We start from the raw sequence: 61,972 nt of genomic DNA, 5'->3' as shown, positions 1-61,972 counted from the left end.
GAGGCCGATGTTCCGACGGGGCACCTACGAATCCGATCCCGCGCTAGTCCCGGCGGAGATCATGACAATTGGACATCAACGAACGCCCTCGTCGAGGAGGAAATAACGTTCCGGTAGCGAAAAAGGCGCTCGGCCAGGAGAAAGGAATCTGCCAGAGGAAAGCGCCAGAAATTCCCGCGCACGGGGCCCAACAGTATCGACCACCGCGCCTGGATCGATCAGCTGGCGACGGCGTGCACGCCGCGCGCTGCGCGAAAATCGATTTTTGGAAAATCGACCAATAAGGGCCCGGAGTATCGGGGGCAAGGTGGGACGCGTCGCCGAGCGGCCCCCGCAGGATCTAGGATCCCGCACTCGAGCTGTGGATGTTGTATTGTCTTGTGCGTGCGATCCCGATCCCGAGCTGAGACACCATGTAAGAGGACGCAGGAGCTGGAGACCGATCCGGACGAGGCCGAGACGAAGGAGCCGGCTTGGTGAGACGAGCGTCGTGAATTGTAAAGCCACCGATTGGGCAACTCACGAAAGAGTTACGGATTTATTACGATCTTGTGGTCCTTAGATTAGAGTCACGAATTTATTAGTGTATCGCTGTTTCGCCCGATCGCGCCCGCCCGCGTGAGTTCGTTCTGTGCTGTTCGTTTCGTATTCTGATTACATTGCGTGTGCGTCCCGATCCGCAGCCGAGTCAACTGTGATTTCGTCCTATAATTGTGTCGCTAGCTATTAATCGTGCTGTGAATTGTCGCGCATCTACGATTTATTGTTCAAAGAATTTGGTTTAATCTATCGCATCGATATCGCGAACCGTTGTTAATTGCGCTTTCGTCCGACTTCATATTCTTGTCTCGTATTATTTCGTTGGCGAGCTCAGAATAATTATCGCGCATATTACTTGTGGGATCTTGTAACGTGCGGAGGAGCACGAGCCTGCCGCGTGTCGCGTGAACTCGGAGCTACTGTTCGTCCCGATCGCCCTTGGCGACACTGTTATTCCATTGGGAGTTTGGCGTCCACCAACAGCGCCGGATAAAAAGCGTAGACCCGTCGGAGAATTCCCGCGTACGTCACATCATCCGTTCATTGATTATCCCGTATTCGCGACAGGTAATGTCAGGCGATCGTCAGCTTGTAACGCGCGCAGGTCACCATTGCCGCCACATAGAGCCGTCTAATCCTGTACTACTTACTGTTAAATATATTTGTTAATTTTATTGTTAAATTTATGTCGCTTCAATAATTCTCTCGCCTTCCCGATTCCATCCGTCCGCGCAGAACCTCCCCCTCTGCCATTTTAGGGTTGAGCAGCTGGATATCGGAGCCGCTAACGGGTAACCTCCTTTTGGACACGTAACGATTGGACACCGCTCGATTGGACACGCACGATTGGACACGCACGATTGGACACGGCTCGATTGGACACCGCACGATTGGACACCACACGATTGGACACCGCATTATTGGACACCGCACGATTGGACACCGCATTATTGGACACCGCACGATTGGACACCGCATTATTGGACACCGCATTATTGGACACCGCACGATTGGACACAGCACGATTGGACACCGCATTATTGGACACCGCAGTCTTCTAGTGAATAACATTTATATATCATATGACAGATTATCTAAGCTTAGAAATATCTGGCAGAAAAAAGCTTCGATTTGCCAGAAAAAAAATTGAATTTTAAATATCTATATACGTATTTTTAGGAGCATCTCGTTTTGCGTGGAAAGTTTCAAACCTATGTGGTGCAGAAAATGCTCGCACGCACACACACACACACACACACACACACGGGGGGGTGCAAGGGGGGCCTTCGGCCCCCCCTCCCGCACCCACCCCGTCCAAGTCGCTAACCCATGCAAACTGTATTAGAAATCTGCATACACACACGTAAATGTGTGTGTGTGTCCAATTGTACGGTGTCCAATAATGCGGTGTCCAATAATGCGGTGTCCAATAATGCGGTGTCCAATAATGCGGTGTCCAATAATGCGGTGTCCAATCGTGCGGTGTCCAATAATGCGGTGTCCAATCGTGCGGTGTCCAATCGTGCAGTGTCCAATAATGCGGTGTCCAATCGTGCGGTGTCCAATCGTGCGGTGTCCAATCGTGCGGTGTCCAATCGTGCGTGTCCAATCGTGCGTGTCCAATCGAGCGGTGTCCAATCGTTACGTGTCCAAACGGGATACTCCCGCCGCTAACGCCCCGGTCGCCCGTAGCGTGCGCTCGTTTTTCCCGCGATTCTGTTACCGTACCGTTCATTAGCGATTTGGTGCACACAGAGTGGTACGCTTAACGTACCTGGCGCCCAACTAAGCATTGCAGTGGAAAATTTCGCGGAGGCAGTCGCCCCGACACCCGGGCAGCTCAGGGCCGCGAGCAGGGACGGAGGCGAAGTTGGCCGTTGCTCGTGAGCACGGTTACAATATATACACAAACACACACACACACACACACACACACACACACACATATATATATATATATATATATATATATATATGTATGTATTGCGACGTTGCTTTCCCCTGGGAACACCAGGTCCGAGGGGGCTACGCCCAATTAAACGGGAATCTCTGTATAGACGGTAACGAGTAACGCCTTCTTAGTTGGGTGCGATAGTTTACGAGAACGGTATCTTCAATATTCCTCGAGAATGCTCTCGATACGGTATCGGTAACTTACATACGGTATCCCCCAATATCGAGTGAGATTGCTCTCAAAGCGATAACGGTAACTTGCATACGATATCCCCTAATATCGACCGAGATTGCTCTCGATACGATAGCGGTAACTTGTATACGGTATCCCCCAAATATCGGGCGAGACTGCTCTCGACACGATAGTGGTAACGTGCAGAAATGGTAACTTCCCAATACTCTAAATTTTTGGGCGCCAGGCGCGACTTCTCGCGCCACACAATAATTAACGATAATGCGGTAACCAACTAGAAAGCGTTACAAGTGCCGGTAGCTCTTTTACTCTAGACAGTAGAGTGGCGTGGTTCTTATTGAGACGGAAAGTGTGGAGATGTCGGATCGAGGCAGGTCGTAGAAGGATTCGGTACTCAACTTGTTAAACAATTAAAGAGTTATGTTGTATTTCTGTAGTAATAGTGAGAACGGTAACAATGCAACAATGAGCTTTACTCAAAGAGTCTTCACAATTAATTCACGGATATAACTTTGATAAAGAGGGAAACGAATTATAGACACAAAAATGCGGAAACTATAGAATTGATAATACGAGGCGGAAGGCCGGCGAGGCTCTCCGCTCGAACAGAAACAAAATTACCAATTGCGGAAACAATTCGCAATAACAATGATTCTAATATAACTATGTCTGTCGGCACCGGCGTAGTCCGAGAGCGACGTACTCACGCTATCAAATATTTGGGGCCGGTCGGTCCGAGCCCTCGTGCGGCCACAAAACTCTACTCTTTGCTTCGAGTTATTCTACATTAAAATAATAACACCACGGTATCGGATTTCGGATGCCCACTATCACAATTAAAAACGGTATCCGGTATCTGGTCCCGCACGAGGGCTGACCGCCTTATCCGAACCTTACGTATCGATGGCTGCCGAGTGATGGCCTTACAAAGTGAACGGTGTCCTGGTCTTCGAAGCCCTTAACGGTAACTATCGGTATCCTGGGGCTCGTCCTAGTCGACACGTATGCTGACACGGCTTGCCAAACAGTAAGGAGCCCCGGTCTTGCGCCGGCCGGCTCAAGCCGCCGCGCATGCGCGTGCTTCGATTTTCGGTCGATCCGCACGCCTCGATTCCATGCTGCGCCGCATCGCTTCTCCAATTGCCTCGTGGTCCGCGCGTGACGACTTCCGCCGATGAGAGTGCTCTAGCTCTGCCATTTTCGGTTGGCCCGGCTGGCCATGCCGTGGCCGAACCGATCTGCGTGGTGGGCGGTTGACAGTTTGACGGTCGCTCCCCCCGGTCTGCAGCCCGGTGGCGTGCCCTCGGCGTGATTCCTTCCAAAAATCTTTTATGTCGCCATGCGGTATCCTGGCTGCCACGGTTTACTTGCGGCAACGGTATCTTTGCGGCTTAGGGTAACAAGCAGCGGGGCTCGACGCACGGCTCGGCGGGGAAACTTTTGGCGGGGCACCTCGCCTACTGTCGGTTGCTCGCAATACTATTCCCCCGACGGCTGCTTCTCCTCCGTTCTTTGTACAATAAAAAATGAGCCCTCACTCGGCGCCCTAAATCCTAAATATCCTAATACGGTATCACGAAAACAAAAAAAAGAAAATAAGTAAAACAAAGTCGCGTCCCCCTCGGCTCGGCGAGGAGGAGCCCCAGACCGACCCTCTCAGTCGGACTGTACACACATACATGCTTAAATTTATATACATACATACATATTGTTAATACCTTGTGTGCGGCGTTTCCCTTTTCCCAGTTAATGGGCTGAATAATTATTGAGTTCTTCAGGTTTGCTTATATATCTTTATTCGTTGAGATACGACTCGTTGTTACATGCTCGAGAAAGGCCTTACGTGCGTTCTCTCTCCGCCATATATATATATAGGGGCTAGTTATGACTATTCTAGTGTGGCTGGGAGCGCGCTAGTGGCTCCTCGGGTCCCCATTTACTACTCTAAGTATGCGACGATATAGCAAGCCTGACGCGTGCAGTTTGAACATTGTCGCGGATTCCGCAAAGAAAGTTCAAACTCGAACGCAGCAGCTTGTATTCAAGCCGATCACGCCATCTGTCGTGACCAAATTCAAACCAAAATTGGAGCATGATTTCGCGTCGTGATGCGAAGCAAATACACAAATTTCAAAGGCATGCTTACCGCGCGTGAATCTTTCCGAGCCGCTCGAAAATTTAGTTATACGTTATGACGTTTCGCTACCCAATTGGTTCCCGAAAATCGCTTGATTGTCCCGAGCTAAGGGAATACTGGCGAGCGTTAATCAGAAGAGGTGACAGAAGAGGTGAACACGGCAAGCGAGTCGGATGAGAGCTGTCTCAAATTAAAGTTTAAAAGGTGTGTGCATCTTTCAAGGTCACCCGACGTGCGAACAATTACTCCGCGCGCTCCGGGATCGGCTCTAGCCATATCTTGTTCTTATCATTGCGCTGCTCTACCCGGAGAATTGTAACGCATTCGATCAACTTGATTAATAAAGTGTTCATCAATAGAAGTTCTAACATCATTTCGAATTAACTTATCGGAATTAAATTCCAACACCATCGCACCCGGCTCGCCATTCGGCGCGCATCCCGGCACTTTCATGTTTCGCGTTCGTGCTTGATGACGCGGTTGCACCGACCACGGAATATTGGATAAGTTCGCGTTCGCGGGGCGATCGTATCGATCATCGTCAGTATCGGCGGTAGTGCAATGCGAAAACAAACACTGTCTGACGTTATATTGAAATAAACGCTACAGCTAAAAATATAAAACAATATAAACTTGAAGATTAAATTTATATTTAACAATGCGGCTGACTTTGAAAGCTCGTGCTTTCAAAACTTTCAAAACGCTTCACGCTTCGATAGGCAGAATACAAAGCTTAGTTAGAAGTCTCTGGTAGATTCCGGTGCTCGTTTTCACATCTACGACTCTAACCAAACTGTCCTTGTCCTTATGTACGTTAATTACTCTCTCTAGACGCCAGTTCATGGGAGGAATATTCTGGTCTCGTAAGACGACCATGGTTCCCCTCTTTATCGGTTCTCAAACTTCCTTCCACTTGTTTCGTTGCTGGAGTTGAGTCAAATATTCAACTGACCACCGTTTCCAGAAATTCTGTCTAATTTGCTCTAAAAGTTGTAAAAAAATATCAGCTTAGACGGTTAATATTAACATCGGTAAGGTCACTTTCACTTATAGAAACAAGTGGACGGCCAATCAAGAAATGACTCGGAGTGCATTAAAATCAGTAGGATCCGTTGATATAGGTGTCAACGGCCGCGAGTTCAAGAGAGCCTCTACTTGTGTCGCTACGGTGGTTAATTCTTCGAAGTTTAGTGAGGTTAAACCGATGACCTTTGTCAAGCGATTTTTGCATGCTTTGACCACCGATTCCCACATGTGGGGTGATTGGGGAGAAGAAACTTTCACTTAATAGATTGTTCCGCTAAATAATCACAAATTTTTGCATTGTTTGTTGGAACTAGTTGGTACATTTCCCTTAGAAAGTTGTTTGCTGCCACAAAGTTTGTACCATTGTCAGAGTATAGACTATGACACTTGCCCCGTCGTGCTATAAATCTTTTTAAGGCGTTCAAAAATGCTCAAGTGCTCAGATCGGTATACAATTTTTAAATGGACGACTTTAGTTGAAAAGCACACGAAGACGCATAGATAGTCCTTGCCCGTCTTGTTGCGACTAATTTTAATATAGAAGGGTCCTGCATAGTCTACTCCCGTTTGGGAGAACGGAGACAAAGGTAAGACGCGCGATGCAGGCAGGTTACTCATTAATTGCTCGACGGGAGCTGGGCGGGCCCTACAAAAGACAACGCATTTGTGCAAGATTTTCTTAGAGTGTTCTTTCCTGCTATTGGCCAATATCGTGTGCGTATTATTGCCAACAGTAATTGAATTCCTGCGTATAGATGTTTTAGGTGCTCTGACATGATGATCAAACGAGTGAGGTGGTGATTTTTTGGCAGGATAATGGGATGTTTCTGGTCATAATCCAATTGAGATTCTTGTAATCGTCCTCCAACTCGCAAAAGACAATTTACGTCTAAAAAAGGGTGAAGAGATAATATCTTGCTCTTGGATGATATCTTTAAATTTTGTGAGAGCTGGCGGATTTCTTCTGCACACTCTTCTTTCTGAGCCATTGCTAGGAGAGCTTGTAGACTGCGATCGAATTCCTCCACTTGCAAGGGTCCTTTTAACTTACCTTCAGTTTTTTGGTATTATATATAAAACATAGGCAATAAGCAATCGTGCGCTTGAGCCTTGTTAAGGAGGAGAATTTATTTATGATGTGCAATTTGTCTTCTGATGCCGCAATCAGTTACCTTTTTCTTTATCTCGGGGAGTTCTTCAATCTGCAATAACCTTGGAGAGTTGTCTAGTATTTTACTGTAATCTTCTCGCAGAAAGGCGAGTCCATTCCGGGTGGCACTCACTTGGACACGGTTCAAATGGACACGGTGCATTTGGACACGGTGCATTTGCACACTGTGCATTTGGACACAAAAGAAATTTTAATAAAAATGTACACCAGTTATATACACACGTAAAATTTGACTACTGAATATTTGCACACGAAAAAATAACCACCGTTTACTTGGACACGTAAAAGTTGCACACCATTCATTTGCACACCGCTTACTTGTACACCATTTACTTCCACACCGTTCACTTGCCCACCACTCATTTACACCAAAAAATGCGCACCGATTATTTGCACACGGAAAGATGCACACCAATTATTTGCACACAAAAAGATGCGCACTGATCATTTGCACACGAAAAGGTGCGCCCTGATCATTTTCACACGAAAAGATGCGCACTGATCATTTGCACACGGAAAGATGCACACCGATCATATGCACACCGTTCATTTGGACACGATGCTTTTGGACACCGTTTATTTGCACACCGCTCAGTTGCACACCGTTCAATTGCACACCATTTAAGTCACAAACCCATGTGGTGCAGTGAATGCTTTACACACACACACACACACGGGGGGGGGATGGTACAAGGGATACCTTCGGCCCCCTCCCGCACCCACCCCGTCCAAGTCGCTAACCCATGTACACATTGCAAACGCAGCCATAATGTATGAATATTTAATATGCGTTTGATTAAACGTTGTGCAATTAAACGGTGTGCAATTGAACGGTGTGCAACTGAGCGGCGTGCAAATAAACGGTGTCCAAAAGCACCGTGTCCAAATAAACAGTGTGCATCTTTCCGTGTGCAAATGATCGGTGTGCATCTTTCCGTGTGCAAATGATCGGTGTGCATCTTTCCGTGTGCAAATGATCGGTGCGCATTTCTTGGTATGCAAATGAGTGGGCAAGTGAACGGTGTGCAAGTGAATGGTGTGCAAGTGAGCGGTGTGCAAATGAATGATGTGCAACTTTTACGTGTCCAAGTGAACGGTAGACATTTTTTCGTGTGCAAATATCCGGGAGTCAATTTTACGTGTGCATATAACTGGTGTACATTTTTAATAAAATTTCTTTTGTGTCCAAATGCACAGTGTGCAAATGCACCGTGGCCATTTGAACCGTGCGCAAGTGCACCGCTCCCGTCCATTCCACCACAAATTGCAGCCTTGAATTTCGTCTGGATCTACACCTCGTGAGAGTACATCAGCTGGGTTTAACTCCGACCGAATATGATGCCATTGTCCATCCGCTGATAATTTTTTCATCTCAGCTGTGCGATTTGCAACAAAGATAAATCACCTGCTTGGTTCTCGTGCTATCCACGATAGCGTTATAGTTGAATCACACCAAAAATGGACATTGCCAAGTGTTATGTTCAGAGATTCCGTTACTCGTTGATATAATTGGGATAATAATAGTGCGCCACAAAGCTCCAACTTCGGTAAGCTTACCGTTTTTAGTGGAGCCACCCGCGATTTCGCGCAGAGCAATGCGACGTAATGACACTATGTCGAATCGGTGCTCCTAATATAAATACAGGCACCATATGCGTGCTCAGAGGCGTAACAGAACCCATGTAGCTCTATGTGTGTAGGTTGTTTACATAGAATGCGTCGTGGAATTTGTAAATTATTGAGTCGTGAGACCTTGGTATACCATCTGCTCCATTGCGTATGGAGTTGGATGGGTAATGACTCGTTCCAGTTCAGTTACAGTTGCTATAACTGCAGCATGATCAATTTAGCCCTGACAATAACGGGTCCCAAGAGGCCAAGCGGGTCGAATATTTGAGAAATGCAGGACAGGACATGTCTTTTCGTTGGTTTGCGCGACTGATCTGATGATCCTGTTGTGTAGCGAAATGTGTCTTGCTGAATATCCCACAATTGACCAAGGATCTTTGTGCCCTCACTTAATTGCACGACTGCCCTGTTTTCGCTCATGTCCATTAGGGCGTGATGGTTTGACTTCCACTTATGAAGTTCAAACTTAGCCGATTGAAGCACTGAGGTAATCTCTTTCTCCAATCGCAGAAGATCGTTAACGTCGTTATCACCTATTAGTAGGTCATCTACGTAAAAATCACGTGTGGTGACTTCGGCGGCCTTTGGAAAGTGATGCTGTAGATCTCTTGCTGCTTGATGAAGGGAGCGAATGGCCAGGAAAGCTGAACAAGCTTTGCCGTAGGTGATGATTTACAGTTCGTATGTCTGTATATCATCCTTTGTGTCGAATATCTCCATAAAATCCGTTGTAATTTACACTGGTCTAGGTGCACCTTAACTTGGCGGTACATTTTGGAGATGTCAGCTGCAACCGCATATATGTATTGACGAAAACACATTAGGATACTGAACAGATCCTGTTAAATTGTGGGGCCTATCAACTGCACGTCATTGAGAGACAGACCTGAGCTTGTCTTCAAGGATGCGTCAAAAACAACTCGTAAGCGCGTGGTCTCGCTTTCGGCGTTGAGAACTGCATGTTGTGGCAGATAGTATGTTGTACTGCTATGTTCCTCTTCTGGAGGTTTATCGAAGAGATTTGTGATGTGTTTCATATGCTCCAGATCTAAATATTCTTGCATGAAAGAATCGTAGTGCCGCTTCAGCTCGGGTTGCTTAGCCAGCCTCCTTTCTATGGCAAGTAGCCTGCGTTTGACGCCATCGTATGAGTTGCCCAACTGTGTGTAGTTGTCCTTCAGGGGAAGTTGCACGGCAAATCTTCCATCCTTTTGTCTCGAATGAGTTTGTTCAAAATGGTCTTCACATTTTTGCTCTTCCGAGCTCAAATATTGTTTAGCAGGCACTTCCTCGAAATGCCAGAACCTTTCTAATTGATTTTGTATTGTTTGTTGGACGAGATAACATTGTGCTGCGGGTCTGGGGTGAGTGGAGATGTTAGCAGTGCCTGACACCACCCATCCCAGCTTTGTTTTTTGAAAAATGGGTTTTGACTTGCCTGAATGTATTTGCTCGACATACAATAATTTCCAGAAAATGTCTGAGCCTAAGACTAAGTCTACCTTGCCAGGCAGGTGGAAGGTCGGATCCGCCAATTTAATGTTGGACGGGATTTGGAAGGAGTCTACATCTATGTGTGTTCCCGGTATTGCATTGGTGACCTTGTCCACAATTAGAAACGAGAGAGTCTCTTGGTACTTGTTGAATCTTGAATAGATTGTGGCAGTTGCCTCGCTTTGTGAAGTGGCTATGGCATTGATTCCGTTGATTCCGTTTATCTTCGTGTCTGCACCTTGTTGAGGTAGGGCTAGGCGCCTGCTCAGCTCCCGCGATATAAAATTTGGTTGTGATCCCGAATCTAATAAAGCTCTGCAATCGTGTAATTTTCCGAATTGATCGCGTATGCGAACTATGGCTATCGACAACAAGACGCGCAAGAAGGCACCTCGGGTGTGACAGAAGACAGAGAATTGCTTATGCCTTGCGTATTGTCCTTATTAGCTACGCTGTTATAGTTAGCTTCTGCGGAGCTCGGAACGATTGGTCGCTGTCGCTTTGAGTTTTTGATAAAGTGTCATTCGAATCATCAGTTTTGTCTAGATCAGTGCTCGGAATTAGTTGCACATTTCGCCTTGATTCCTGAGGCACCGCCTGCTATACCCCCACTACCGCTCTAGGCTCGACGGCCGAGCCGCCGATCGCGCGCTTGGCCTTGTGTCTCAGGAGCGTTCTACGATAGATATGCCTGATCCATTCGCGTGATTAAAAAATTCTCTTGCGCTGTGAATAATTTTTTTTATTTTTACAGACAATTAAAGTTATTAATATTATTTTTCCTCCTGGGTGATGTGGAAAGCTATTGACAAAATTGCAATTATTACATTGTGTTATATTATACTCATTATATGTATATACAAATATGTTTATAAACGTAAAAATAATATTAATAACTTTAATTGTCTGTAAAAATAAAAAAAATTATTTACAGCGCAAGAGAATTTTTTAATCACGCGAATGGATCAAGCATATCTATCGTAGAACGCTCCTGAAATACAAGGCCAAGCGCGCAATCGGCGGCTCGGCCGTCGAGCCTACAGCGGTAGTGGGGGCATAGCAGGCGGTGCCTCAGGAATCGAGGCGAAATGTGCAACTAATTCCGAGCACTGGTCTAGATGCAACAATGTGTTATGTTGCTTGTGGCATTTCCTGCATGATCCACGCGTGCAATTTTTACCGTGAAATGACCTCAAGCAATTGTAACACAATCTACATCTCTTGACTTTTTTGAGGCGAGCCTTCACTGACATGTCACGAAATATTAAGCATTCGAAAATTCTATGCGTGTTTTGACAAATTGGACAAGCTGAGTCTTCCGCAGCAGCATGAGCTTACACTTGACCAAGTTGCTTGGTTGTCTGCTGCTTCGAATGACTCTGCACATTTTTTGATATACTTAACGAATTAGTGCATGTTAAAGCTTCCAAGAAGGAAACATCTTGTTTCCATAAATGTTATGAATTCGTCCATGGTGGGAAGTGTCTCTTTGTTCGCTCTTTTGGATTCCCACTCATGTCTCGTATTACTATCCAACTTCGGAATAAGCAATTGAATGAGCAACGTGTCCCAAGTATCTGTTGGTTGTTCCAATCGCTTTAGTGTACGTAAATGTTGTTGAGTCGTGTCGACTAACTGTCTGAGAGAAGAATGTGATTCCTTTGCAATGCACGGAAAATTGATTAATGCTTGGACATGGTATTGAACGATCGTCTTATTATCTTTGTATCTTTTATTAATAATGTCCCAAGCAATTTAATAACTTGAATTTGCTACTTCTGACTCGATGAGTTTGTAGGCGTCACCTACCAAAGCCCATCTCAAATAATGTAGTTTGTCAATAGCAGCAAGCGTTGCATTGTCGTGTACCATGGAAGTGAAGGTATCGCGAAATGGTAGCCATTTTTCCCAAGTGCCATCGAATTTAGGAATGTCGATGGTGGGTAAACGCATTCTGTCCGACTGAATTATATTGATCGGTTGATTTGCAACTTGAGCTTGCTGTTCTTGCTGAGGTACGTTTGCTTGCATTGTAAAAACAATATTTCTGGCTCTAGTAACGGCCTGGTAAAACTTATTTTCAAAGGAATAACGTTCTCTGCTCTCACATTCAGTTTCATTGCGATTTTCCAGCTCGGTTTGTACGTCGTCGAAATCTTTCCATATTGCCTCTCTATAGTCGAGCTGCTGTTTCTTGCCTTTTTTCTTCGTTATGGTCACACTCGTTTAGGAAAGTAATAAATCTCTAGTCAGAATCTGGTCTTGATATGGCTTCTTTTCTTGACTATGATTTGCTCTGCCATTTTGGGCAAATGGGAGTATGCTACTAGCGAATGGAATAATTAATAAACTAAATGTATTAGTTTTCACGAGAGCAAGGAGCTATGAGACAAGCATATGTGTGTTCAAGATTTTATATTAACTAGGCAATGATGCAAAGATATGACGAGAGCAAAAGGAGAGATGAGAAGAGGTACACACATATATATATATATATATTTTTTTTTTATGCGACGTAAAACTGAGATGAATATTACCTTGGAATAGATACCATTTACCAATATTTATTCCACACGCTTACGATTGTATGGTTATTTGAGATGTCGATCGCTTGTATATTTTTTAATTAGCGTACTGAGGCGATTCGTTCTCGTTGGATGTGCCTTCCGTTGTGCTTAGTGATATTCCACGTGGCGTGCCTTTTGGTTATGTTACCGGGTGAATCCGGCTCGAAGGACCAATTGTTAATACCTTGTGTGCGGTATTTCCCTTTTTTATATTTTTGGATTATAATAGCAAAAATATTTATTTTTAATATTTTTATAAATATTTATAATAATTTTTTTATACCTGGCAAACTCAGACATAAAAATACGTACAAAATATTTATTATATTTTTCTTTCTTATACATATTTTATAGTCGCAAACCCATGTGGTGCGAAAAATGCTTTGTGCGCGCGCACGCACGCACGCACGCACGCACGCACACACACACACACACACACACACACACACACACACACACACACACACACACACACACACACACACACACGAAGGCTTCGCTCCCCTCCCGCACCCACCCCGTCCAAGTTGCTAACCCATGTACTATCTGCGGAATCGTATCGTGTGCAATCGAGTCCGTGTGCAATCGGGTCGGTGCGCAATCGGGTCCGTGTGCAATCGAGTCCGTGTGCAATCGAGTCGGTGTGCAATCGGATCCGTGTGCAATCGGGTCCGTTTGCAATCGGGTCAGTGTGCAATCGGGTCCGTGACGGTGCTTCGCGCGACAATTATCGCTATTTTTTTGAACGCTGGATCGCCTAAAGGCGTGGGTCGGCAGGAGCGAGAGACGTATACCTGTCACCATACACGTGGAGGCGCCTGATTTGTAGCGGCACCGTTGGTGTCCGCTTCGATGCTGTCAGTAATGGCGGAACGCTTAAAAGCGCGCCGATCCCCGCGCCTACGTTAAACCTGATAGTGTTCGTAAGGGCAGTTGACGGCGAAGGATGAATGCTACACAGCGCACACCTTCCCGCACCGTTGGCTTGTCCGTCTCCCGCAGGATGGGTAGCGACAGAGAGAAAGAGGGAGAGAGAGAGAGAGAAAGAGAGAGAGAGAGAGAGAGAGAGAGAGAGAGAGAGAGAGAGAGAGAGAGAGAGAGAGAGAGAGAGAGAGAAACAGAGAACACAATCCTCCCGTGTGCTGCGAGAGAACGCTGCAGAGCGCTCGCTCAGCGGGGGACGGAGGCTGTCGCAGTCCTGGCGGAAACGCTGCGCTCTGGTTCAGCTTCCACACCGTCTGTGAAGGAAGATAAAAGAGATTGAACCACCATCGGTTATGTTAGCCACACGCAGATCCGCGACGCGAAGAAGAAGAAAAGGGAAGAAAAGAAAAAAATAACTCAAGTAAAATATCACTGTTTCGGCTCTAATAAAGAGAAAGAAAAATTATTTAACTAATGAGAACTCGCACCTTTTACAATTGTTGGTTTCGTTTTGAAAAGTAAATGCGCACGCGGAACGCTCGCGACGGTCGCTCGTTCCGATTCTAGAATAAAATAATAAAAAAGAACTCAAATTAATATTGTAAAGAGGAAGTTTGCCACCTTGAATTCGTAAAAAAAATTCTAAGCCCGAGTCTCCGAAAAATATCTATGTTCAAAAATCGAGAAAATTGCTGAGTTTGAATTTCGAAAAATATTCGAAGTTCAGATTCGAGAAAATAATCTAAGTTCGAATTGCAAATATTCTAAGTCGGTACACTCGAAAATATTCTAAGTTCGTACTTCGACAAATTTATAAGTTCAAATGCAGAAAATATTCTAAGTTCAAACCGAAAAATAAGCGAAAATATTCTAAGTCCAAATCTGAATTATTGAAAATAGTCTAAGTTCAAAAGTGAAATATCAGAAATAATCTAAGTTCAAGACCGGTATGGAGTAAGTCTTACAGCCTTTCGGCGCGAGACAAAATGGCAAAATCTCGAATTTCGCCCGAAAATCGCCGTTTATATATTCGTAAGTAAGGGCGTTTGGGAGTGAATAGCTAGGAAAGAGAGGCAATAAATCATTTATTGCCTGTCACCTATTTTTTAATTCCTTAATTATTGTATAAGATTTTATAAGTGTCGTTGGGATCTTTATCCCAGTATTCACATTTTGCACTCGCGCTAGCGCCTTTTTATCACCCGCATTCCTTATTTGTGTTTTTCATAACGGTTTTGAGGATAGGAGATTTCGCCGCCACGGAGATATCACGTGCTCCTCCTCGTGTTCGAAATCTATTAACATTATTTATTAATTAAATAAGGGTGCTCGGCCCTTGCTACTTCGCGCCAAGTGGTCCCGCGTGAGTACAAATGCACCGGCGCGCACGAGAGCATAGGCTTACTCCCTGTCTGATAAGTTATTAATAAATTAATTTAATTAGTTAAATTATTCAATTATTATTAGTAGGCCAGAGCCGTCTCACAAGGAAGCCAGGGAAAGATCACTCCCCTTTTGGAAGTTTTGCGATAACTAATGCGGTTCATTAGTAATTAGCATTATTAGTTAATGCATGCGCGCCAATGGGACGGACCGCATGCTCGTAGCGCGTGATACACCGGGCCCCGGTAGCGAGAGCGCGCGAGTCTGCCAGCGCTTGGTTGCTATAGCAACTCGTTTCGCGGCGCGACGCTTCGTACGATCGTGACGGACGGCGTGAATTGTTCACCCGGACGTAACAACACAAAGACGGAGAAACTTTATTTTGATTAGAATACAAATAATAGAAGTAGTGTTTTTTGCGAAAATATACATATATGTCTATAAAAAATATATTTAACATTATAAAATGCATGATATCTAAACAAAATTACCTTTTTAAAAAGGTAAAAAAAGCGCGCCAAGTGTGTGGTACATTTTAAGGAAAAAAAATCACAAAATTCAATACTTTTGATCAAATTCAACCTAAGTTATATTTTCCTTTAAAGACAAAAACTCACAAATCCAAGATAAAACTTTTGATCAAATTCAACTTAAGTAATACATACTTTGGATGGTTCAACCTAAGTAATATATACTAAGTGTGTCAAATTCAACATAAGTAATACAAATTAACTTCTCTAAAAATAATGATATCTAAATATTTTGCGCCAATTATAAGAACAAATATTTTTATAGGAGTAAAATTTTTGCTATTCTTTAACCAGTTTTTATAATACAAAACAATTTAGATATGATACTATAAAATAAGAGTATCAAGTTTTTTTCCTATCTTAAAATAAAGATGGTCATTGATACTCGAAAGTCTCAAAAATATTGTTGCCTCTTTTCCGTGATGCTGATTGGTTCTCTCGTTGCGCTTACTTCGTGTTGCATAAGATAAATGTAATGTAATGACAGCTTGCAAGTGACAGCAGTGAATGATAGATTATGAATAATAGATATAATAGTATATATAGTGAATGATAGATATAATTGTATAGTTTGTATAGAAAAAAAAATCGTGAAATATGAATGATTTTAAAATTGTATATATGGTTATAAAGTTAAATTTTTAGAGGAAAATTTTTCTCTGGATGTTTAAAAGAAAAAAAAGATTTCTGGATTTGTTTGGTTTTTATGAGAATTTTATAATTATTGTCTGTGTTTACCCTTATTTATTTTATAATACTATATTTAATACTTATATTTATAAAATAATTTTATTTCAATTATTAAATTGTCTACATTTTCTTTCTTTTTTAAATAATTTATAAGAATTTTTGAATATATTTTATAAATTGACAAAAATCTTTGGACGTTTATAATTATTCAATAAAGAATTTTCATACACAAGTTTATGTAAACTTATTTTCTTACATACATAAGGGTACGTGTGTGTGTGTGTGTGTGTGTGTGTGTGTGTGTGTGTGTGTGTGTGTGTGTGTGTGTGTGTGTGTGTGTGTGTGTGTGTGTAAATAAATATATATGATTAAACACTATTTTTTATGTAAGTATGTTATGTCTCCGTTTTATACTAATTCTCAGTATCAATACATAGTTTATTTTTTAAAAGCAAAAACGCTCAGTGGAAATATCTATTACCAGATAATTTATTCTATTTTCTCAACACGTCTCTAACAGTCATTCCTATTGCAATATTTTATCTCCGTTCTGTGTAGCGGAACAAACTTTTTTGCACACAAATCTGTATAATCCGTAAAATGTTTTTATTTTTTATTTAATTTTTTAATATACAAAGTTAAGTTACTTGTATTTGATGAATTTTTGTGAATGAAAATTATTAAATTTCTTGCGTATATTTTAACTTATTGTATTATTTTAATTAAATTTAATAATTTGTAAACAATAATATTAACGTATTAACGTATTAATAACGTAGTAATAACGTATTAACTTATCCATATTATAATAATACAATAATATTAACTTTAAAACTTTTTAAATTGTCATATTGTTTAGATTTTGTCTTATATTGAATTTCGTTTCTTCTCTATCTGTAAAATATGTTATAATAAATTAAGTTATACATAATATCATTATATAAATTAAATATATTAACGTTAAAATAAAAATTTAATTACTTCAGGTGAAGTTTCCGATATTTTTTTTTTTTTTTTGAGGAATTTGAACGCCTTTTAATAATTTTGATAAGTTCATGCGACCCGTTAATTTTCGAATATCATTTACCATTAAATATACTGGATCACCTATAAAAATATGGATAAATAGTAATTAACAGTTATATTAATAGTTATTATGGATAAATAATAATACGCCCAGATAGCAAACACAAGTCATTTTGACGTCAAATTTTGGTCATTTTCTGACTATTATTGACGTCACTAATTGACGTCTTAATAACGTTAAAATGACAGTTTCATGTCATAGACCGTTAAGGTCACAGTAAGGACAATATTTTAACGTCATTTTTATGACTATACCAGGTAGTAAAAGCTGCCATTATTTTGACGTTTTAGAAAATATTTTGGATACATATCCTATATATGCAGCACTTGCATTGTGAAAATATTGAAGTAACATAATTATAATGTAAAAAGAATAAATTTACGTTGTTTCTCAACAGCATCGTTACCCATACCACACTATAGTCACATCTGGCATTGCCTAACTTCTGCGGTCACCCATGAAAGATTTATCATAAATATTATAAAAATATTTATGAAATATTTATAAATATTTACAAAATATTACTTATACAAATCTTTATTTTTTATTTACATAAATATTGTGTTCTGTCTAGGATAATTCTAAAATATTGATAGTATTAATTATGTAACGAGAATTATGTTATCCACAACCAGAATGAGCCGGGTAAAAACACATTAGGCCATTACCCTCTATCTCGTGTGGGGTCCCCGCTCCTTGTTTCTCTGCCCCTCTCGTCACCAAGTGGAAGGTATAAAAGCTCTCTACCGATCAAGAGAAGGCAGATCTTCTCGATTAGCGGAGTGAGTTGATCGTACCTAGAGTGCGAACTGAACACCGAACCTAACATGCAAATCCTACACATGTATTGAGTGTCTTCCCGAGTCGCAGACTGAGCGACGACACCACCAACACATTCCTCGTCCCGACCACGGAATGAATGGTCACGCACCACTGCTGGGGACCCCGGATTGAGGGGACAATAAGCGCCGCGGGATGATCGTTGACCGCGTACAGAACAGCTGATCGACCGCAAACAGCTGACTCCGCGGGGACACGCGCTCCGTCGCTCGCCGCGCCGCGAGCACCGCGCAGCCGCGCACCGCCGCGACCAATCCGAGCACCACGATTGTAACGCCGATGCAACCAACGTGAGCGCAGAGCCGCACCGCGCAGCTGCGACTGTAACGCCGCGACCGACACGAGCGTCGCCTCGCACCGCGCAGTCGCAACTGCGTCATCGCGAGTACCGTATATGTCGAGACCACTGATCTCATTAAAGTGGATATGGCATACCCTAATAATCTGAGGTAAAGAAGTGTGACCAATAGAATACCGGAAGCCATTAAAGTTGTAGTCAGCGTACACGCTTTTGGCGGAAAATTTGAATGACTAACACAAAATATATGTGTTAAATAAGATATATTGTAAAAATATAAAATATGATTATAATGTAACCAGTAAAAATGAATTAAAAAATTAATTAATTTACAAAATATATTAAAATGTATATGTTTAGTAATTTGAAATGTTCTAAAATATTAATCTGGAATGTGTTTATTTGAATTTTTATAATATTGTTTTATATCATACATATAACATTTAATATTATGTATTTTTTTATAATTGTAAGTGACATTTGTAAGTGACTTTATAACAAATATTTTGTAATATTTAAAAAAATATTTGGTAATATATAACATTTTTATGTATAAATTGAGTCAAAATATATAAATATTTTATTAAATAAGAGGATAAATAAAAGATTAAAAAATAAAATTTTGCAGGTGTCTAAAAATCGTAAATTTTTATTTATGACCATCTTGTTAAATAATTTTACTAATAAATAATACTACTACTACTAAACTTATAAATAAGTTTAAAGGGTATTGTTATAGCTTATTTTGTCCTCGTGTCCTTAATTGTGTTGTAGTAATCCATACTTGCAGCTTGTAAAAAAAGTAACTATTAGACATAGATTAGCATAGATTTATTTAATATTTAAGTATAAATATTATAATGTACATAATAAAATGTATATACATGCACTATATACATGCACAGCATAGAAGAAAATAAGATAATTTTTTTATCGCATTTTTTAGAAAATAGTAATAGAAAAGTAGTAATAGAAAAATGTTATTTTGCGTGCTTTATTAAACTTTGCAAGTCACATGCTGTGCTATTTAAACATAATGACAATAATGTTACATTATAAATATATTTTATAACATAAAATATATGAATTTAAAACAAACATATCACTTAAAACTTAAATTTGTAATTTAAAGTAACATAATAAAAATGTATATTCAACAAATCCTTATGTACTTATGAGGTACATATTTGAATCCAGGTTCATATTTTAATCCATTTTTCAAATAATTGTGAATATTTTTCCTTGTTTGGGAATCTGTACAAAACATTTGATTAATACATTATATATTAAATATATTATTATTAAACTTTTCAGACTTAACCTTACTCACCTATGAAACGTTCGTTGTTTATTTTCACTTCCTTTTCCACAATAAACACATTTTTTAATTTTGGAATCTCACTATTTTACTATTTTACTATTTCTATTATAAAAAAAGTAATATTTTGGATAAAACTGCTACACATCTACGTCTATAGATAATTAATTACACGTGGAATTTCGTATCATCGTCACAGTAAACTGTGTTCGTATTCGTATACACCGCCATATTGTGTACAGAGACTACAATCTTCAATTGGTCACACTTATTTTGTCCTATGCCATATCCACTTTAATGAGATCAGTGGTCGAGACCGACCGCTGCCGCCGATCAACGTGCCGCAGCCAATTCGAGCACTGGGATACCACGCGCGCACGCGCGCCGCGATACGTTGCCAACATTCGATTCTCCTCGCATTTCGAGGCATCGTTGTATGTATTAGAACAGAGCAACATATTAGATTAGGCTTATGCACGTTATTGAATAAATATAAGATAGTTAAGAGCACATCCGTTGTCTTTTCACTCATAGACGCCCACCGCTCGAACCCTGAATCCCGCGGCTATCTGTAGCTCACCGCTACACAGAATTCACGGTTACAATTATATAAAATATTATATTAATTATTATTATTAATGTTGTTTATTAATCAAAATGTTTTAATAATGATTAATATTTTTTCGAAATTTTTGTTTATATATGTTATGGATACTTTGATTACATTTATATAAATTAAGAAATAAAAACGTAAAATAAAAAATATTTTATTTGTTAACCAAGAAGCAGGATCAAATTATGATGTCATAATAACGTCACAGATTGACGGCGAGAAATAGGACCAAAATATTATGTCATAAAAATGTCATTAAATAACATTATTATACCATCATTTAAATGGCACGGTCGCATTTTGGTCATTAGACGTCATTCGTACCATATGACTAAAATTTGACGTCAAACTGATTCGTGTTTGCTACCTAGCACATATAATAAATAAAATAAAATAAAATATAAATGTAAAATATAAATATAAAACATAAAATTTTGTTAAAACAATTTAATTTTTAAATAACAGATATTATAATAATAAAATAATTTGGTAAGCATTCAGTTCAGGGGAGACAGTTCGATGACCTTAACCTTGACATATGTTATCAAGGTCACCTTCCTGAGTGACCTTCGAAAGATTTTAGCCGTCGCTCGTCATTCGTTAAAAAGTTATTAACAAAAAAAGTTTCATAAATACGACACATAATTATTCAGTATAAGAGTACATCCCTTACGATGAAAACGCTACAAATGACATTTAAAAAAATACTCAAATTGAGTATAATTTGGGACAAGGGGTAAACACTAAATTCAGTGTAAACGTTCATCTTGGATGTTCGCTCTTTAATTTACTTTTAGTTAGAGTGTTACTCTCAACTTAGATGTTTGTCATCTAATCAAGTGTTAATTTCAGTGTTAATCCTAAATTTAAGAATAACACTAAAATTAACACTCCTCATTAGATGACAAACATCCAAGTTGAAAGTAATACTCAAATTATAATAATACTCAAAGCCAGCTTACTCTAATTAAGCCAGAATAGTCTAATTGAATGTTTATTTTAGATATTCGTCTTATGCCCATTTTTACCAATGCAGATTAATTTTAATCTCGGTTAAACTTGCTTTTTTTGCTTTTGTTTTTATTCAATATTTCCTAATCCAATGTTTGACAGTGCACACTCAATATTAAGTGTATACCTTCAACTGATATATATTGAGTACATCCCCAACGTTTCAGTGTTCACATTTTATGTTGGAAGTATACACTCATTTATTGAGTGTCATACCCAAGTGTTGAAAGTATATTTTTTAATATTCAGTATTTAAACCCAAACTTTAGTATGAACACTCAATCATTGGGTGTACACGCACCGGCAGAAATGGTGTCCCGCGACGTTCAGCGCGCGGCGATCACCCACACACGCAAAGCGCCGTACGTGTTACTGGGCGCACGGAGGAGCCGGGGAGATGGGAGAGGAGCGAAAAAAGTGGGGATCGCGCCGGTGTTGCATCCTTCACTAACGTCGCACGTTGAAGAAGGATAGAGCTAAGATGAGTGAGAAGACGTGATACCGACTCGATGGTGTCCCAATATCCGTTTCACTCGCACTCGATACTAATATCGTCTCTCGCTCGCCAATACCGATGCGTCGTGCTTTCCTTTTTCTTTGAGAGACGGCTATCCGAGTGCACGAAGCGTCGACATTTATTCTATTAGCATGTCATTCATTACTTTATATTATGTAAAGTGATAAAATTTAATTTAAAAAAACACAAATTTTTATTGAAATATTAATTATGTTATACATAGAAAGAAAAAAATTAACGTTTATCCCAATTAATTATTGATTCACTTATGATTGCGTAATAATGCTTCTTTTTCATCCCGTAACAAATTTTTGTGTGAAATTATAACCATCGTTACGGATAATTTTCAGACTCACTATAAGAGTTTCTTATCCATTTACAAATTTAGAGTATAAGATTAATTTCTTGTATTGTAAGTAAGTGTGTGCAAAATTGTGTAAATAATAATTTTAAAAGATAATAAAAATTTTATTTTAACATTTAGATTTATTTAATGTTGATAGTTTGTAAGTTAATTGTAGTTTGTAAGATAGATTGTAAGTTAATTTTTTGTTCATCTAACATTTAACATAATTAATATGGTATTGGCGAGCGAGAGACGATATTAGTATCGAGTGCGAGTGAAACGGATATTGGGACACCATCGAGTCGGTATCACGTCTTCTCACTCATCTTAGCTCTATCCTTCTTCAACGTGCGACGTTGGTGAAGGATGCAACACCGGCGCGATCCCCACTTTTTTCGCTCCTCTCCCATCTCCTCGGCTCCTCCGCGCGCCCAGTAACACGTACGGCGCTTCGCGTGTGTGGGTGATCGCCGAGCGCTGAACGTCGCGGGACACCATTTCTGCCGGTGCGTGTACACACTCAATGTTCGAGTATAAACACTCAATCTTTAGTGTAAATACTCAAGATTTGAGCGTATACACCTGAATTTGTACACCTGAGTAAACTCTCAAAATCGAGTATTAACACTCAATTTTGAGTGTAAATTCTTAAAATTAGAGTGTTTTTTCCGTAAGGAATCACATGATTTTGCAACTTTCACGCGTAGCGAAGTCCATCCTTCCCTGCTTACAAAGCGAAACGTCCACGCCTGTACTTTACCACAAGGGTTTGCGACTTTAGATTTACGTTACCGTAACCCCATGTGTAGGCAGAGAGTCAAAAGTGTTTGGGTTAGGTTTGGAAAAAATACGGGGAGGGCCATCTATCGCACCAATACAATTATAAAAATTCCATCTCTGTCCAAAATCTTCTGCAATAACATTCCACTTTTCTGCAGATGTAGGCATTCGAAGAAATTAATCTTTCAAGACATTTATTAATGCTGCACAAACTTCTCTTATTATCCGCGATATAGTACTTTGAGCGGGAGCGTCCCGTTGAGTGAGTCCCAGATGCGCACAGTAATAAACGGACACAGCAAGCTGAGTGAAACGGACACAGTAACAAACGGACACAGACCAAACGGACACAGTAATAAACGGACACAGTAACAAACGGACACAGTAACAAACGGATACAGACCAAATGCGCACAGAGCGAAACGGACACAGACCAAATGCGCACACTGCACATGCGCACAGACCAAATGCATACACGGAAAGTCGCAAACCCATGTAATGCAGTGAATGCTTTGCACGCACACACACACACACACACACACACGGGGGGGGTGCAAGGGGGGCCTTCGGCCCCCCTCCCGCACCCACCCCGTCCAAGTCGCTAACCTATGTGGACTTTACTCTGCTTGCAATGTACATGGATTGCATTTGGTCCGTGCGCACGTGCAGTGTGCGCATGTGCAGTGTGCGCATTTGGTCCGTGTGCATTTGGTCCGTGCGCATTTGGTCTGTGTCCGTTTCGCACTGTGTCCGTTTCGCTCTGTGCGCATTTGGTCTGTGTCCGTTTGTTACTGTGTCCGTTTCACTCAGCTTGCTGTGTCCGTTTATTACTGTGCGCATCTAGGACGCTCCCGATTTTATCGCGTACCTCCTTCGAGCATTCGGGATACGCTTTTTGCGAGAGACGCTCGAGATCCGCGCCCAACGCCACGTAATCCTTCCCCGGACACAACCTACGATTTGTGAAGAGCATATAATAATTTTGAGCGAGCTCGCTTTCACCGAAACGCAACTCTAACTTTGATTTTAACTCCTCGAAAGAAATAGATCCTTCATTCACCGCGCAGGAATCCAAAAGCGAACGCGCTTTTCTTCGCAAACAAGAAGCTAAAGCCACGGCTTTCTCTGCTTCTCCCCAACGGTTCGCGCCGGCAATTAATGAAAATTGCGTGAGGAATTCCCGCAACGGAGCCGAGCCGTCGAAAGTATTCGGCTTCAATTTGAGACCCACAGACGCCCGCGTATCCCTGCTCACGTCCACATTCACTCCGGTTAAGCGTGACGCGACACTCGCGTCCCCGGTCGAATATTATTGGTGGGACTTAGCTGTGTGTCGCGGGGAAACTGTAGCTGCCGCAGAGTCTCAAGAAACTCCCGCTGCTGACGTGTCTGCTCCTCCTCCCTCCGCGCCTGGCCCTCTCGCAACAGCCGCATTTCCTCCAGGAGAGCTTTGAGAATCGTCCCCGTCTGGTGCTCCGAGTCCTGCGAATCCGTCTGGGCATCCTCCGCAGGGGTTGGACCGTGAGGCCAGGTCACGACGGGGGAACGGGGAATAGACATCCTTCCTTTCCTTTCCTCACACTTTCACTCTGCGCTTTTATTACTGAAACTCGCGCACGCTTCACAGGATACGACGAGCGGATCCCGGACGAGCCCCCAAAATTGTAACGTGCGCGCCGCGGAAATAAAAAACATTTTTTTATAGAACAGGCGAGTTAATTCGATTACAAACACGTCCTTTCGAGAGCGGGGCCGAGATTCAACTAGTTGTTTATGCGCGTTGTCAAGCTCTTGACAATTGACATCGCTCCGTCTCGGAAAATCAATACTATCGATCGGCTCGCGGACAGCTAAGCCGCGGTCGCGAAGTATACCGGGCGACGCACGTAACAATATATACGTGCTCAATTATTTAATTAGTAGGCAAGTAGAGAAGAAAAAGGGAAGACTGGTTTTAGTGTTCGTGGATATGTAGGCGGCTTTTAACTCGGTGGATAGAGAGATATTGGAAAGAACGATGAGAGAGAGAGAGAGAGAGAGAGAGAGAGAGAGAGAGAGAGAGAGAGAGAGAGAGAGAGAGAGAGGGGGGGGGGATTAATGAAGGGTTGATGAGGAGATGTGAGGAAGTATTAAGGGAATCGATAAGTAGAGTAAAGGTTGGGAAGTGCGAGGGAACTAAATTTTGGACGGAGAAGGGGTTGAGGCAGGGATGTCCGTTAAGTCTATGCTTATTTACAATGTTTTTAGTGGATATGGATGAGGAGCTAAGTAGGGGGGGTTGGGCAGGAGTAGAGATAGGAGGTAAAAAAATCTATTTGTTAGCTTATGCGGACGATGTAGTGTTACTGGCGAAGGATGAGGAAGGAATGAAAGGAATGTTAGGAAAACTAGAAAGGTATTTAGATAAGAAAGGACTGGAAGTGAATACAGGTAAGATAAAGGTAATGGAGATGGAAGGGTGAGAAAGTGGAGGAAGTGAATAGTTCAAATACCTAGGATATACGGTGACGGTGAATGAGAGGCAGGACGCGCACGTGAAGGAAAGAATTAGAAAAGGAGTGGCGATTTTAGGTCAGATTTGGGGATTAGGAAAATGAGGTTTGGGAAGGATTGGGGAAGGAGAATTTGGCTATTCGATAAATTGGTATAGTCAGTGGTGAGCTATGGGGTGAAAATTTGGGGATGGAAGAGGAGAGAGGGAATACAAACGTTACAAGAGAGATACTTGAGATGGGTATTGGGAGTGGAAAGAAGTGTGTCAGGATACATTGTTTGCGAAGAGTTGCAAAGGGATAAGTTAGAAGAGAGGGCGGGAATGAGAGCTTGGGGATACGAAAAGTTAAAAGAGGAAAGGGGTGAAGAATTAGCAAGAGGATGTTGAGAAGAGGTAAAGAAAAGAGCAAGGGAGGGTAAAGCAAAGACAGGTTGGGAGGCAGAGAGACGGAGATTTTATGAGAAAAAGGGCTGGGTAGTAGAGGATGTAGAGAGAATGAGAGAGAAGGAGAAGTTAAGAGGGGAGGAAATGATAAAGAGAGAGAAGAATAGGCAGAGGAGGGAGAGATGGGAGAGGATTAGTAGCTCGCGGTTCAATAGATGGTACGGAAGAATTAAAGGTGAGAGTATTCCGGATTACTTAAAGAAAAATTGGGAGGAGAAAAGGTGGCAAAGAGCAGCAAAATTTAGATTAGGTAGCGAAATGAAGGGAGGGAGATATTGGGAGGATGAGGATGAGAGACGATATAGAGTTTGTGGATGGGGAGAGGAGACATGGGAGCATATTTGGGAGGAATGCGTAGATTGGGGGGAGGCAAGGGGATTGCAGGAGATGGTGGATTAGGTGTTAGGAGAGAAAGGAGAGGGAGAGAGGTGGCTGGAGAAGCTAGGCAACATGTGGGAGGAGAGGGAGAGCGAGGGGGGGGGGGGAAGAGAACTCCGGGAGGAGAGGAGTAAATGAGGACAAAAGATGGTGATTAGAGGAATGAATGGAAGAGCGGCGGAAGCGGAGATCTAAGAGTGAATGCAGAATGGATAAATTATTTTTTTTTATTTGAAAAACACACACATATATATGTATATGTTAAAATATTATGTATATTAAAGCATACTAATGCGTTGTATTTAATATTTCATTTAATTTAATTGGTATAGGTTTATCCTGAGAATTTGGAGTGGATTCATATTTCCCCATATTAGATATCACTGTATTTTTTGCGTATTAGCAATTCGTAGGGAACGTTACCACTATTAAATAATGCTATTTTTGGAATTCTGGCTTGTACGCTATCCAGGTGAATGATCTCCATTAAAATGATTAAATTAAATGTTATTAATATTATTAAGGTTATTTTAAAATTACATTATACTTAAAGTTAAATAAAAACTTATTAAGTAAAAACAAAAATAAAGGCAAAGAAATAGAAAAAATACAAAATAAGGTACAGGTATTTTTGTAGGTACAGAAAGATGGAACATCTTATAAAAATACTATTTAATAACAAAATATCAAATACAATAAAGTATCTATATATTAGCTACTTTATTATAATTCCATTTTTCATTATTTATATATAATCTTTCACAAAGTTTTCAGAAATATTTTAAATACATTGTTGCGTTTAATATTACAGAAATATTATTTGTGCAATGTAAATATAATATTATTTTTATGTCTTATAAATATTTCTCAAATATTATATTTCTCACATTTTTTGTAATATTGTAAAAACATTCAAATATAAAAACAAATTTTTTATGTTTTTAAAAAATTTTTTACAATATTGCTGTAACGACCGTTTTCCCACTCGGATCAGCTCGTCGGGATTAGTGTGTAGGAAGGGACAATAGGTTTGATAGATTCGGTAAAATTGTAATATATTTTAGTAGAACTAGAATGATATGTACAGTATTTACAATTTATGTACAACGAAACGCGAGTCTTGCTCCGATCAGCTGTGCGTCGGCCGCGTGCGATGCTTGGTGGCGGTTGCGGGGTATGAAGACGCGACGGCGGGTGATACTCGTCGGCGAGGTACTCGGGTTTCGTGGTGCGGCGAGGTACTCGGGTTTCGTGGTGCGGCGAGGTACTCGAGTTTCGTGGTACGGCGCGGTGCGCGGCGCGGCGGGCGGTAATTGCCCGTACTACGAGCTTGTGGTGCGCGGCGCGAGACGCGAGATGGGCGTTGTTTTCCCGGTTTTGATAGTTGTCGTGTGACGAGGTTTCTGAGAAAAACGGCGTCGGTGCCGAGAATTCTCGGCGGAGATAGAGAACGCTCTATCTCGTATTCCCGGGCCATGTAAGGAGTAATTTTGTTGGGAGAATCCGTAGCCGAGAACTCTCGGCGAAGGCAGAGACACTCTACCTTCAGCTAGCGGATTTTAACCAGGAGTTTAGGGGCGAATTGTACCAAGAACGCTTGATTAAGACGGAGAACACTCTACCCTAGTTTCCAGTTCGCAGGAGGCTTCTTTATTGTATCTGGCGGAGTCGGAATGCCGGAATACGGATCGGATCGAGAAGTGAAATTTGCCTCCACCGGAGCGGCTTTTTATACCCGCCCGGGTGGAGGTTCGGAGATCTCCGCCGATCTCCGGCTTTCCCCGCGCTCGATCCCCCCTCCCGCCGGCAACCAGGAGAGCGACGGGAAAAGACGCGCGGATCGTCGAGGTGACGCTTCATTTCGGTATAATGAGAAATCTTATCACGGCCCGTATTGCGGTTCGGTTGGACCGTGCGCGGACAGTGGTAGCCGCTGGTCGGGGGTTCGTTACATTGCATTTGCAATATTATACAAAATATGAAGTAAGTATACATTTCTGAAATAAAAATTACAATTAAAATGTTATTGAAATATTACTGTACCATTTCTAACCATTACAATATTACAGCAAGGTACATGCTATGTAGGAAATAAGATAAATTTTTCAAGTAATTTCCTAAAAAAATTGTTATACATGATTTTTTTTACTATTTACATGGTTTGGTATAATATATGGAATTATTTTATCAATGTCATCATTCCACGAAACAATTTGTATACGTCTTCCATTGCCATTATTTAAGTAAAATTTTAGAACTTTATACTGTTGGTTGTTTCCGACTACTCTGGGAGATTCAATCCCATCGATATAACCAACAATTTCACTATAAGAAAAATTTAAAATTGTACATCAATATATTGTTACACGCACGTTCGCGGAAATGAAACACTCTCTCTCTTAATAAACAAGCGGTTTTATTTTGAGACAGACAATACACGTCTACTCGAGCGCGAGATCGAAATTCAACTCTCATTTTATCGGCGTTGTCAAGCCGACGACAGTTGACAACGCTCCTCCCGGAAAAATCAATATATCGATCGGTCAGAACAGGTGACCGATCAAACAGGCAGGAGCGTAACACTGCTCCCTCTCACAAGTTGTCGTCCCGACAACTGAATATGGGAACTAAGTCGTTCCCGATGCTTCGACCCTATTCTTCCTCGGACTTCGACTTCCGCCCGAGTTACTGAACTCGTCGACTGCGTTGTCCAGCTTCTCTGAAGAATCCTTTCCTACTCCGGGAGGTTCTTTCAATTTCACTTCCACTCCGCAAAGTGGCCAGCTCCCAGAAGCCTTTTCGCACAGTTGTACCCACGCAGAGAACGCACTGACGACGGCGTTTCCTCTTCACTTCTTCGGACAAGAGGGGGATAACCACCGTGGACCCGTCCTCTTAAAAAGACTCTTCAAGTCCCTCGGCATTTGCCCTTCGTCCCACGAGAAAACCACAGTTCAAAAACCGTGGGCGAGGCAGTCTTCTTAATAACTAAAAGATTTTCCCGTGTGGACAGAGAGGGTCATCCTTGAAGATCCCACGGAACAGTTTCCAAAAGAATCCTCCGCTCGACCCGCCTTTCCCTCCACGACGAGAGTCTCTGAAAAATTAAACAGAAACAAAGGCAGAAAACAAAAACAATTTCACTTAACTTTAACTGTCCTTATTTCTAAGAACCCGGGCTTGACTTTCGAATTAACAAATTTCTCCTTAAATAGAGAATTAACCTAAACTTCTTTCCTTATAAAGAGCCAACCTATCGGAATGAACAATTTTCCTACGATGTTTAGAAGATTTTCGAATGCAATAGACTACTTCACTCAATTTCTTCACCACGAAATAGGGACCTTCCCAATTTCTCTGCAATTTAGGAGCTAAACCTTCCGTCCTTTGAGGATTGTACAACCAAACCTTCTGTCCTTCCTGAAATAAAATTCGTCTGGCTTCGGTATCGTAACGAGCCTTCACGCGGAAAGCACGATTATCTACTCGCTTTCTTGCTTCAGAACCGATTTTCTCGAGCTTCTGACAAAGCTCTTGTATATAACGTCCCAGCGAACGAGATTCCTCCGTTTCGTGGGGATTTCCCCGTAACAGATCCAAAGGCATCCTAAGATCCCGCCCGAAATAGAGCTCCGCAGGAATCAGACCGGTTGCTTCATGCTTCGAAGAACGATAGGCCAATAGGGATCCATTGATCCCACTCCTTCTGATTCAAGGAGATGTACTTTGCTAAAAAGTTAACGATGGTCTGGTGTTGGTGCTCTACTTGACCATCGGATTGCGGATGAAGAGGAGTGGTTCTAGTTTTTATAATTCCGAGAAGCTTTATAAGCTCGGAGAAAAGCGTTGACTCAAAGTTTCTACCCTGATCAGTGTGGAGCTCAAAAGGTATTCCATATCTAGACACCACCTGACCAACGAAGACTTCCGCAACTGTTTTCGCTTTGACGTTCTTCAGCGGGAAAACCTCAACTCATTTTGTGAAACAGTCTACAATTACAAGTAAATATTTATTTCCTGAAGAAGCAGAAAGAGATCCCAAAATATCCATCTGAACTCTCTCGAAAGGAGAACCAACGTTGTAAACTTAAAGAGGGGATTTCCCTTTTCCAGCAGGACCTTTCCTGGAAATACAAACGCCACAAAATTTGCACCATTCCTCCACGTCCCGCTTATAGGTCGCCCAAAAGAAACGTTTACGGATTCTTTCAAACGTTTTGTTAACCCCGAAATGGCCATTAGAAGAAGAATCATGGGCCTGCAACAAAATTTCTTTAACTCGTTGCGGGGAACAACGAGCTGAAGAATAGTCGATTTTAAATTTGGAGCAAACCATCTCTTTCAGCAAACCATCTCTTGTAAAGAATACCGTTCCGTAGATAGAGAGCATCCCAATACGAGCGATATATTCGAGAAGAAATATCTTGAGAAGCGAGCTCTGTATGAAGAGGAATCTCCCCCCTCTCCTCCTAACGGATGATCGACGCGATGCAAAGGTCTTCCCTCTGATCTCGACACCATTCCAACACACTACTTTCGGGGAAGAAAATTTGAGTTATCGTGCTTTCCGATACCTGAGCGCTCTTCTCTTCCACTCTGACGCAATACTTGCATCCCGAAGATTCACACAACCGTCGAGACATCCCGTCCGCGTTTCTGTGAGACTATCCTTTCCGATAGACAATTTCAAACTCAAAGCGTTGCAGTCTTTCTAACCAACGAGCAAGTTGACCTTCCAATTCCCTGAAAGACATTAATCACTTTAAAGAAACATGATCGGTGCGAATAAAGAATTTTTGTCCCAACAAATAATGAGTGAAAGACTTAACTGACTCAACAATGGCCAAAAGTTCTCGGCGGGTCACACAATTTCTTTCAGCCTTATTTAAAACACTACTGAAATACACGATAACTCTTTCCACTCCAGCTTGCCTTTGCGAAAGGACCGCACCGATACAAATATTTGAAGCATCGGTATCCAAGATAAATTCACCTTCCCCATTAGGAAAAGAAAGCATGGGAGAAGAGGATAAAATGTTCTTTAGTTCGTCAAATGCGTCTTGACATTCCCTCCCCCAAGTAAATTTGATTTTATCTTCCGTGAGCACAAAAAGGGGCTTTGCGATAGAAGAAAAGCCCTTCACGAATTTACGGTAGTAAAAACAAAAACCGAGAAAACTACGCAATTGTTTTTTAGAATGCGGAACCGGCCAGTTTTTCAAAGCAGAAACTTTTTCAGGATCGGTAGTAATGCCACTCGAAGAAATAACATGTTCCAAATATTTAACACTTTTAGAAGAGAAAACACATTTTCCAGGATTAACTTTTAAATTAACCTCCCGTATTCGTCGAAAAATTATTTCAAGATTTTTCAACATTTTTTTGAAACTTTTTCCGAATATAATAACGTCATCCAAGTAAACGAGGCAAATTTTTGACAAATACTTTTTGAAAACTTTTTTCATGAGACGCTCAAAAGTCGCGGGAGCGTTACGCAGATCAAAGGGCATGACAGTAAACTGCCACAGCCCCCTCCCGACAGAGAAAGCAGTTTTCTCATGATCTTCGAGACGGATCTTAATTTGCCAGTAACTGCTTTTTAAATCTAAAGTTGAGAACCAAACATTACCTGAGAGTTGATCGAATATGTCATCAATTCTGGGGAGAGAATAGGAGTCTTTCTTAGTTACGGCATTTAACTTTCGGTAGTCTACACAAAACCTTATTGTCCCGTCTTTCTTTTTGACCAAGTCAGCAGGAGAAGTCCAGGGACTTCGAGACTCTTCAATCACGCCTTGCTCCTTCATATCCTCAATTATTTTCTCTATCTCCTCCCGCAAATGTAAAGGAATCCGCCGAGGCGCCTGCTTAATCGGAGAAACATCTTGAACAATAATAGAATGTTGAACAACATCACAATTTCCAGCAACAATTTCTTTCGAGAATACGTCACAAAATTCTTCAAGAAACCCAGAAAAATTATTTTTTTTATTTTCGTCAAGATTAGACGAATTTTTAAGAATGAGTTCTTCCAAGACGGAAGGAATTTTTCCCGCCGATGCTTCCATACGAGCAACTTTCCTCACCACAGGAACAGAATTAGAGAAAAAGGTATCAAAAATATTCCCCAAATTAACCTTTTCAAAAAAATCAGCACCAAGTAAACAATCATCATATATAGCGGCTACAATAAAAGGAACTTCCAACGAAAATTTCCCAATTTGAACTAGAGCCACGACCTTTCCCTCAAAAGGAACTCTCTCCCCGGTAGGGTATCTTAGAACACAACTTCTGGTTTTTAAAGAAAAACTTTTCCCCCCGATAAATTTCTCGTTAACCACCGAAACGTCAGAGCCCGAGTCTATTTTAAAGGAACAAGACCTTCCGTCTAATTTCCCTTTAAATACAAAATTTTCCTTATTATGAATAAAAACATGATTACTATAAAAAAAAACCAGCCTTTTTAACAAAACGGCTGACCGTCGGAGCTTTCATCCCCAGAGTCGAACTCGCTCCGGAAAGATCGACTAAACCGAGTTTTCCTCCTCCACGGGACAGTCCGCGCGGAAATGCCCCGTCTTCTCGCACGTCCAACACTCGCGCGAACCGCCAGCCGCGGTCTTCGGTCCACGCCAGCCTCTCCCTCTCTTAATGCCCTTTTTTTCCCCCGACTTTTTTTCGTCCTGCGCGCTTCACAGGAGCCGACGAACGGATCCCGGACGAGCTCCCAAAATGTTACACGCACGTTCCCGGAAATGAATGAAACACTCTCTCTCTCTTAATAAACAAGCGGTTTTATTCTGAGACAGGCAATACACGTCTACTCGAGCGCGAGACCGAGATTCAACTCTCATTTTATCGGCGTTGTCAAGCCGACGACAGTTGACAACGCTCCTCCCGGAAAAATCAATATATCGATCAGTCAGAACAGCTGACCGATCAAACAGGCAGAGGCGTAACAATATGTATTTTAAATATAATCGTCAGTAGAGACTGGATTGATGTTTTTCCTCTCTAAGCGTGTATTAATGTCAGAGTAATGAAGTACGATTATTGAAAATGTTATTTATTTATATATAATAAAATCTTACTTATTAACAGAATAAAGTAATTATATTTAAAAACTTACACTGTTGAATTGAAATCTGAATTGCATCCAATTCTTCATTTTTTGTTAATAATTCAGTAGGATCAACTTTTTCTAATTTTCTTTCAAGATTTGCCAATTCTGTTTCAAAATTTGAGATTTTTAATTAAAATTCTGTACAAAATATATTTATAAATAAATTAATAATTTTAAGCGCAAGAAAACTAAAGAAGAAAAAATGAAAAAAATGAAAAAAAAATGAGAAAAAAAATAAAAAAGAGAAATGACGAAAACGAAAGAAAATAAGATAAAGAGTACACGACAGTGAGAGAGGGGGGGAGGGAGGGAGGGAGAGGGGGGGGGAGAGAGAGAGAGAGAGAGAGAGAGAGAGAGAGAGAGAGAGAGAGAGAGAGAGAGAGAGAGAGAGAGAAAGCATCATTTATTGAGCGCCTGAGACAGTCCCCTCAAGCGCTGGAAGCAATACAACTTACATATAAATAAAATATAAAAGGGCATAGCGGAATAAGCAGGTGAAATCTGCCCCCGCACTAATCGAGCTCAAATTGATATCATTAGTTGGCACCCTTGAGATGTAAAACTTCCCCAAATATTAGTTACAAAATTGCATTTTTGGGGGAGTTATGGAGGGGGAAAACAAAATAAAGAAAGTGGTTTTTTTCGAAAATGGTTGGACCGATTTTAATGAAAAAAATATATGTTGTAAACATGATTTAGACAAGTTTCAGAAAATTTTAAGTAATTTTTGTGGTAAAAAAAAACCCGATAAAAAATTTTTTGAATTTTTTATGAATTTTTTTGGGGGTGATAGTTCTGAGATACCACTTTTATATTTTCACAAAAACATCTCTAGATCTTCTTCTTTAACACATTTTTTTTTTAAATCAATCGGAGTGGTGGAACATGGTTAAAAATAATAATTTACACCGCGCCGCCGTGTCGCGCCGCGCTGGCTGGGCGACCGGGCCGCGGCGCACGGCGATTGTTGTCATGTTGAACTTACATACTAGTTGCAGTGTTGCAATGTTTAGTTGCCAAGAAAAATTATGATATAATAATATAAAATATAATAACACATAATATTTCCAGGACGTCTGCAATTAGCCTATAAAACTTATGGTTTCGGCAGTTTACCACAAGGAAATCGCCTCTCACATTATCTATCATCGAGGTGCTTTTTTAATGTGAGTTCCCTTGCCTCTCACATTATCTATTATCGGGGTGCTTTTTTAAAGTGAGTCCCTTCGCCTCCTACATTATCTATTACCGATAATAAATAATGTAAGAGGCAAGGGGACTCACTTTAAAAAAGCACGCCGATAATAGATAATGTGACAGGCAAAAGAACTCACATTAAAAAAGCACACCGATGATAAATAATGTAAGAGGCAAGGGGACTCACATTAAAAAAGCACCCCGAATTTAAAAACGTACTGCAATCTCTTCGTGATGAACTTCCGAAACGATAAGTTTTATAGCCTAATTGCAGAGACTGAGTCCCAGATGCGCACAGTAATAAACGGACACAGCAGGCTGAGTGAAACAGACACAGACCAAATGTGCACAGACCAAATGCACACGGACCAGATGCACACGGGCTAAATGCGCACGGACCAAATGCGCACAGTTGCAAACCTATGTGGTGCAGAGAATGCTTTATACACACACACACACACACACACACACACACACACACACACACACACACACACACACACACACACGCACGCACGCACGCACGCACGCATGCACGCACGCGCACACACACACGCACGCGCACATGTGGGGTGCAAGTGGGGGCTTCGCCCTCCTCCCGCACCCACCCCGTCGATAGAGATGCCCGAAAAGTCGCAACCCATGTAATAAGTTTGTAGGTTACTGTGTCCGTTTGGTCTGTGTGTATTTGGTCCGTGCGCATTTGTTCCGTATGCATCTGGTCCGTGCGCATTTGGTCTGTGCGCATTTGTTCTGTGTGCATTTGGTCTGTGTCCGTTTCACTCAGCCTGCTGTGTCCATTTATTACTGTGCGCATCTAGGACGCTCCTATTGCAGACGTCCTGGAAATATTATATGTGTTATTATATTTTATATTATTATATTATAATTTTTCTTGGCAACTAAACATTGCAACACTGCAACTAGTATGTAAGTTCAACATGACAACAATCGCCGTGCGCCGCGGCCCGGTCGCCCAGCCAGCGCGGCGCAGCACGGCGGCGCGGTGTGAATTATTATTTTTAACCATGTTCCACCACTCCGATTGATTTAAAAAAAAATGTGTTAAAGAAGAAGATCTAGAGATGTTTTTGTGAAAATATAAAAGTGGTATCTCAGAACTATCACCCCCCAAAAAATTCATAAAGAATTCAAAAATTTTTTTATCGGGTTTTTTTTACCAAAAAAATTACTTAAAATTTTCTCAAATTTGTCTAAATGATGTTTACAACATATATTTTTTTCATTAAAATCGATCCAACCATTTTCGAAAAAAACCACTTTCTTTATTTTTCTTTCCCCCTCCATAACTCCCCCAAAAATGCAATTTTGTAACTAATATTTGTGGATGTTTTACATCTCAAGGGTGCCAACTAATGATATCAATTTAAGCTCGATTAGTGCGGGGGCAGATTTCACCTGCTTATTCCGCTATGCCCTTAGTATAAACAAATAGATAATGTGCAGAATTAAATACAGACGATATTATATGTGAGAACAATCATAATAATTACATAGGCAAACCGAATTAATATGAAGACATGTGTGAGACAAAATCGATAACAAGAAAATATAATGGTAAGGCAGACTAAGAGTAAATTTTCAAGACATAAGTAATCACATCTTGGCAAATAAGTGTGTAAAGAGCCTGTTTTTCAATTCTCCCATGGACCCTGAGCATCTAACTTCGACAGGAAGTGCATTCCAAAGTCTTGAAGCCACGGACCGAAAAGACCTCTTGTAAAGTTCGGTTAGACATTGCGGGAGATCCGCAACAGATCGGCAGGAGCTCTTGTTGTTTTATTAACCCAATGGGCACGGAAGACTAGACTGGAATAAAGTGTGTTGAGCTCTCTAGCGGTAATAGCGTGGTAGAAAAGACAACCAACAAAGTACTGTCTCCTGAGTCCAACTTTTAATCATCTCTCTCTAATGTAGAAAGGCGTAATGTGCTGATTCCACCGGACTCCATGTATGAATCTAAAACAGGCATTCACCGCTCTGTAAAGCCTGAGATCCAGCTCCGCAGTGATATCTGTGAGAACTGCACTGCAGTAATTGATATGAGGAAAAATTAATGAAGTGATAAGTCTTCCTTTTAAAGCGGGTGGCATTAAATGTCTGCATAACTTTAGTTGATATAATATAATCCAGATCTTGTTTGTTATATTCGAAACATGCAGGTCCCATACTAGGTTGCAAGAGACAGTAAACCAAGATATCTAACAGTCTGCTAGTTGTATGGCAGTTCCATTTACGGTGATCCGCGGAAGTAATCCACGCTCAATGCTATTTAGATACCTAGAAGTGTCCATAATCATACCTTGTGTCTTAGACTCATTCAACAATAGTTTATTCTCAGAAGTCCAATCCACGATCGCGGCAATATCTTCATTAAGCTTTTGAATGGCTTCAGGTAAGTCGTCCAGCGTGCAGCGCAGGCAGATTGATAAATTGTCCACGTAGAAATTATAACTGCAATGTCTTGAAATACTTATAAAATCAGTAAGATATAGACTGAATAATAGTGGTCCAAGCACGGATCCTTGCGGAACACCCACCTCAACCGGAACCACATCAGACACCTCGTCCTTCTCCCTATTATAAACCATCTGTGACCTATCCACCAGGTAAGACGCAACCCACGCCAGAGCCGTTTCAGAGAAATGCAGTCTCTGCAACTTTTCAATTAGTTTGTAATGCTGTACCCTGTCAAAAGCCTTCGAAAAATCAAAAAAGATTGCGATAGTGACCTCTTTGATCAGCCGTGTATCTAACATCATCCAACATTTTCAGTAGGCAAGTCTGTGTAGAATGACTCTTTCTGTACGCGAATTGTTTCGGATCAAAGAGATTTATTCGTTCAAGGTATCGCATACTTGCGCAAACACAACTCGTTCAAGTACTTTTGACAATGCTGGTAAAATAGAAATCGGCCTATAGTCTTACGGAGCTGCAGGATTTTTGACCTTAGGAATGGGGCAGACAAGTGTTTTTTTCCATTGACTGGGAAAGACCCCCTTCATTAGCGAAAAAGTAAAAACATGTTCAATAATTGTCATAACACTAGGCAGCGCGGTCTTTATTAATCGTAACGATACTCCGTCCGCCCCCGCAACGCTGGACCCAGCTTCTCGGATAACATCTCTAATGGTTAAAGGAATCACGTAATTCCAGTGTAGGTCATTTTCATTGAAATCAATCCCGGTGAAAATACTGGCAGGAGGGTCCGAAAGCATCTCTGAGCTAACAGCCGACTGAACAAAGAAGTCATTAAATTCATTGACAGAGCAAGGGAGAAGTTAGCATCTTTAGACTTCAGTAGGCTAAGGTGATGGAGACGGTTCCAAACATCGGACGATCTACAAAATCGTTCAAAGATACGCTGATAATATGTACTCTTTGTGCTGTGAAACTCTGTACCTTGTTACGCAGTTTTTTGAAATTCCGATAGCTCATCTCGTCTTTTCTTCTACGCCACACACGTCTAGCCCTGTTTCTTTCTTTCATTGCTTCTCTTAGTTCGTCTGTAATCCAAGGAGCAGGCAGATTTTTGGCCATAATTAACTTTATTGTTGCACGCTTATTACACTCCTCAAGTAGTGCCGCGTTAAATATCTTTATATTTTGGTCAATATTATCAGACATGAATAGCTGAGACCAGTCTAGATTTTGCAAGTTCAAAAGAAACTTGGATTCCTGAAACCGCATGTAATCTCTACAAATGATTCGTCTATTGCAACGTCTCCGAGTGGCTATTTTGTATTTGATGAAAATTAAGTCGTGCGCAGATAAAAATTCAACCGCACGCTGGCCAAACTTAATCATTTTTGACCGATCGTCGATGATGCATAGATCGAGCCATGTGGCAGAGTGTTGCAAATGATGTGTTGTTTTATACGGGACAAGATAAAGATTAGAAGAGCTGATGAAAGCTCCAAGCTGTGTGCTGTCATAAGAAACCGTGGCCATGTCTGCGTTGAAGCCGCCCAGTACCACGGAGTGACGGTAGTTAATTTGTAATCCGAGAAAGAGATCCTCAAACCTTCTCCTGCAAGTATCCGGCATTTGGCGGTTTGTAGACAACGGTAAGCAAAAGCTTGGAAGCTCCACTGAAAGAAATCTCAACTATAATAAACTCAGGCCTGCCGCAGTACATCGCATCAAATCTAGCCTGTAACGAACCGCGTTTCTAAGCGGCTAACAGCGACCGCAAGGCCCGGCCGACCATCCGCCGGGCCAAGAAACAGGCCAAGAAACGGGCCAAGAAACGGGCAAAAGCGCGCCCATAAACACTCCACGCCACCGAGATGACGCGCATCTTGGAGGCGCTTCGCCTCCCTCCTCTCGAACCAGCATCCCGGAGATGTAACCGAGAGGAGGCCGAGGAGTCCCAAAGACTCCCGAGTCGCTGCCGGGGACCATATATAAGGCCGCCCGGCAACGACAAACACCACTTCTCGTTATCCCGTCCGACACGTTCCAACGAGGAGACAAACCCTACGAGCCAGAAAAACGGTGGAGTGTTCTCCGTCATCGCCGAGAGTTCTCGGCCTAGCTCGCCTGACTTCCTTTCCTCGCTAAGCAGACAACGGGGGTAGAGCGTGCTCTGTCTCCGCCGAGAGCTCTCGGCAGCTAGCAGGGATCCTTTCCGACCGCATCCTCACGGCCCGGTAAAACGGCACGGAGTGTTCTCCGTCTCCCCCCGAGAGTACTCGGGGCCGACGTCGTTCCCTGAAACCCAGCCGCAGTTCGGAGAATTGCCGTAGCAATTCATAGAAAAACTACGGGACGCGAGACACCCGTTTCCGCACCGCGCGCCCGCCGGCCACCGAGCCCGAACGTCGGGCTCGCTTCACGAGCCGCCCACCTCACCGCGCGCCGTCGACATCCCACCGTACCAGACAGCTGATCGGCTGGCTGTCACGCGCGCCGTTCCTGATCACCGGAAAGCATCGTTGTACATAGCCCGACCGTTGTATATAATTCCTTCGCGTTGTAAATATCCGCAAACTTCATTGTATTATAATAAAGTAATAAATTGTATCGTCTAAACTATCCGTTGCATTTCTGCTGTTTCTGAGCCTTTTTCGCCCTGGCCTTTTTCCGACGAGCTAAGATCTCCGCGCGAAAACGGTCGTTACAAGCCAATATAGAAGCTCTGAAATTATTTAATAAGTAAAAGGCGACTCTGCCTCCGTGCCTTCCAATCCTGCCAACCCTGAAGAAATTGTAACCCTGCAATTTCACCATGGCACCTCTGGGCGTAGCCACGTTTCCGACAAGCAAATGATGTGAACCTCTTCGCACCTGAAGAAATTTTGAATTTCATCGAAATGTGCCACTAACGACTGACAGTTAACATGACAGATTTTGAGATACTCAGACTCAGCCATAGTTGATAAATTAGAGTTCGCCCTTGATTTTTTTTGCTAAAACAAGGCAATTACTACCATCAGTAGCAGTGATCTAAATCACCCTTTGGAGAGATCGAAGACAGTTGGAGCATTTTGACTTAACATTCCTTGCTGTACAATTTCTCATCTCATGCTTCTCAGAGCAGTGACCGCATGAAGGATCGTTCTTGCATTCAGCAGCAATGTGACCAAAGGTCATGCACCTGAATCATTGCAGGACCCTTACATGATCAGCAAAACCACATACAGAGTACCGTAGATAAATTCGGCCAATCTTAAAAAGTGTCGTGCGAATTCAAGGCGGGACCTCAAGGACACAGCTGACCAATTTCTTATTTGGTTTAGGCAGTGTTTTGTACACCAACTTTATCCCTGAAACTTCCTCAATGCCGTCAAGATTTTGTGCAACGAGCTCTTTAACAATTTCTTTTTGCGACATTTCGGCCGGCACTCAATGCACAATAACTTGTTCGGGATTCAGCATGTACTGAATTCGCGCCGTCAAGTCAGATGGCAGCAGCTATCGATCATCGTTCACGTAGATCGTGGTGTGCCAGCATGCGCATATCATCAGAATTAACTACTTCGATACGTGTGCTCTATAGCGGCGGTTCACCTTCGTTCATCATGCTATTGTTTCGACATAGTTTTGGTGTTCGAATCTATTCATGAGATCATAGGAAACTCATCCGACGATTACTCGAGAAAGGACTTATTTCATTATCATTGAGAGACTCTTCCGTACTGCTCTGGTGCATCAACATCGAGAGGCTCAAGCTCATCACGCTACGCGCACGCCGGCGCCGCGTGATATCGGCTCTCGGGCATCATCGTCGTCACCGGTAACGAATTAATATAATTCCTGCCGAGTGAGTGGACATTGTTTAATGACTCTAGACAATCTCATTAGTGTGCTCAAAATAACCGCATGTAACGTGTCTCAGTAAGTACTGTGATAAATATACGGTACGACTCGGACATCACAATGAGTCCACGTGACACGTAATTGTAGTGCATTCAATTTAATACCTGTTCCACGAACGTCCTCTCACCCTGCTTAACATCCTCAAAGGCTAACCAGCGATTTCTTCGCCGAGTCGCGAACAATAACTCTAGGGTTGATTTTAACGCTTTCGACTATTTTTAGACCTGCCTCAGACCTGCATCAAGACCAGAATTCTCCTTTATTATATTTAAATCTGACTAGCTTCTATCCTTATACCGTTATTCGGTGCAGGAGTGACCTGCTGACCTTGAGCCCGCAGTCAGCAGGCCTCAAAACACGGAACAACGCTTCTTTAGTTTCGTCCGAGGACCTGAAATTGCCCCGGTCCCCGTCCGCTGGAACCACAAAGAAATTGTTCGTTTTTGGCGCGACGACAGAAGAACCGTCAAACAGGCGAGACCAAGGTACTCCCCTATCCATAACAGCCGCATAGGTCCTCTTATTAATCCTTGAATTGACAGGATTTGGCGCTATACACTCAATATTCGGCTCTCAAATTTCTCGCCAATGACATCATCTACCGCCTGCTTCACGTTTCTCTCTATTTTGTCAAGAAAAACTGATCTCTCCTCGAGCAGATTGACCAACACCGTGGCCACCTCCGTGAACGCCTCCTTACACGCTCTGAATACCTCCTCAATCTGGCCTCTTCTATCTGCCGACTCCTTACTCATCAGCAGGCATTTGACCAAGACATCACAATGCCCGCTCACAGAAACACTCTAGTAGAGGTAATAGGCGGGTTCTGAGCCAGACAATGGGGATGACGTCACTAGGGGGAAGGAGAGGGGAAGGGTATGTTTTCGAAGATCCTTTGGATCCGCCGCCTCGCAGGTGTCAGATAAGGGAAGGAGTTTCATAATATCTTATATATATATATTTATTTATTTTGTAAATCTAATCTTTTTTTTTTTATTACTGCGAATATTGATATTTCCGGTTCCCAAAAACATTTAATACGTAGTCATTTTATTCGAAGATATGTAAGTACACTGCCGGACAATGATTCGGCCCATTCCCTAGCGAGTTTATCTAGGACTTGTCCTATATAAATTTTTGCTAGGATGGAATGGGTTGAATCATTGTCCGGCAGTGTACACAGATTTTCTTCGACTCGAAACTTTATCGTCACGTCGATATTAAATTTTATTGCATTCGGATACTTTTGCCGACGTGCTCGACGGAAAAGCCTACAGTTGCGTTTGATATTACCCCAAAATAAAAATTTTTCGATACAATTGAACACGTTTTCATATGTCAAAGCCCATAGGCTTATTAGTTGTAAACAAGTATCATGGATATATATATATGGCGAGACTCTTAGAGTAACTCTTAGACCAAAAAGATCAAGCGTTCGAGATCGCAGCTCAGTCGTCGAAGTTTTTCTGAAAGTGAAATTTAATTATTAAAATATATTGCAAGATGCGTACTGTACAGATTATATATCCAGTAGAAGGTGTAAGTATAAGTGACAGTGCAAGTTTTATGTGCGGTAAAGTGTATAGATTTAATAATAATTTTTAAAATTTTACAGTTTGTATACGTAGACGAGACACCAATTACAGGTGTCACATTTGCCAATAGTATTACGGTACCACTACTTCCACAACAAAATCAAATGTATATACCATTGAGTAATTTAATTTCGGTGCGCGGTTCCGTAGGACCACAGGTAAGTTGTAGATTATTCAATTTAATGTCATTATATATATATATATATATATATATATATATATATATATATATAATTATAATTACAATTATAAATTTTTTACAGCCGTGGTTTCCCTACGCTGATATACACATCCCCGGCTTTATCAATATCGAAAAGAAAATCTGGACGCAATACTTTAGGAAGATCAATCAGGACCATAATGATGATCTAATAAACCATTCTTATGGAGAATTTGGCATGGCCGACGTATTTGATTTGCGCAAATTGTTTAATATGGAGCCGCTGGTTGACGAGGATTTGGAAGATTAGAGTCGCGATGAAATTGCACCGATTAATGAGTCTGGAGCCTCTAATCAGCGATTTAGAAATTTAAGAATAGTTTTTTTAAACAACATACATTTATATTTTTATATTTATACTTTTGCATTAACTATTTTTTTTATTTTATATGTAATAATTAATTAAGAATATATGTTATTTAAAAAATAAAAAATAAAAATAAAAATTTAGTCAGTCTCTCTTACATTTGTCTACTCATCACCATACTATCCTTTCACTTTTTATCTCGTATTATTATTATTATTATTATTATTATTATTATTATTATTATTATTATTATTATATATATATATCATAGTTGACATGTTTGCTGAAAAACTTAAGAATACGTTTAATATTCACTCTCCAAAAATTTCTTTATTACGATTGAGCATATGTCGAAGCTCAAGCGGTCCACAGACTTCAAAGATCACGTGACTATTTACAAATAGTATGGGTATATATGACGATACCCTTAAAGCATCCCTTTAGAGCTACGGATCATAGGTTCGAGTTATAGTCGGTTTGTCAAAACGTGAAACCTACACAAATTTTCAACGCGGGTTAAACGAATCTGCGTTTTTTTACATATAATGGAAAATTTCGAACAAGTAGAACGCGAACTCTTAGAACAAGTAAATGGAGTTGCTACATTGAGCGAATTTTTTACATGGCTACAACAATGTGAGGAATGCATCGAACAGCTCGGGGAACGCAATCGTGCCAAGCGTCTTCGACTAGCTGTTGGACAGAGACAATCTTTGGTAGCGAGAATCGCGCGACTCGAGGGTGAAAAAACGCGACTGCAAAGACGTTTTATACACGTAGGTGGTAATTACGCGAGCACTAGTGACAATAGCGATAACGCGAGACTTGAGTGGCGTGAAATAGATACTGCGTTCAAGAGCCGTATCTTAACCGGTGTAATAATTAATGTGCATCACATCGAACCACGTCAATTTTTAGAAGAAGCTAAAAACATTGTGCTCGAGCGAGTGCAGGAGGCAATAAACGTACACGATAGTGTAAAAGTAAATACTGCATTCAATGGCGAATTCGTAGCGGGGGATAAACGTGCCAATAAGAGTGTGAATACAAAAAATTATGCATTCTTCCAAGTATCAGATTTAAACGAATGGTACCAGCGATATGTTATCGAGGCCACGTTAGCAAAACTCGAAGAATTCCAAGAGCGTGACAGCGGGTGGGCGTTGTCGCGTATATTAAATTTAACTGTAAATATAAATAAATACAATCCGATGCGTGCGGGATGTCAGATTACATTACCGAAGCATATTATGTTAAAAAAAGCGGTGATTAACGTGCAATCAGAAGACAATGCGTGCTTCGCATGGTCGGTGGTTGCTGCTTTGCATCCTACACAAGATCATCCTGCTCGGAAATCATCGTATCCGCATTACAGTGCGATTCTGAATTTCGGAGACATAGAGTTTCCAGTCGCGCTGAAGGATATTAGAAAATTTGAACGACTTAACAATAATATTTCAATCAATGTATATGGCATCGAAGAGGATAGATTTGTCCCCCTGCGACTCTCCGACGAAAAGAAGGAGAAGCATGTAAATTTGTTATACATGCAAGATAACGAAGGCAACGTGGGACACTTCATGCTGATAAAAAATTTATCCCGACTTATAAGCTCGCAATTGAGCAAGAATAAATGTAGAAAATACATTTGTGATCGGTAAGTAATAATTCATTTATAAAAACGTGTTTATAATTTTATTAAATAGTAAAAATAAAATTTCTTTGTTATTCGCAGGTGCTTGCACTACTTCGATTCCGAAGAAAAATTACAATTGCATGCTGTAGACTGCCATCGGATGAATGACTGTGCCATACTATTGCCGAGTGAACAGAAAAAGTGGTTAAAGTTCCACAACCACAAGAACAAAGAACGGCTTCCCTTCGTCGTGTACGCTGATTTGGAGTGCATACTGCAAAAGACGCAACCTGACACGGAGCGAGAGTCGTATACATACCAGCATCACCAGGTATTCAGCATTGGATATTACGTGCGATGTTCATACGACGACGCGTTATCCGTGTATCGGTTTCATCGTGATCCCGATTGCATATCATGGTTCGCGAAACAATTAGAAGAATTGGCGCATAACGTTAAGGCTCGTTTATCCGCTAATGTTCCCATGAACACGTTGTCGAAGGAACAGTGGCAGACGTACCGTAGCGCGACGCATTGTCACATCTGTGATAAACCGTTTACGCCAGATGATACGCGGGTGCGCGATCATTGTCATATAACCGGTAGATATCGTGGTCCCGCGCATTCAAATTGTAATCTAAATTATAAAAATTCATTTTATATTCCAATAGTTTTTCACAATTTATCCGGTTACGATTCACATTTTATAATAAAGGAAATAGCAAGTGCGTTCGAAGGCTGCGTTAATCTGCTACCAATAACAAAAGAAAAATATATTTCTTTTACTAAATTTGTTAAAGATACTACCGAAAAAGACTCGCGAAATTATATAGGGTTACGATTTATAGATTCATACAGATTCCTTAACACCAGTCTCGATAAATTAGCATCGTATCTCAATATCGATAAATTAAAAATTGTACGGTCTGAATTTGCAAACCTATCTAATGAAGAATTTAGTTTATTAACTCGAAAAGGTGTATTTCCCTACGAGTACGTAGATTGCATAAATAAGCTGCAGGACACGTGTTTACCGCCGCGCGAATCATTTTTCAGTTCTTTGACTGGTGATACGGTATCTGAGAGCGATTACGTGCACGCCGAAAACGTCTGGAGGCGATTCTCCATCCATACCTTAGGCGAATATAGCGATTTATATTTGAAAACAGATGTTTTATTATTAGCGGATATTTTTGAAAATTTTCGCGACACGTGTATCAAAAGTTATGGTCTCGATCCCGCGCATTATTACACATTACCGGGTTTCACGTGGGACGCCATGCTGAAACATACACGTGTCAATTTTGAGCTACTTACAGATATCGATATGGTATTGTTTATAGAACGCGGTATACGTGGCGGTCTCAGCCAATGTTCAGGCAGATATGCGCGAGCTAATAATAAGTACATGCAATCGTACAATTTATCAAAACCATCGTCATACCTTATGTACTTTGACGTCAATAATTTGTACGGATGGGCAATGTGTCAACCTTTGCCTTACGCTAAATTTCAATGGGTTGAAGATATTTCAAATTTTGACGTAAACGCGATTGCCACAGATTCGCCCACGGGTTACATTCTCGAAGTCGATATCGAGTATCCTCAGGACCTTCACGACGTGCACGCCGATCTACCATTCTGCCCAACGCGCGACAAACCGCCCGGTACGCGAGAGGAGAAACTGCTTGCAACTGTTTACGATAAAAAGCGTTACATTATTCATTATCGTAACCTGCAGCAGTGCATGCGCCACGGTCTTCGCGTAACACAAATACACCGCGTATTACAATTCTCCCAATCTGCATGGCTTTGCGAGTACATAGAATTAAACACACGATTTCGAACCCTCGCGAAAAACGACTTTGAAAAAAATTTATATAAACTCATGAACAACGCAGTATTCGGTAAAACAATGGAAAATGTACGCAATCATGTTAATGTAAAACTTTTGACGAAATGGGAGGGACGGTACGGCGCGGAAGCAATGATTGCTAGACCGAATTTTCACAGTAGAAGCATATTTTCAGAGAGTTTAATCGCTATCGAATTGCGTAATCTCGAGGTAAAATTCAACAAACCGATCTACGTAGGGATGTGTATACTCGACATATCAAAAATCTGCTTGTACGAATTTCACCACGAGTACATGTTACCGCTGTATCGCGACAAATGTAGAGTTATGTACACCGACACCGACAGTCTCGTATACCACGTCGAGTGTGAGAATATTTATGAAAACATGAGGCGCGATATTGCCAGATTCGACACGAGCGATTATCCGATCGACAACGCGTACGGTATGCCTCTCGAGAATAAAAAAGTACCAGGTTTAATGAAAGACGAGAACAATGGTGCCATCATGACAGAGTTCGTTGGACTTAGGGCAAAGATGTACGCGTTGAAGGTGGATGGGAAAAAGGATACTAAAAAGGCTAAAGGTGTCAAGAGCAGCGTCGTCGCGCGAACTATAACATTTGACGATTACACGCGCTGTCTCCACAACGAAATCGAACTGACACGTCGCCAGTCATGTATACGATCCAAGTTGCACGAAGTATACACGGTATCCGAAAAGAAAATCGCTCTAAGTCCGTACGACAATAAACGATATCTAATACCAGATTCAACCGAAACGTTACCGTTGGGACATTGGCGGATACCCCTATAATATATATATATATATATATATATATATATATATATATATATATATTGTATTGTACACGTATTTTACATTTTATATAATGTATTTTACATTTTACATATATTTATTAATTTTACATTTTGCGATTCAAGTATTTTATACTTTGCGTTTTATGTATTTTACATTTTACATGTATTTTATAATTTTTCATTTTGTGTTATATATATATATATATATATATATATATATATATATATAATACGTTTTACACTTATTTTGTATTTTATATTTCGGCGTTTCATGTATTTCATATTTCACACGTATTTTATATATCTAAACTTATATGAAATAAGATTTTTTACATGTATTACATATTAAGGATGATGGAAGGATAATAAAGATGTTTTTTATTATTATGTGTCACAAACATTTATTTTTATATAGCTACATTGTATTTTTATATGAGTATAATAAAAAAATTGCATGAATTAAATGACATTGTCTTTGTGTATCCATGAATTATGCGATCCATCGAATCCTAACCACTTTACGTAGACCTCGTCACCCTTCCTGCGCAATATTTTCTCCACAAGAAATACATCAGGATGAGTCGCACGATGCAACTCGTGCTCATAGAACGCTCCAGCTATAGATTTTCCACGATAATCCTCGAGTAGATAGGTTACGGGATTAGTATGTTGCACTTTAATAATCTTAAACACCTCGGTTGTCCAATTTGGCGTGTAACCCTTCTCAAAAATCGTCTTGTACTTGCTCACGCGTACTGAATCGCCCATTTTAAATCTCGCTGGACCCGCGATCTTTATAGTGCTGTATACTGTAGTCAAGAGTCTTTTAGCCACAGCGGGGGTTACGTCGATGGGTCGCATACCGATAGTTCGATGCTTTCGAGTATTGTAATTCAACACGAGACGTGGTAACAGGTCAATCCACTTGTAATTGCCGTAGAGTGTAAATTGCTTCCACATATCGTTCTTCAGCGTGCGGTTAAACCGCTCAACGACCGACGCCTTCATTATAGAGTACGTAGAATAATGATTGATATCATGTTTTTTCAAGAGTTTCTGCACGTCGGCGTTGTAAAACTCCTTCCCCATATCGGTTTGCAAGTTTTTCGGATGTCTACTGCTCTCTCGCATTATCTCAGCAATAGCGTTAGCCGTCTCACTTCCACCCTTGCTCTTGAGCGGTATAGCCCACGCATACTTGCTCAACACATCGATGACAGTGAGTATATAGTGATAGCCTTTGTTGAAACGCGAATACGGATGCATCTCGACGATATCTGCTTGCCACAAGTCGTCGTATCCTCGAACTATAACACGTCTTCGTGGAAAATTTCTTCTTGCAGGAGCGTGCAGTTCCTCGACGAGTCGCAACCTCTCAGAACTAACATGTCGATCGGATTTTAATGATCTCATGTTTGTTTCACGTTCGTTTAACGTTTGTTTCACGTTCTTTCACGTTCTTTTACGTTCTTTTACGTTTGTTTCACGTTCTTTCACGTTCGTTTCACGTTCTTTCACGTTCTTTTACGTTCTTTTACGTTCTTTTACGTTTGTTTCACGTTCTTTCATGTTCTTTTACGTTCGTTTTACGTTCTTTTACGTTTGTTTCACGTTCTTTCACGTTCGTTTCACGTTCTTTCACGTTCTTTTATGTTCTTTTACGTTCTTTTACGTTTGTTTCACGTTCTTTCATGTTCTTTTACGTTCGTTTTACGTTCTTTTACGTTTGTTTCACGTTCTTTCACGTTCGTTTCACGTTCTTTCACGTTCTTTTATGTTCGTTTTACGTTCTTTTACGTTTGTTTCACGTTCTTTCACGTTCGTTTCACGTTCTTTCACGTTCTTTTACGTTCTTTTACGTTCTTTTACGTTCGTTTCACGTTCTTTCATGTTCTTTTACGTTCGTTTTACGTTCTTTTACATTTGTTTCACGTTCTTTCACGTTCGTTTCACGTTCTTTCACGTTCTTTTACGTTCTTTTACGTTCTTTTACGTTCGTTTCACGTTCTTTCATGTTCTTTTACGTTCGTTTTACGTTCTTTTACGTTTGTTTCACGTTCTTTCACGTTCGTTTCACGTTCTTTCACGTTCTTTTACGTTCTTTGTTGTTCGTTACCGTCCGTATTGATGTTCGTTGTCGTTCGTTAACGTCTGTATTGATGTTCGTTGTCGTTTATATTATCGTTCTTTGTCGTTTGTTACTGTTGTTGTTTGTTTATTATTTCTTTCTGTCGTCCTTCAAAAGCCATTCTTTGTCTTCAGGTATTGAACGATTAGTTAGTCGTTCATAGCCATTTCTAGCCTGATTTACAACTGTTTTGTAGCTATCCGATAATCGTTCTTGAGTCGTTCGATAGCGATCTTGTATCGTTTGGTAACTACCTGACAATCGCTCCTGAACCGTTTGTTGTTGATTCAGAAATTTTTCGAAATTATTCGTTAGACGTTCGTAACCGTCTCTTCGTCGTTCATTGCCGCTCATTGCTGTTCGTTGTTGTTTCTGACTCAGCTTTTATAATCGTATGTTGAAGTTCGTTTATCGCAATCTGCAACGCTCGCACGTCCTTCTCAAGTGAAGTCAACCTCTCGTCTGATTCTTTTTGGTGGTTTATCAAGGTTTTAATATACTGATCCACGTATAGTTTGTTGGCAGCGTCGGTATTAATTTCAGGCTGCGCTAGACGGCGAATCTTGCGCAATCTCGCGTCAAAGTCTGTTACAACGCAACACAGAGCGTTTTCACGCACATAATTTCTCACTATACCGCTCCAATGATGATACGAATCGTCGGTGTCGTTTCTCAGTTTGAATAGTCCAAATTTGTCGATCGGCATTTTTCGATATGAGATGACGGCGATCAACTGATTCGTTTCAACGTTCTCTACGTTAATTTATAATAAGACCAGCCTCGCGAAGTTCCTCGATGATAGACAACATCTCGTTGTCGTGTGCGTTGTGACCAGCTTGACGCGAAGCTTCGAGCAATCGTATGCGATCCACTAGCTCGTTAGGATCATCCCAGTGCTGGTAATCGATCGCGTTATCATTTAATGTCATAGCGTTAGGTAATCCTTTTCCAACCGTAAATTCTTTTTTTAATAACGGTGAAATTACATATTTATACTTGTATCCCTTGTTGCTCAATAATCGACCGTGTGCAATGTGATTGCGTTTATGTGCGTTTGTAGCCAGCAATATGTTTTTATACTTTCGTTTATCATTTTCCGTGTAAAGAGAATCATCGGGATATCTCTTAAAGATTAGCTCGTAAAGACCAGGTGTGCCAACGTAGCGCATGCCATCGATAATTATGTTATCTTCACCGTCCACGTCAAACTTTTTACTACCAAGCATCATTCCATTCTTGCCCAGATAAACACCGTACACGATATCTATAATTTTCTCTTTTTCACCACGACCGCTGAGAAAATCTCCGATGTACTCTCGACTTAGCGGACCAAAGTGCTGTAACAGCGCTTTTCGACCCTCCAACGTTTGCATGTGATTTCGAACGGTCACCGCAAATGAATCGTCCACAGTTTCGAAAACATCATCGTTTTCAAGCAATCTGGGTATCGTTGGGTTTGCAGTTACCGTACGCGGCGTGGATGCTATTGTGAGCAAATCCATTGCATCGTTTGACATATGCTGCTGCTGCTCTTGCTGTATCGATGGTAAATCTACCGCGTCGTTTAATGTATGCCGCATAAGTTTGTACGATTCGTTTAAGGTGTGATCCATCGAAGTGTTTTTTCGTTTCCTCTTTATCTTACTCTGTATCGTATCTTTCTGAGCGAACGATGTTTCAACGCTTACATCATCATCATCATCACGCGGTTCGTCTTTTATTGTGTGTGTACTAGAATTGTCAATGATCTTTTGCAGCGGCTTAATGAGAGGCTCAAAGTGCCTCTTAGCCGCGATATCCTCCTCGATCCTACCGGTCTTTAAGGCACGATGTTTTTTTCGAATCGATTCACTCGTTTTCTCAATTTCCCTTACAATTTTTTCACGCTCGTGTATATCTTTGTTCCCAGCCATGTTGATGTTTGTCCAACGTTAACGTATCGATAACAACTAACCGCTTCGTGGTACCGCGAACTCGTTAAATCCTCTTCTGTATCGCCCGTTAGCAAGTTCACTGTCCTTGTCTATCACTAGAAATCCATAATCATGCTGCCAACAATCGCGGCACAATGTATAAAAATCATCGTACGTCATATCGGTATTCACGTGATCGTTGTATACATGCTTTAAGTTCGTATTATCCTGTTTGAACAGGATCAGTAGGTTTGCGTTGTCACGTATAAGATGTTTAGGTATTCTAGCATACGTCTGACAGAGATAAAAGCAGTCGACATTTGAATGTCTGCCCATCGCAAAGTATTCTCTTATCGTATCTTGCTTGTCGCACGCTACGTCATCAAACACGAAGATTGAGTTTGGACGCGCCTCGCTTGGAGGAATGACATCACTATTATTAGAGAATGTAAAGTAACCGATTTCATCGATTGGTGTTAACAAACTCTCCAAATATCGATATTTCGGCTGTTGCAACGATTTCGAGTACACGTACACGTTTTCGAAACGTACGCCGTGCGGACTTTCCAACAAGCTTATGATAACGTTGGTTTTACCACAATTCGAGGGTCCGCAAATAATCGCACGTATAGTACTCGGTAGCATTTCGCCATGCTTACGTTTCCCACCGCTATCTCCCATTAGTGACAACCTGTCATCATAATTTGTAACGCGTATCGCCAGCGGTTGTCGTACGAACTTCATTTTTCTACTAGATAAAAGGGTAAGATCGAACGCCTATTTATATGCGTGCAAAACCGCGAATCGTTCAGTAGCAAAGATGTTCGTGCTGTTATCACATCCCTCCGATATTCTTAATTTAAGCATCGCTCAGTTGCAATTTATATCGAAACCTGTTTTGTTACAAGTGTGTGGTAACTACCTCGATCACGTATGGCATAAACTTCCAAAACATATAAAAGCGGATTCTGAAGTTCAAAGCTATCGCCGCTGCAACGAGCATTACAATCAACCGTGGCAAAGAACGCACATCGACGGTCCCGCACCGTTGATAAAGAATTGTAGCGAATGCCGACGGGTTGTGGTTTATTAAATCACGTGATAAACGCGCTTCCTTTTGAGCTACATATCCCTGGATATCAGTTTTGCGGCCCAGGAACGCACTTGGAAAAGCGATTAGCCAGAGGTGATCAGGGTATAAATCCACTGGACGCAGCGTGTCGTGAACACGATATTGCTTATTCTCAAAACAACAATCTCGCTAAACGACACGTGGCGGACAAGGTACTCGCCACGAAAGCGTTAGAACGTGTAATTGCTAGAGATTCAACTTTGAAAGAGAAAGCTGCTGCTGCTGCCGTTTGGGCAGCTATGAAAGCTAAAACAAAGATTGGTATGGGCATGAAGAAGACGTCGATGAAGAAAAAGACAACAAAAAAGAAACGAGTACTTCCTACGGTGAAACGAGGCGGTATGTTACCGATTCTACCGATATTGGGTGCGCTCGGATCCATGATTGGTGGAGCGGCTGGCGTGGCGAAAGCGGTGAACGACAGCAAAGTCGCGCGACGACAACTCGAGGAGCTGCAGCGTCACAATCGCGCGATGGAAGGTCGCGGACTGTATCTTGGTCCGTACACAGATGGACGGGGGCTGTACCTCGCTCCATACAAATCTGGAAAAGGTGTAACATCGAAAGAAAAAAAAAAAAAAACATCGAAAAAGCGTTAAAAATGCCCGCGGGTGCAATGACGAATGTACAACTGCAGCAACTGGCTATTCGTATGCGTATTCCATACTTTAGAGGAGTTTTCATGCGTAACGCATTACCGATAAGCAGCCCGTGTCAAAACGAGAGCGGTATCGTAAATTTGGATGATGTAACGGGTCCCGGTACTCATTGGGTAGCCTATGCAAAGAGGAACAATCACGTGATATATTTCGATAGTTTTGGCAACCTTCGCCCACCTAAAGAACTTGTACGATATTTCGGAAACGATGTGACAAAGATAGAGTACAATCGAACGTCCTATCAAACCTACAATCAAAGTATTTGTGGACAACTGTGTCTACAGTTTCTTCGAACGGTTGATGCGTATGAATTTAAAGCTTGACAACGTGCTATTTAACTCAGTATTCGTTGGACGGTTTTTCAATCATGTCGCTAATACTTACGCTCACCGGAAAGAGCAACGTCCTCGCTACAACCTATTTTCCCGCCATAGATTTGAGCGATGACGATTATGAGCTCGGTCTCATGAATTTTGAGACTTACAACACAATTCCCAACGTAAATGCTTCGAATAATAAATTTTACTTTGACGAAGATGATGTGGAAATTACGATTCCCGAGGGATCGTATGAACTACAGGCTATAAATAAATTTTTGAAACGTACAATTCCACTGAAACGTCGGCAACATGCGATTAACGATGATGATAAAAAAAAACATGATAACGACGGTGACGATGAAAATGATGATTTTCCGATAGTGCTCCGCGCTAATAACAATACGATGAGAAGCGAGATAAAGTGCGCTTACAGAATAAATTTTAGCAAGCCCAACAACATTGGATCGTTGCTAGGATTTTCTTTAGATCGTATATTACCGCCGCATAAATGGTACAAATCGGACTTACCGATTAACATTATCAATGTAAATATTATCCGCGTAGAGTGTAACGTGACTTCAAGCGCATACAGTAACGATAAGCGCGTGCATACGATACACGAATTTTCTCCGAACGTTGCGCCAGGATATAAGATCTCGGAAACACCGTCGCAGATCATTTATCTACCGATCACCGCACGGAGCATTTCAGATTTGATGATACGCGTCGTCGACCAGCACGGACGATTGCTTGATTTTCGAGGTGAAGAAATTACCGTCAGATTGCACGTACGACGACTACGACGATAACGCATGTGTATGAGATGCTCATATTGAATGGACACGTGAGAGATAACACAACATTTACAAAACCAACATTTACAAACCTGACATTTAGTAGTAAATTTCAACCACCAAGAAAAAACGGTTGCATCGCGAAAAAGAAACTTACCGCGTCCAACGTTGCATTTCTACAATCTTTGGGATACGCTGTGCGACAATGACTAACATCTTAAACATCGAGGATGAGCCGATCTTTGACGATCGTATCGTTAAGATTGAAAATCACACGTACAATCCGTTCGCCAACACAACATTCGAATACAGCGATGAGATAAGAATACCTATACAACAGCAAGATTTATACACGTTACCGTCCGAAAGTTTTCTATACATCGAGGGAAAACTTACGATAAAAAAACCGGTTGCGGGATCTGATGTGACATTGGGGAATAATTGCGTCGCGTTCATGTTTGATGAGATTCGATATGAACTCAACGGTGTGGAGATTGATCGCAACAGAAACGTTGGAATAACCAGCGCGCTCAAGAATTATATTACTATGTCATCCGACAGAATTATGATTGCAAATAACGCTGGTTGGGAGCCGTGGAATTCTCCGAATGGATACTTTAATTTTTGCGTACCGCTCAATATGCTACTAGGATTTTGCGAAGATTATAGACGCGTGGTGATTAACGCCCGTCATGAGTTGATCTTGATACGCTCGCGCAACGATAATAATTGTCTAGTTGGCGATCCGGCGAGAGAACCTGAAATTGAATTATTCAAAGTACAGTGGCGAATGCCACACGTGCTGCTGAACGAGGTAAATAAACTGTCGATGCTGCGCGCTCTAGAAAGCGGGCGATACCTCAGCATGGCTTTTCGTTCGTGGGATCTGTACGAGTTTCCGCTATTACAACGCACAACTAAACATTCGTGGGCCATCAAGACCGCTACTCAGCTCGAGAAGCCGCGTTACGTCATCTTCGCTCTGCAGGCTGGTCGGAAGAATGTTATGCTCGATGACGCGAGCCGATTCGATCATTGCAAACTAATGAACGTAAAACTGTATCTAAACTCAGAATGTTATCCGTACGATGATATGAATCTGGATTTCGATAGAAACAGATGGGCAATTCTCTACGACACGTACACACGTTTTTGTAAAAATTATTATGGATACAATTATCTCGAGCCGAATCAAACTGTCACAAATTTTCGACATAAAGGTCCGTTTGTGATTATCGATTGCTCTCGACAAAATGAATCGATAAAGAGCGCAACCGTGGACGTGCGCTTAGAGTTTGAATGCAAAGAGAACGTGCCTGCGAGTACCACCGCGTACTGTCTCATCATACACGATCGAGTGGTTCAGTACAACCCGTTGACCAATGTTGTGCGCAAAATTACATAAACAACAAAGTGACGACGCCAGAAGACAATGAATCTCTAAACAAAATGGATATTATGCATGTCTTACGTTATCAGAACCATGTAAACAATTGTGCTTTACAAATGTATTAAAAAAATATATTTAATTGGTCTAACAATAAAAAAATATATATAAATTTTGTATTTTATTTTATCCTCCATATTTCCTATTTTCCATTTTATTAGTTAACATAATTTTTATTTTGGTATAATAGGTAGGTAGGTCGGAAAAATAATTATAAAAATGTTTTTTTTAATTTTCACACCAATACATATTTATTAAAGAAGGTGTATCATATAAATTTTTTAAATTTTCACACAAATACATATTCATTTAATTATTACACAAAGCATCATATAAAATATTATTCACGCCATAGGTCATCAGTTCGCAATCTATGATACAAGTTTTATCATATCTTTCATTTAATAGCTTTACAGCATCGTGCTTAGTAGTAATATAATTTTGGCGTAAAAGACTTACAAAATGCTTATACTTATCGCTTACACTATATGTTTTTTGATGCAACTGGTTATATACATACTCAGCACAGTGTTCGAGTTCATATAAAAATAATATCGTTAACGGTTTCATATATAAACTGGTATTAAGCAGCGTTAATTTTACAATATTCTCATCACGTATTTTTACTATTTCTATTACTAAATCGCAAATTACAAGTCTTGAAGATGGCAAAGTTGACCGCACGAGTCGTTCAATGTCCGCACGTCTCTCGATGAATGCTTTCCATGTTGTATATGGTAAAATTATTTGGCTGCCCTTGTTGTTGCCAAGAATCATCTCCACATATGACATGGACCCCACACTGATTCCGATGTCCAAGTATTTGTAGGCTGTGGTAGTCAAGGCAAATCTCCTCCCCAAGATATGTGGAGTATAGCGCAGCTGCGATAATGTTCTGTAAAAAGAATATATAGCGAGTTATAAAAAAATGTAAAATAAATATGAAAAAAGAATTTAAAAGTTATAAATACTTACGGTTTATTGCACGCTTCATTTTGCTGGATCGGAACGTAATAGTTCATCTCGTACGTTTTTTGAGAGTCTTTCCCCAGTTGTCCGAGCGGTAATGTTGCCGAGAACCTTTGCTATCCGTCTTGTAACGAGCGACTGATGTGGCGATGATGCTGGAACTCTTCTTCTTATATGCAATACCCCTCCACATGTTTTAATGGCTATGGTTGTGACTATGGTTGTGTGTGTGTGTGTGTGTGTGTGTGTGTGTGTGTGTGTGTGTGTGTGTGTGTGTGTGTGTGTGTGTGTGTGTGTAAGTGTGTGTGTGTGGTTGCAAACTGCGACTGTGACTTTAGATAAACTTTTTTTTATTTTTAAGATAAACTTTTTTTTTATTTATTTATTTGTATTTTTATTGTGCACAAACTGGGCACATGTCGTACGGAATTATAACAAACATAGGCTGTCGGCAATTTGAGCAATATTTACCGTCCAGCATATCAAACGTATCCGTCATATGCTTGCGAAAAGCAGTCATCATGTTGAAATCCGTATCCGCGATTCGCATAATGCATTCGGCACATGCCGAATACGTGCCGCCCGTGGTGTAAAAAAAATAAATCGCGCAATGTTTTTTTTGTCCAGTTATTGCACGCACTTCTTCAGGCATTAAATGTTTTTCTGCAATAGTTTCACGGAAATCGTCACAGTCGCTTATATATTGGCTGTCGTCGGACAGCATACTCTCTTCATCTTCATCCATGATGTGTTCAAAATTGATAGCATCCAATGCATTTTCATGAAATTCATCCACGATGCCTAAAGCATCTTCATCGTTCATTTGGTGGAACATATCTACAACATTTCTATGTCTATTTATATTGTTGCCGTCGTTATCTTCAATATTTAAAATTTCAATATCGCTGTCGTCATCTGCGATGTCGATAATTTCTATTTCGTGGATATTAGCCATTTGTAGAAAACTCTAACGTTCACTTAACTTAACACACTTTTAAAAATTTGTGTAGGTTTCACTTTCAGAAAAACTTCGACGATTGAGCTGCGATCTCGAACGCTTGATCTTTTTGGTCTAAGAGTTACTCTAAGAGTCTCGCCATATATATATATCCATGATACTTGTTTACAACTAATAAGCCTATGGGCTTCGACATATGAAAACGTGTTCAATTGTATCGAAAAATTTTTATTTTGGGGTAATATCAAACGCAACTGTAGGCTTTTCCGTCGAGCACGTCGGCAAAAGTATCCGAATGCAATAAAATTTAATATCGACGTGACGATAAAGTTTCGAGTCGAAGAAAATCTGTGTACACTGCCGGACAATGATTCAACCCATTCCATCCTAGCAAAATTTATATAGGACAAGTCCTAGATAAACTCGCTAGGGAATGGGCCGAATCATTGTCCGGCAGTGTACTTACATATCTTCGAATAAAATGACTACGTATTAAATGTTTTTGGGAACCGGAAATATCAATATTCACAGTAATAAAAAAGATTAAATTTACAAAATAAATAAATATATATATATAAGATATTATGAAACTCCTTCCCTTATCTGACACCTGCGAGGCGGCGGATCCAAAGGATCTTCGAAAACATACCCTTCCCCCTCTCCTTCCCCCTAGTGACGTCATCCCCATTGTCTGGCTCAGAACCCGCCTATTACCTCTACTCACTCTTAACAGAAGGACTTTCAGTCTTACCTTTGACATGTTTAACACTAAGCATTTTCTTTAAGCGTCCACGACTAGCCGCACCGCAGTCTTCGTCCCCACTGACATGAGCAGCATCCATCGATAAATTGGAGCTCTTCCTATCTGTCCCAAAAGCTATATGAGCTTTTGGGACGGATAGGACTCGCTTTAGAAAAGCCATGACAGACATCGGTACAGTAAACACAATGTTTATGTATTATTGAGACGCAGGCGCAGGCGAACGCCCGACGATGGACGAGTCGCAGAGCCACAGATGACAGAATCAAGATCCAATACCACAAATTGCAAATAGCCGGAGAATGCCGAAAGAAGCACTCACAAATCCAAACGAAAATGGTCAAGCAAGACAGCCCTTGTCAGAGTATCTGGAAAAAAAAGCCCCTCGAGGCCACAAAACAGCAGAAAAGCAGCCAAAATTGGAATCGCGATGTATCGCAATCATCGACAATGAACACATCAAGCCAAGAATCTGTGGAAGATGTGTGAAAAGTTGTATCTGAGCTGACTATGAGTGCGTTTGGGGAGACACTATTAGCGCTACCAGCATCAGTCCATCTTCATTACTTATTAAAAGTAGAACAAGGATAAACTGATGCTGATAGCGCTAATAGCATCTCCTCGAACACACCCTAGATGCATCGACAGGGAGGCGACAAGTTGACGCAAATGATTAGCTTCTACTAAAATTATTACATAATAAATTACAATTTAAATCACTTGCAATGACAACATTTTTGTAGAGATGAGAGTAATATGTCAGTGCCTCAGCGAATCGGTGAAAAAGAAGACCTTTAGGCTTTCTATACATTGATGCGAACAATAACGATTCGCTTCCCAGACAACGAATTTCTAAAATGATATATTCCGGCGCATTTGAATGATCGTTTTCCGATGGCGACAGGACCTTAGCCTGAAGCGATTTGTGGATATAGCACGCAACGCCCCCTCCCATCCTAATTTCGCGATCTCTCCTAATCAAGAAATAGTCATCAACCTTAACAAGATCGTCTAAAATACTATCGTGCAGCCACGATTCAAAAACCGAAATGACATGGTAAAAATTGGAGCTGATGTGTAATCTGATAAAATCAATATGTCCCTTAAGAGAGTTTGCATTAAACTGAGCAATACGCAGATATAATAATTTTTCGGCCTAATTACTTCTTGATAAGGGGTGTGTCAGGTTGCTACTAGGACCCAGTCAAACAATTTTGGCTAGGTCGGTTTCGGAATCAATACATATAATCGGTTTTCCCCCTAAATGTCTGACACTTCTCCCGCCTTTTACCTACACATACTTATATGCTTTAGTTTTAGCTAGCGCTTTGGTTCGTTTTAATAACTCGTAAGTAGAGGCATAAAAAAGTTCGTTAACGTCTGCCACGTCTATCGCCCCCGAAAACTGCGGCAGAAGTAACGGTGCCCCTCTTACGTTTAGCGTCAATGATGAAATCGCATACTTTCACCGATTTTAACGTTATAATAATAGCTCTTTTCGTGGGCCTGGCTCCTGAAGAAGTATGTCCGCCTCCAACGTTGCGATTTAAAGCGTTTACGACTCACGACCAATGTTGCCACTAGGCTTTCTGACCATTTCCCTCACGTTTAGAATATCACTGGCTAGTTCCGGGACATCCAGCGCATTAAGTAATTTGACCGAAATGGCGGATGGCAAATCCGTTATGTCTCTTGGTATAGCAGAAACGATGATGTCCGTCTCGTTGAGTTGCGAAATCTTCCTCTCGACCCGACTACACGCGGTCGCTGCTTCGTCAACAGCCGAGGATAAACGAAGATGGTCGTTTTCCAGCACCGCTAATCTTGTATTTTGATCATCGACCTTACGCAAAAGCTCTGGTATCGCATTTAAACTGGCTCGGATATCCGCAATAGTCGAGTTATGCTCCGCAATGAAGTTAGATAGCTTTTCATCAGTTTTCGCGATCAAGTCATAAATATACTTTAACGTAATACCAACATCAGACTGCGCAGCCATAGCTATTCCGGTTTCTGAAGACGAAAGCCTCGAAGGTATAGAACGCAACTCGCTCTTGCAGCAACTAGATGTTGTTCTGTATGTTAAATATACGGCACAGCAGCCGGGATGAAAACTCTTGGAGCATGTGGCACATGTAATTACGTTAGTAGCAATGTCGCGCAAATATTTATGACACCTGACGTTAGGCATAAAGAGAAATAATTCAACTCAATACAGCAGGAACAGTAGCCACAGCGGCAAAAAAGGCAGCCACATCCGTCGGCAAAGCAGGGGACATGCAGGCTTATGGATAAGCAGATAAGACGGATGCGCAGCTCCGGAGCACGTTACCAAATTCGATGCATGAGGTTAACTCCAAAAATTTTTCACCACAAAAAATGGAGCAAATATCCAATTAATATTGAAGATTATTAGTCGAGGTGAAAAGCAGCAATTAGCTCTGCTCAGATCTCTGTGAACAAAACCGGCCCGAGGGCAGGAAACAGCAGTATACAAGCTCAAACATACAGCAATGAGACGGACAACCACTCAGTATTTACTGCGAGAGAGAGAGAGAGAGAGAGAGAGAGAGAGAGAGAGAGAGAGAGAGACAGATTGATCTTTTATTAGCTTTCTCAGCTATTTTCAATACATATATATACAATTTTATGCTACATCATTAAAAACAAATTATTTTAGTATTCGTTTAAACATTTCTAAACGATTACAATGTTTAACTTCGTGTGGTAATGCGTTGTACATTAACACACCCTCATAAAATAAACTTTTTTGCGCGCTTCTTATTTTTCGGAATTCAATAACAATATCCCCTGTCTGCCTAGTTTCGCGTTCTCCCTCTACTATTCTAAGTCTATTACTAAATTGCTCCGGCATCATATTATTTAAGATCTTAAAAATAAATATGCACATATTGTAATACAGCCTTTGTCTTATGGTCATAAATTGCAACGCTTGGTGCATACATTTAACTTTGGTACGTTTGTCACATTGCAATATGACTCTCATAGCTCTATTTTGCGCTATTTGGAGCCTACTTAACTGTGTATCTCCCAATCTATTAGTAGCGTCGCACAATACTCAAAGTGAGGTGCTATAATTGTCTTGTATATCGTACATCAAGTGTAAGCCGAGATAAAGTTCCCTATTCTATTTAAAAAACTTATTTTCTTCCCTATTTTCTTTAGCATGTAATCATAGTGACCGCTGAATCTAAGTCTATCATCAATAATTATGCCCAAGTACTTTATTATTTCTACGCGCTCAATCTCATTTCCATCTAAACATCTCACAATAGTATTGCCTCCCAATTCTTTTCTTATACCTCTAACTAACATATATTTTGTTTTCCCCGCATTCATCTACGGTTTATTAATATTCATCCATTCCTCCACTACGTTAAATGCAATATTCAATTTCCTCTCTACCTCCGCA

General features: G+C 41.0%; 3 protein-coding genes and 1 long non-coding RNA gene across 4 annotated transcripts; 2 read left to right on the top strand and 2 right to left on the bottom strand.

Annotated features, from left to right (window-relative positions):
• Positions 1-19,092: 19,092 nt before the first annotated feature.
• On the bottom strand, positions 19,093-20,486 carry LOC118647322. The gene is made up of 2 exons (XR_004964631.1): positions 19,793-20,486; positions 19,093-19,716 (listed from the first exon to the last, which is right to left on the bottom strand). It is a non-coding gene; the product is annotated as an uncharacterized LOC118647322 (long non-coding RNA).
• Positions 20,487-42,375: 21,889 nt separating this feature from the next.
• Positions 42,376-45,541, top strand: LOC118647402. The gene is made up of 3 exons (XM_036292245.1): positions 42,376-42,564; positions 42,641-42,778; positions 42,884-45,541. The coding sequence occupies exons 1-3, from the start codon at positions 42,529-42,531 to the stop codon at positions 43,088-43,090; spliced, it is 381 nt and encodes a 126-aa protein (XP_036148138.1). The 5' UTR covers positions 42,376-42,528; the 3' UTR covers positions 43,091-45,541.
• A 9,069-nt stretch (positions 45,542-54,610) lies between these two features.
• LOC118647460 lies at positions 54,611-55,810 on the top strand. The gene has a single exon (XM_036292479.1). The coding sequence runs from the start codon at positions 54,611-54,613 to the stop codon at positions 55,808-55,810; it is 1,200 nt and encodes a 399-aa protein (XP_036148372.1).
• Positions 55,811-56,125: 315 nt separating this feature from the next.
• On the bottom strand, positions 56,126-57,064 carry LOC118647334. Its single transcript, XM_036292065.1, has 2 exons — positions 56,828-57,064; positions 56,126-56,747 (listed from the first exon to the last, which is right to left on the bottom strand). The coding sequence occupies exons 1-2, from the start codon at positions 56,872-56,874 to the stop codon at positions 56,162-56,164; spliced, it is 633 nt and encodes a 210-aa protein (XP_036147958.1). The 5' UTR covers positions 56,875-57,064; the 3' UTR covers positions 56,126-56,161.
• Between the last annotated feature and the right edge of the window lie 4,908 nt (positions 57,065-61,972).

The sequence above is a fragment of the Monomorium pharaonis genome, chromosome 9 (genome assembly GCF_013373865.1).
Source record: "Monomorium pharaonis isolate MP-MQ-018 chromosome 9, ASM1337386v2, whole genome shotgun sequence".
Taxonomy (NCBI): Eukaryota; Metazoa; Arthropoda; class Insecta; order Hymenoptera; family Formicidae; genus Monomorium; species Monomorium pharaonis.
Note: the sequence above shows the minus strand (reverse complement) of the source record. Positions and strands in the feature narration are given on the sequence as shown.

Coding starts and splice junctions, on each gene's coding strand:
- LOC118647402 (XM_036292245.1), top strand. CDS start 42,529: ATGCGTACTGTACAGATTATATATCCAGTAGAAGGT. Junction 42,565..42,640: donor TTATATATCCAGTAGAAGGT/GTAAGTATAAGT, acceptor AAAATTTTACAG/TTTGTATACGTAGACGAGAC. Junction 42,779..42,883: donor GCGGTTCCGTAGGACCACAG/GTAAGTTGTAGA, acceptor AATTTTTTACAG/CCGTGGTTTCCCTACGCTGA.
- LOC118647460 (XM_036292479.1), top strand. CDS start 54,611: ATGACTAACATCTTAAACATCGAGGATGAGCCGATCTTTGACGATCGT.
- LOC118647334 (XM_036292065.1), bottom strand. CDS start 56,874: ATGAACTATTACGTTCCGATCCAGCAAAATGAAGCGTGCAATAAACC. Junction 56,748..56,827: donor AATGAAGCGTGCAATAAACC/GTAAGTATTTAT, acceptor TTCTTTTTACAG/AACATTATCGCAGCTGCGCT.